Genomic DNA, 72089 nt, shown 5'->3' on the forward strand with positions numbered 1-72089 from the left:
CTGAAAATGATCAAGGGCCTATTATGCGCAATAATAGGGGTTGTGGCCAGCACCTAATAATGTGGGGGGCGTGACCAGTGTTCTGGTTGGGTGGTCTGCTCATGGGTGTGTCTGTATTTGTGTAAATACTTTCAACTAAATATATATGCCTGGAAAAAGCAGGGGGCTGACATAGGAAAAATGCAGGGAGATATCCAAAGGTGCACCCGCAGGATGCCGATGTCCTAAGATACTTGCGGGGTGAGGCGGCACTCCAGTCAGAATAAAATAGTGTGCTGAGCGTAGCAAGGCACCGTGCCCTCTGCTTGGCGAGTGCAGCGAAACCGAAAGGGGAGCGATCCACAGCCCCCCCTTGTCGGCATTTCGGCGGTCGGGAGTCCAGCGACGGTATTTCGACCGCCAGCATATCATACCGGACCCCATATATCCCTTAGACAAATCATGCAACACAATAGTAACCCCTTTATACTGTACACACCCCTTTATTCTCTTACACATTATGCCAGATGGAATGAGAAAAAAATTCACACTATGGTTCACGGATTGAGTCAAAATTCACGTTATGCCACACAGATTAAGGCAAAAATTCACATTCTGCCACATGGATTGAGCCAAAATACACACTATACCAAACAGATTGAGCAATAATGCACAATATGATTCATAAACGGGCATTGCGCGCCAAAGGTGTGCATTAAAAATTACACCATAATATCCATTACATGTTAAGCCACACACCATAATGTCCATTACGTATTAAGCCAAACACCATAATGCGTATTAAAAATTATGCTACATAAGTGCTGCTTACCTATATGCTCATTGCCAGGGGTTCCATGCTCATTGCCAGAGTTTCCATGCTCATTGCCATGTGGGATTACATGCTCATTGCCAAGGGGGAATACATGCTTGTGGTAACTGAGGGACAGCCGCCGCCAGGCAGAAATGACAGCCATTGACAGTCGGACAGAGAGCAGGGGGCTGCCCGGCTGTATTCAGAGCAATGTAGGTCCCAGCTATTTGATATAATACCCCTTTCACACCAGAAAATGCAGGGATTTACCCAGGAATATTGACCCAGGATCATGCAGGGACATTCCCGGATTGGCCCCTTTTACACCAGCCTAGTTCCTGCATTTTCTGGCGTGAGGAGGAGAGAAAACTACCCCTGCCCCCCTTTAAACAACCAGCTATATCTTCGGAACCAACTGACCCATTTACACAAGGGATTCAAATTATTTTCAAATGAATTTGGTCCTGTGAAACTGGGCCATTTAGTTCCAGAGAAATCTGTCCTCAAACAACATGAACAACCATGAAATTACATTTCAGAAATGAAAAAAAAAAAAAAATCGGTTTACACGAAATATCTCTAGAACCAATGAACCCATATGGACCAGCCTGGTATCAGATTGAAGGCCCAGCAATTTTGGTTCGACTGAGATCAACCTTGAGCTTCTGTGATGCCGTTGGAACCAGGTGGGAGTCGGACTTTGTGGGTCTCATGTTATCCTATGGGGAAAACGTTCCAGCTTTGCCTGGCAGTATCTCCGGTTCCCGGGGGCTAGAGACGCGGGGCTGGGCTCGTTGGAAAGCTCTGACCCTCAGCTACAAAATGGACCTATTTAGAGAGTGGGCCTGGAGCTGTAGCTCCATCAGGCCCATTGTTAATCCGGCTCTGGATGTGCAACTCTGTCCTCTAGCAATATATCTCTCTGCTGTCTAGCCATGTGCATCTCTGTACCCTAATGGTATGCCTCTCTGCTGGCTAGCCATGTGCGACTCTGTACCCTAATGGTATGCCTCTCTGCTGGCTAGCCATGTGCGACTCTGTCCCCTAACCATATACCTCTCTGCTGTCTAGCCATGTGCGACTCTGTCCCCTAACCATATACCTCTCTGCTGTCTAGCCATGTGTGACTCTGTCCCCTAACCATATACCTCTCTGCTGTCTAGCCATGTGCGACTCTGTCCCCTAACTGTATGCCTCTCTGCCAGCTAGCCATGTGCGACTCTGTCCAATAACCGCATACATCTCTCTCCTGGCTAGCCATGTGCGACCAGGGCCGTTTCTAGAGGCGGACAAGCCGTGCAGCCGCCCGGGGCACCGCACGGCTTGTCCGCCTCTGTTTAGCTGCCAGGGCGCCCGCCAGCTTCCCCAACGCTGCTGTCCCCCCCGCACGCCCCGTCCGCCGCCCCAAAAAGATGCTCGACTTGGAGGGGAGAGGAGCGCATAAGTCTCTCCTTCCCCTCGCTGTGTCACTGGGCTGTAAGCCAATCAGCTCGCGGGCCGGCAGCCAATAAGGAGCCAGCCCGCGAGATATGATTGTCTGACAGCCGTCATAGTGAAGGGGAAGGAGAGATGCGCTATGCGCTCCCCTCTCCTCCCCTGGGAAACAGAAGCGGCGGCGGCAATGGGACGACGGAGACCCGGACTCTGCTCTCCCCAGCAGCAGCAACGGTGAGTTGTGCTGCTGCTGGGATATTTATCCTCTGGCACTGTGGGGGCATATAGGTCTGGCACTGAGGGGGGCAGATGTGTGGCACTGTGGGGGCATATTTGCCACTGTGGGGGCATATATGTGGCACTGTGGGGGCATATATGTGGCACTGTGGGGGCATATATGTGGCACTGTGGGGGCATATATGTGGCACTGTGGGGGCATATATGTGGCACTGTGGGGGCATATGTGTGGCACTGTGGGCGCATATGTGTGGCACTGTGGAGCATATTTGGCACTGTGGGGGCATATGTGTGGCACTATGGGGGCATATATGTGGCACCGTGGGGGCATATTTGGCACTGTAGGGGCATATGTGTGGCACTGTAGGGGCATATGTGTGGCGCTCTGGGGGCATATCTGGCACTGTGGGGGGCATATCTGTCGCACTGTGGGGGCAAAGCTGTCACTGTGGGGGCATATATAGGTGGCACTGTGGGGGCATAGCTCTCACTGTGGGGGCATATATGTGTGGCACTGTGGGGGCATAGCTGTCACTGTGGGGGCATATATGTGTGGCACTGTGGGGGCATAGCTGTCACTGTGGGGCATATATGTGTGGCACTGTGGGGACATATGTGTGGCACTGTGGGGGCATATCTGCCACTGTGGGGGCATATATGTATGGCACTATATGTATGGCACTGTGGGGGCATATTAGTAAATGGCATCAGTTGTGCGGCAGCGGCGCGTTGGGCATAATGTGTAATAGGCATTACGTTGTGGGGAGTATTGTGTACTTGCCATCATGGTGTGCGGCGTAATATGTAATGTGTAATTGGCATCACAGATAAAAAAGTGTATAATGATTTAAGTAGCCTGTCATTGTTTGGCCTTGATCTGTGAGGCATACTAGGTAACTGTGTGGGGCTTTATATTTTTATGTCACCGTGTGGTCTTCAGCCCGCCAACTTGTGCGGGAGGACAATGACAATTCCTGCGGTAACCAATGTCTGGACATGCAGGTTGCAAAATTGAGATGTAAGGTAATTGTTTTGCTGCTAGACCACGCCCTTATTTAAGCCACACCCCCTTTTAAAATAAGCCACACCCCCTATTTCGCCGCGCGCGCCTTCGGCGCGCGCAATTTCTTGTATTTCATGTTATGTATTGGGGGGGGGGGGGGGGGGGGCGCATTTTTATTCTTTTGCCCTGGGAGCTAAATTGTCTAGAAACGGCCCTGTGTGCGACTCTGTCCAATAACCGCATACATCTCTCTCCTGGCTAGCCATGTGCAGCTCTGTCCCCTAACCATATCCCTCATCTGTGGCTCAGCTCCCTAACCATATACCTCTCTGCTGGCCAGCCATGTGCGGCAGGTGTGGGTCATTGGATAGACATGAACTAGGTCAACAAGCATTAGGTCTATACCACTAGGCCGACATGCATGAATGTCGAAATGACTGAAGGTCGACATGCCAGAAGGTCGACATGACTGAAGGTCGACGTGATCATTAGGTCGACACAAGCATTAGGTCGTGTAGTCAGCAATACCCAGAGACATTGTAAATGGTTCACTAGCTAGTCTTTAGCAGTAATACACATATTGCTAAATGCATCATTTATTGGTGCTGCCACCTAGTGTCACTTTTTGGGTAATGCTGATTAAACATTTTTAACATCTGTTAAACAATCCCTGGCTTGTCTGATGAATTCCTTCCTCTCATTCTTACCCAGTGTTAGCCTTTCCTTGCTGCCTGTATCCTGAACTCCTGTCTGCAGGTCACCGCTCTGCTGCAGCTTCCTGAATACAGCATTTAACCATTTACCAGCTGGACTGTTGTTGTTGTTTTTTTTTTTTTTTTAGTTGAATTAAAAAGATGAAAAAGAATAATTGATACTTATTTTTTTAGGAAAGGGAGTCTCTTAAATAATGTACAGCCCTTACTCGGTTACTCCGGTCCTTCATGTATAAATAATAGGGCGGTTCAATACGAGCGCTAAGCTCTTACTTAAATTGAATGGTTGGGGCGCAGTCAGAGCGAGTGCTAGGTATTTCCATGCCCAAGGCACAACTGCAGCTTACTGCTCCCTCCCACTAATACCCACGTTCCTGAACCTCGGGTGACAGAAGTGCAACACCTGCCGCTGGTCATTAAATGACAGTTTAAGCAGTATGGGAGCATCAAGAGGAAAAGAATGAAAGAGGTAAAACTGTCGCAAAAGGAAAAACTGTATTAAAGGTTTTTTAAAGGATTTATTTCATATTCCAGCTGAGTAGGATTCGGGCATTGGGTTCACCCTTGTTAGGTGTACATACATTATGTCAGTCACTGAAATATGAAGGGATACGGTCGTATTGTCTTAGGTCGACAGTCATTAGGTCAACCGTTGTCTAGGTCGACCGGTGTCTAGGTAGACATGGGTGAAGGTCGACAGGTGGCAAGGTCGACATGTGTTTAGGTCGACATAACTTTAGGTCGACATGGCTTAGGACGGAAGGTCGACATTGTTTCTTTTTACTGTTTTTTGAGCCGACATGTGCCGACAGGCAGTACTTCATGCCCTACCATCCACTAGGGTGTGGTGTTAGAATAAAATAGTGTGCCCGAAGCATCGTGAGCGAAGCGAGCATTGCGAGGGGCTGCGGTTGACTTCCAACTGTGTCCATGTCGACTGTGTCGACATTCGGGTAAAAAAAGTAAAAAAAAAAAAACATGTCGACCTTCCGATTTGTCGACCTAACGATATGTCGACCTAAACCCGTGTCGACCTTGCACCATGTCGACCTTGCCACCTGTCGACCGTCACCCATGTCGACCTTGACACCTGTCAACCTTCCCACCTGTCGACCCAATGGTGTCGACCTAATGACTGTCGACCTAAGTGTTGTCGATAAAACTATACACACCCAATATGAAATAGGTTGACATGGCTAAGGCTGACGCCGATATTGGTGGTAGAGGGAACTTGGCGGGGTGAAGACACATTTGCTGATGCACGGGATGTCAGGCCGCGACGGCGGGCGGAGTAACATTCATGACCGTCGTTAACAAGGACTCCCTCGTCTGGACATTTGCAAATGAAGGAGGAGATTGTTAATGACAAACTTACCTCCTGTTATTTCTCCTCTCCGGGAGAAGCCTGGAGAGGAGACCAGGTACCTTGTGTCAGCGGGCGCAGGGTGAGGCTGATGTCACCAAGCCCCACCCCCATGCCAGTCATATGCGATAATTTGCAGGTTTGGGGGAGGGGCCAAAATAATGCAACATTACGTGATTGTCATAATTTTAGCCCCTCCCCCTTACCGCAAACCCGCAAAATACACGGTATTTGATGCAGCAGAAAGGGGGGGTTGGGGGCGATGCAGTAGAGCTGCCAACCCTCCCGGGGGGCCGGAAGGGGGACCAGCTTTTCAGGAGCCTCCCACCCATTGTGCGCATCATTAACAACATGGTGTGTACACACTAGGCGATATTGAGAGATCACAGCATATTTTAGATTCATTTTAAAAATGTTTATTTGTTGCAAAAGTTCTGTAATTGTGTATTTGGAATTGATTTAAATCATTGCCAAATACTACTCACAAAAAAACCCCTAAGCTCTAATTATGTCCAGCTTTCTAGAGCTGTTAAGTGTAATTCAGCTCCCATTACTTCCCGGCCTGAGGAATTCCAGATGCTGATATGGCCATTTCCAACCAATCAGAACAACCTATCATTTTAGAACTTACCATGTGTGGGCTTGATGATGATCTGATGTGGGTGCCCGTGGGTTGTTCATAGAGACAAATATTAAAGACCCGTCTTGCAGGATCATGGCCAAATCGTTCCATGTGTAGGCTTGATGAATGATGTGGCCAAGTCCCGGCACCGGCATCCCCCCTGTGCGGTGCACCTCCAACCGCCCGCCACACCGCTGCACCCTGCTCCTCACCTCAGTTGCTGGCAGGCAGAGGGAGGATCGCGGAGTGCAGGAGATTTCAAATGAATAAGACAAGCTCTCTCAGCCAATCAGTGGCTGCCTTTCATTGGAAATCACCTTCCAGCCTCTGGCCTCTCTCTCTCTCTGTCTGCCAGCATGGGGGTGCGGAGGTGCGGCAGCAGGGTGTGGAGGTGGGTGGAGGTGCCAGCGGCAGGTGAAGCCGCAGATTCCAAACACCCCTGATCATGGCCACGCTGAATGATTCAGTAAACCCTCTGATCATTTTCTTAATCGTTCTGTGTGTGTCCATGATCAGGGGTGAAATTGGATAGATATTGGATCTGATATCTATCCGTGTGTGGGCACCTTAAATATACCATTAGAATTCAGATCCAATTTGGATTCGGAGCGTTGAAGACGCTCACTATTACATTGGCCTAGTTCATGGAAGAAGTCAGACATTATAATGCATGACCTCGAGCGACCTTTCCCCAGATGCTGAAGTTGGTTGCCGCTATATTCCGGCCACCTATAGGAGCTGATGTTAAAGCCACAATAGTTTGTCAGTCAGTCCAGAGGCGTACGTTCTTCCCAGGCACCTGGAGGCAAGCTGGAGTGTGCCCCCCCCCCCCCCCCCCCCCATAAAAAATGGAAGTTACACCCCTGTGTCAGCTCATTTTAATTGCAACAAAACTAGACTTTAGATAATGGGAGTTGATCGCATGAGTTTCCGCCTTAATGGCAGGTACAGGTATTACGTTCTTACTGCAGTTAATGTATTTGGCCAGCAGGTGGCAGCGCACTGCAATTTGTTATAAAAACTACATACAGTGTACTGCGCACTCTATTGTTTAGAGAATTTCATCTACTACGGCTGGGGCATCGATAGTTCAAACCAGTGGTGTGAGTTTGTCCCAGTTCCCCACACACGCACGCACACACACCAAACTTATATAAAGTATATTTTATTTGTTAACAGTTTCTTATACAGGGCCTTATTCTAGTTCACTCTTAGAGGCAAATTCCTTCTCAAATGGACAAAACCATGTGCACTGCAGGGGGGGGCAGGTGTAACATGTGCAGAGAGAGTTAGATTTGGGTGGGGTTTTTCTTCAAAGTGAGATCTATATTGCAGTGTAAAAATAAAGCAGTCAGTGAGTATCCCTAGTAGTAATAGTAGTACGTTTATTTATAAGGCGCCAAAAAGTGTCTGCGGCACCGTACATAGCAAACAAACACCGAAACAAAATAACTCACCCAAATCTAATTCTATCTGCACCTGCTACATCCGCCCCCCTGCAGTGCACATGGTTTTGTCCATCTGAGAAGGAATGTTCCTCTAAGAGTGAACTAGAATAAGGCCCATAGTGCACACATAGGGGTTTATTCTGATTCACTGGGAAAGGCACAATCACTCTCTAATGGACAAAACCATTTGCACTGCAGGTGGGGCTGATGTAACATGTACAGAGAGAATTAGATTTGGGTGGGGGGTGTACTTCAAACTGATATCTATATTGCAGTGTAAAAATAAAGCAGCCAGTATTTACTCTGCACAGAAACAATAAAACACCCAAATCTAACTCTCTCTGCACATGTTACATCAGCCCCACCTGCAGTGCACATGGTTTTGTCCATTAGAGAGTGATTATGCCTTTCCGAGTGAATCAGAATAATCCCCATATTCTGCAGCGCTTTACAGAGAATATTTGAACAGTTACATCAGTCCCTGCCCCAGTGGAGCTTAAGGCCCCCATACACTATGCGATTTTTGGCCGATTTCATCCGATTTCGGCCCTTTGGGCCGATAAATCAGGTGAAATCGGACCAAAATCGCATGTGTTTGACATCTGATCTGATGCGCGGTCCCTCGCGCATCGGATCGGATCACGGCGTCGGACCTGCAGAACATAAGATATATTGGAATCTGAGCCACGATGTTCAGATCCGATATATCTTTATATACAGCCCACCTGTCTAGCAGCGCCCCCCCCCCCCCCCGCATTGATGGCTCCCGGCGGAGGTAGTGCAGGCAGGGACCGCAGGCGTTGCAGAGCAGAGACCGTCGGCGCGGCGGGAGAATAGGAAGAAATCCTATTCAAAAGACCGGGCGGCCGCTGATTGGCTGAGCTCACGAAGCCTGCGGCCCCCGCCTGCGCTACCTCCGCAGGGAGCCGGGAGCCGTCAATGCGGGGGGCGCTGCTAGTAAGACAGGGGGGCGCTGCGGGGGACACAGAGTTGGCAGTAACAGAGCCGGGCAGGAAAAGCTGTCAGCGCTGGAAAAGAAAAGCCCATACAATGAATGGGCAGCCTGTGATTGGCTGAGCGCTCTCTCAGCCAGTCAGCAATTGGCTGCCCATTCATTGTATGGGCTTTTTTTTCCAGCACTGACAGCTCCCGCCTCCCCCTGCCCGGCTCTGTCACTGTCCCCCGCAGCGCCCCCTGCACGCTGCCTTATCAGCGCCCCCCACCAGCAGCCCTGTTCTGACGATATATCACATGTAAAAAATGGCACATCAAAAGGCCAATCTTATCAAGCTCCCCCGGGGAGCTGCCGGGGAAGCTCAGGGGGAAGTCGGGGGCGACTTGTCCTCAGGACAAGTCGCCCTAGTGTATGGGGGCCTTTACACTCTAAAGGCCCCCATACACTAGGGCGACTTGTCCTTAGGACAAGTCGCCCCCGACTTCCCCCTGAGCTTCCCTGGCTGCTCCCCGGGGGAGCTTGATTAGATTGGCACTTGATGTGCCATTTTTTACATGTGATAAATCGTCTCGATTTATCACATGTAAAAAACCCGGGGAGCAGGGGGGGGGGGGGGCGTCTGTGTCCTGTGTCTGTGTCCCCCGCTGCTGGGGACGCTGCGGGGGACAGCGTCGGTGCGAGGCGGTAGAGGCAGCAGGGGGGGCTGGGGACGCTGCGGGGGACAGCGTCTGTGCGGCGAGGCGGTAGAGGGAGCAGGGGGGGCTGGGGACGCTGCGGGGGACACAGGCGGCAAAGAGCCGGGCAGGGGGAGCCGGCCGGGAGCTGTCAGTAATGAATAAAAAAAAAAAGCCCATACAATGAATGGGCAGCCTGTGATTGGCTGCTGAGCGCTCTCTCAGCCAATTGCTGACTGGCTGAGAGAGCGCTCAGCCAATCACAGGCCGCCCATTCATTGTATGGGCTTTTTTTTTTTTATTCATTACTGACAGCTCCCGGCCGGCTCCCCCTGCCCGGCTCTATGCCGCCTGTGTCCCCCGCAGCGTCCCCAGCCCCCCCTGCTCCCTCCACCGCTGCGCCGCCCCGCCCCACTAGGTCCCAAGTCGGGTGGTCGGACGTGCAGCAGGTCCGACCACCCGACGCAGATCCGATGCGCACGGGACCGCGCATCGGATCTGAGGGGACATCAAAACTAGCCGATTTTGGTCCGATTTCGGCCAGATCCGACTGATCTGGCTGAAATCTGACCAAAATCGGCTAGTGTATGGGGGCCTTAAGCTCCATACGCACTAGACGAGATAGTGAGGTAGATGTATGTGTAGCCTTAGCAAGAGATAAATGCAAGGGTGATAAAGAGAGATAAACGTCCAGCCAATCAGCTCCTTACTGACTTTTTTCAAACACAGCCTGTTACATGGCAGTTAGCAGGTGATTGGCTGGACGTTTATCTCTCCTTATCACCCTTTCATTTATCTCTTGTTAAGGCTTAATACATCTGCCCCTATATTCCCTACCACATGTGCACACACACAGACATTCTAGGGTTAATATTGTTGGGACCCAATTAGCCTACCACAGGGGTTCCCAAACGTTTTTGAATCACGGCACCCTAGAGCATCAAAATGTTTTCAAGGCACCCCTAGTCCAAATGCTTCTTATCGAGAAATTCAGAATTTTTGAAAAAATGATGTACATGTGTTTATATGTCACAGTTATGTGGTGAGGGGCAGGATTTGCTCCTGTTTGCCCACATATGTTATCATTGGCAGCCACTAGCACTGCTTTTGCCTAACTAAAATGAATTAATCGTGGTCCACCAACCCAAGGCACCCCTGTAAGTGTCCTCAGGCACCCCAGGGTGCCTAGGCACAAAGTTTGGGAACCACTGGCCTACCAGTATATTTTTGGATTGTGGGAGGAAACCGGAGTACCCGGAGGAAACCCACGCAAGTACTGGGAGAATATACAAACTCTGCACAGTTAGAGCCATGGTGGGAATCAAACCCATGAGCTCAGTGCTGTGAGGCAGCAATGCTAACCACTACACCATCTGTACTGCCCCAATATATGTATGCATATAAGCTTAGAATAAAGATGATGCAAAGTGTCTATGGTCCTGCTGGGAGGGGGAGTCAGCCACGGAAACAGTATCGAAGGCTTTCAATTAACTATTTCAAACTCACAGGGGAGGAGAGGTGCCCCTTTGGAGCAGGAGCCCGGCAGGAGATGATTCCATTGCCTCCCAGTCATGCCTCTGGTTCAAAAGACCCTGTAAAGGAAACAGAATCATCGGTGTGAAGTAGACTCCAGAATCTTCTTCTATAACTGGATACTAAGGGGACTATTTTGCTCAGGATTTCGGTGGTCATAGGAAACTTGTTGCAATTGCTACTGTTTGAGCAACATAAACAGTGAGGGGAATATAAACATGTCCTACTCTTTTGGAGAAGTCCCACCCGTGAGCTGTGGTTTCCCATTTGGTGGTGGTTGTGGGGGGTGGGCAGGGGGGGGGGCGTTTGATAGCAGAGCAGTGGGTGAATAGATGCCAGAAACACCAGAAAATGCAGGGATTACCCGGGAATACAGTCCAGGGCTCAAGCAGGGCCATGGCCTCTTTCACACCGGCTTAGTTCCTGTGTTTTATGGTGTGAGGGGGGCAGCGTGATCCAGACAGTGGGGTCCGGGCAGCTAGTGGCGGCCAGCATGGTCCAGACAGCGGGTGGCGGGCAGCAGAGTACAGGTCGCTGCCTGGATCCCCATGGTCTGATCCCAGGAGCCCACCACCCACTGCCCGGACCCCACCACCCACTGCCCGGACATACTGCCCGCCGTCTGAACCCCGCTGCCCACCGCCCACTGCTCGGAGCCCGCTGCTCAGACCCCACTGCCTGGGTAAGTTCCATTCCTACCAGCCAGTAACCCGGGCTGGTCGCAGGAGCAACCCTGCTAGCTAGCAGGGTTGAAATCCCAGAATTTTTTCCTGGGAATTTGGCACGGGAACCTTGCACACCTGGGAATTTTGGCTGGTGTGAAAGGGGTAAGAGAGAGTGCTGGGCAAGCATCCTGGGTGAAGAAATCAGGAGTGTACTCTGAGACCACACCCCCTTTCTTAAAGGCCATGCCCATTTTTGGTAGGGATGAGCGGGTTCGGATCCTAGAGATCCGAACCCCCCCGAATTTGCCTAATCCGGGGCCGGATCCGAGGAGTTTGCCGGGTCCCACCATCTTTTCGAGTCCAAAACGAGGCCAAAGCGTCATCGTCTCGCATCGGATTCTCGTGAAACCGGATTTCTATAAAAGTCCCGAAACCGGCGCCATCTTCATTCGTCAAGTGGAAGTCAGACAGCACGGATCTGTGTCCGTGCTGTCTGCAGAGAGGAAAAAGCAATGGGGGACAAAATAACACTATGGGGGGACAAACTAAGGGGGGCAAACTTATGGGGGAACAAATAGAGGCTGCAAAAAATGTATGGGGGTTGCTCAAGAGGGACAACTATACATCGGGAATCTAAACAAAAAGGTGCTAATGGTGTAGGAACTTTTGTACATCTAGTAAGGGGGAACTACTGAGGTGGAAACTATACTAAGTGGAAAATTATTGAAGGTACAACTACTAAGGGGGCATTACTAAGGCTACTTCTGGCTGCCCGAAAACCTATATAATATGATTACTGGGGCTGCCACCAGAACATGCAATTTATGGGGTGGAGCTGCTGCAATTCCCAGTGGTAACAGCTTCTTCTAGCAGGTTTTGTTGTGCGTGACGATCTGAGCCCCCAATCAGTGCACTGGACCAGAGAGCAGCTGCCAGGAAGAAGAGACGGGTGCATTACTATAAGGTGGGAGACTGTGAGCTTATAAAAGTGCCCTCTACTCTATATAAAGTTCTGATCTGCAGAAATTATACAGGTAGCCAATTACTTACCACCAAAAACCAACAGACGCACCTAGGCATCCCAGTTACCTGTTAGTGTTAATGTGCACTGATCACCAATAGTACAATGTCACCAGGTGCTAGGAACGTCACTGGCTGTAATGTCACAGATCATTACTATGTAGAATTGATGGGCTGGACCCATCATGTTTGCATTGGTTCTCAGTGAATTGAATGTATTCTCATGTATATTGCTGCCACTACTGTATGTAGGTGCCAGATCCGCATTAAGCACTTTCTCTTGTTTATTCTAATTGGTCGTTAGCATTTGATTACCAGGATTCCAAGAATTTACAAATTGAAGCTCTACAGGGAAGTTGTTCTAGGGACACACATTACATTCTTAGGGTAACATTATTTAATAATTCTGGCCCATATTCTTTAATTGTCAGGATGGCTTTGTTTGCTTAAAATACTGTATACAGTATGTCAGTTGTTGGCCAATATCCACTGTCATAGGAATATCTGGTTAACTTTCATCATGTAGACATGGTTTCAATGCCGACATGCTTGGCATACCGATATTAAACACGTCGACATTCGTCATGTCAACACTGATGACTTCTGGTGGATCCTGTTCGGCTTCCAGAAATGAGAATTACCAATTCAAACCCTTAATCCCTAACCGTCCCCTTAGCGCCTAAACCTCCTTCTCACAGTCTAACCCTAACCCCTCAGTCTGTGCAGAATGTCAACATTTATCCTCTTAATATTTCAGATGTTGAAATTGTGAACATGTTGAAATTCTGCATATGCCGACATGTTCACTGTCAACATTTCAACAACATCAGCATCATAACTGGCGACATTCAAGTGCCAGATTTACAAGCGGAAGACCAAGGCAATCGCCCGGTAGTGTCCACACATACCTACATCGAAAGTGTCTGACTGCCGTATTGAGTAGGCTGCAAAAATGATATTGCTTCAGATACAAAGTGAATTGGAGGTACTGTGGCATAATGTGAACTGAGGAGCACTGTGGCATAATGTGAACTGAGGAGCACTGTGGCATAATGTGAACTGAGGAGCACTATGGCATAATGTGAACTGAGGAGCGCTGTGGCATAATGTGAACTGAGGAGCACTATGGCATAATGTGAACTGTGGAGCACTGTAGCATAAAGTGAACTGAGGAGCACTATTGCATAATGTGAACTGAGGAGCACTGTGGCATAATGTGAACTGAGGAGCACTATGGCATAATGTGAACTGAGGAGCACTGTAGCATAAAGTGAACTGGGGGCACTGTGGCATAATAAGAGTAGGGACATTACTGTGTGTTCAACACATTGCTGGAGCTGCAAGTATTTACATATTACATTTTAATGCCCTTACCAGCATATCATTTTGACAATTTCATTGGTAGGGATCCCCACAAGTTATTTGCCCTGGTGCTCTGACAAACCTTAAACTGAACTGAAACCGCTGGCACCTCATCAGGTCCTCATGGGTCTTGTCTAGATGCCCTGGTTGTTGCCTATAATCTTGTCACTGCCTTGCAGGTCTCATTAGCAGGGCCGCCGAGAGGGGGGGGGTGCGGGTACTAATTACCCGGGCCCAGGCTTGCTGGAGGAGCCCGGTGGGGGCCCTGGTCTGACCCCCCCTTCCCCCTCAGTTTCTCCTGGGCAGCAGCAGCACCACATATGTACAGTATGTGCTGTGCTCACAGCAGGATTAGCATGAGACAGCTCATGCTGAGCCTGCTCTCAGCACAGCACATGGTGTAGGCATGTGCTGCTGCTGAGGAGGTGCGACAATAACACTCCTCCCTCAACTATAAAATGTGTTTTTATCCCCTAAACATTTTGGGGGAGTGGCCCAATCGTGGGGAGGTGGCCACGCCTCCCATAATTAGGTCACGCCCAATTTTTTTTACCAGGACCCCGCATACCTCTCGACTGCCCTGCTCATTAGTCTCCCATACAGTAGTTCATTATATTGTCCCCTGATGTATCTGTACATGTTAAGCATGTCTCCTCTTTAATGCCTCTGTTCCAGCGTAACATTCCTAATCTTTCCTCATAGCTAAAGGACTCCATTTGTTTATTAGCTTTGATGCCCTTCTCTGGATTTTCTCCAGCTCTGTAATGTCTTTTCTATAATGCCGGGCCCAGAATTGCACTCCAAATTCCAGATGGGGTCTAACCAATGCCTTGTAGAGTGGTATAATGACATTGGCGTCCACTGGCGTAACTATAAGGACGCAGCCCCCGCGGTGGCGGGGAGGCGCCGGGTGTCTGCGGGCGCTATTTTTTCTCAGCCAGCTCCCCACTGCTTGTGGGTGCAGCGGGGAGCTGGCAGGGGGGTCCGTGCGGCGCGGAGGTACCTGTATTCAGGCAGGGAGAGCCTGGAGGTCCCTGCGCCTGCGGCGCTGAGAAGGATGTTGCCGGCCGGGGTCCCTGCAGTGAAGTGGAAATAACGCGCTATCTCCGGCGGAGATAGCGCGTTATTTCCACTTCACTGCAGGGACCCCGGCCGGCAACATCCTACTCAGCGCCGCAGGTGCAGGGACCTCCAGGCTCTCCCTGAAATGAATACAGGTACCTCCGCGCCGCACGGACCCATTTCCACTTCACTGCAGGGACCCCGGCCGGCAACATCATACTCAGCGCCGCAGGCGCAGGGACCTCCAGGCTCTCCCTGAAATGAATACAGGTACCTCCGCGCCGAACGGACCCCTGCGGGGGGCAGCGAAATTGTCCCGGCGGGGGGGAGCAAAAATTTTCGTTACGCCACTGTTGGCGTCCCTAGCTTCCATGCCCCTTCTTATACAGGCTAGTATCTTGTTGGCCTTATTGGCTGCAACATGACACTGAGAACTGCACCTCAGTTTGTTGTCAATTTGGAATCCTAGGTCTTTTTCCAATTCTGATTTGCCCAATTCTAGTCATTTAAATTACAAGTCGCACATTGGTTATGTCTCCAAAGATGCAGAACCTTACATTTGCAGGATATGATATGACAGTGACCATGTTGACATGCAATGCTTCATGTCTATCCAAATTATACTTCAACATTGATGACCTGCCTACAAACTGTTGTCCTTGGTGGTCTAGCAGTCTATCTTCTCCTAGCGGAAGCCGCGGCTCCTGCACCTTCTTCCGGATCCTGGTGGTCAGATGAGGATCAGTTCTGTTGCAGGCATCTGAAGATCAGTGGAAAAAATCAACCTGGGTTGATTGCGGAGCGCTGGTTATGGGCTGTTGTCTCAATTAACACAGAAAAGCAGCTGCTGAGAAAGGGAGTAGTCAGCTCCCTAAAAGGTATAGCAGGAGAAAAGGGGGTGTTAGCAGCGCTAAAAATAAAAATATTATATTCTCACAAGTGAATCAATTAAAAATATAACAATTTAATGGCACAATTGAAATAAAAATTATAAGAATAACAATCGATCCGGATGATTTTAAAAACATGTAAACAATTGACTGACTGCTATTGGACTAAGGCAATAGTAACCTGCACTGAACCGGGTATTGTCCCTTAGATTCAGTCCTTTAGTGATGACCACTTGGTTGGTAGACCGCTGGAGGTATTCGAATCCTTGAATTAGGGCAAGATTTGCCCAGCAGTTTTGGATGAGCCTCGATGATGGATGCGGTTGGAGTCCACAAAGATGTAAAAAGTGGTGAAGAGTTCTCCCAAGATGTTAGGGCTGGGGTCCAGAAATGTAGCAGGAAAGTCCAACAGTTGGATGGCAAAAGAGTTTGGGTCCAACCTCCCCCATTCCTGGCATCCTAACCCTAACCTCCCCCACTCCTGGCTTTCTAACCCTAACCTCCCCCACTCCTGGCATCCTCACCGTAAACTCCCCTCTCCTGGCATCCTAACCCTAACCTCCCCAACTCCTGGCATCCTAACCCTAAACTCCCCCACTCCTGGTATCCTAACACTAACCTTCCCCACTCCTGGCATCCTCACCGTAAACTCCCCTCTCCTGGCATCCTAACCCTAACCTCCCCTACTCCTGGCATCCTAACCCTAAACTCCCCACTCCTGGCATCCTAACCCTAAACTCCTCCACTCCTGGCTTCCTAATCCTAATTTTCCCCACTCCTGGCATGCTAACCCTAACCTCAACTATACCTGACATCCTAACACTAACCTCCCCCATTCCTGGCATCCTAACCCTAACCTCCCCCACTCCTGGCTTTCTAACCCTAACCTCCCCCACTCCTGGCATCCTCACTGTAAACTCCCCTCTCCTGGCATCCTAACCCTAACCTCCCCCACTCCTGGTATCCTAACCCTAAACTCCCCCACTCCTGGCATCCTAACACTAACCTTCCCCACTCCTGGCATCCTCACCGTAAACTTCCCTCTCCTGGCATCCTAACCCTAACCTCCCCCACTCCTGGCATCCTAACCCTAACCTCCCCCACTCCTGGCATCCTAACACTAACCTCCCCCACTCCTGGCATCCTAACCCTAACCTCCCCCACTCCTGGTATCCTAACCCTAAACTTCCTTGAAGTCTTACTCTATCCCTACCAGTGCCTAACCCTAACCATAATTGGCATCTTCCAAATTTTCTACATTATGAACCTGTTGAAAGTTTTTGGATGTAGACCTGGAGTCTAGTAACGGTGTGAGCCATGGCTGATGTTCAGACCTCAGCATTGTGGTGTCCACCTTATGGAAGCTATATGATTACTGTTGACCATCCCCTGTTGCATGTTTCAAAACTTTCTGAAGAAGAAACTGATAGGCGGAGCACAATGTTATAGTTATGGCGCTGCCCAGGTCCATTCATTCTAAGTATGAATTTACAAACGCAGGAGCAGATTTATTAACACTTTCAGAGACAAGCCAACGTTGCTGTGAGAGATGTGCAAAATATCTGATAAAAATGCCAGTGTGGTGCCATGTTAAACAAAACTTCAATTCATTGACTTCAGATCGTTTGCCGGCAATAACTAAAGTGATTCGTATTCCTCGACTACCACCCTGGCATTTTTAGTGGATATCTCTCCCAGCAATGTTGTTACTCAAAAGGTTCATTCTGTAAAGTGATAAAGGGGGAGACGCACTACGCTTACTGCTGGGTTCCTGGCTCCTTTACATAGCCATTCTGCTCATGGCGTATGCTCTGTATTCCCCTGCTGATGCGCGATCTTCCTGTTTACATCACAGCGCCGGCTCCTCATAGGACAACATTGTGTTCCCGCCTTTATGTATGCTGAAAGACCCGCCATGTATTCTTGCCCTCACACAACACTCGGGTGTGGTGTAGGAGTCCGACAGTCGGGATCCCGACAGTCATTATCCCGACGTCGGGATCCCGACTGGCTGGACCCAGACAGCATGGTGAGCGCAACTAAGCCCCTTGCGGGCACGGTGGCTCGCTACGCAAGCCACCTATTCTATTCTCCCTCGAAGGGGGTCGTGGACCCCAACGAGGGAAAATAGCGGGTGGCCGGTCGGGATCCCGGCTGTTGGTGTTTTGACAGTCGGGATCCCGATGTCAGGTGAATGCCTGTCCGGCACCCCAACATTCGCCTCCTCAAGCTTGCGATTTTTATTTCTGGGGTCAGTTACAGAGGAGACACTAAGGGGGGGATTTATTAAGGGGGAGGTTTGAGGCACAGTTAATCAACATTTTTATGCAGGTTAGAGTCATGTGGTGTGTTTTTCCTAGGTGTGAATGGCAGCTGGTACCTGAGGTGTGAGGCACCTATATGTTATGACATGACAGGTGACGGTGGTTTACAGGGTGATGTGTTGAAAGGGTGGGAGAACTGAGCTGTGTATGAAGCTATGAGGCACTGACATATAGGTGGGAGAAGGGAGATTGTCAGGGAGGTGTGAGGTACTCGTTGTGAGAAGTGTGGTGGGCATATAGAACATGAGGCACTAGATTATAGGTGTATGTGCAGATAACAAAGGAGACTCGGACGAACAACACAACAGAGTGCCCATTCCGCATTATCATTGTGGGAACAGAGAGTTTAGAGCAGGGATGGGGGAACCCTTGGCTCTCCAGCTATTGCTGAACTACTGCTACATTGCACTGCTATAGTTTTGCTATTTGGCCATGCAAAAACTGTAGCAAAGGATTCTGGGATGTGTAGTTCAATCACAGCTGGAGGGCTGAAGGTTCCCCATCCCAGGTTTAGAGCATAAGGTGAAGTAGAAAAAATTGACTGTGTGTTATTCATGTGAAAAAATAGCGATAAAAATTTACATTTCGAGACAAGTGCATCTTCCTCAAAGTGGCCAGGGATAATGCAGCAGCCAATCAGCTCCTATCTGTCATTTTTCAAACCCATCCTGTATCTTTACAGTGAGGAAGTGATTGGCTGGTGCATTATCACCAACCGCTTTATCACTTCACCCGGCTTCATACATCTGCCCACGGTGCTGAACAGCATTTCATGAAAATGCCAAAACAGAAGGAGATCCCATAGTTTTCATATCGGTAAATAAGGATGGCTTGTTTCAAAGGGATTCAAATACCTTTGCTGACTGGTCTCCAGGGGCAACCCGCATCTCCAGCACCCCCAGAGTGACCAAAATAGGGGTCTGGGAGAAGAGGACACACCCCCTACCCAGAAAGCCACAGTCATTCCTACCATAAGGACAGTACCGGGTGTCACCTGTGTAAAGACCACACTGGCATTACTGCATCCTAAGTCTTGGGTTACAATTCTCACCATGGCTCTGTGTGGAGTTTGTATGTTCTTCATGTGCTTGCGTGAGTTTCTTCCAGGTACTCTAGTTTCCTCCCACCCTACACAAAAATATACCGTGAGGTAACTGGATTGTGACAGAGGACATGTGACAGAGATTTGCCGGGGTAGCTGGTGGTCTCCTTGTTAAATGTGATCCCCCACAGGCAAGCCTTTGCTAGAGATCCATCACCATGGATACCTGCAGAAAGCTACTGCACATTTGATAAATAGGGTGAAGCCCTCCTCCAGCTCTTGCATAAAAAAGAGCAACGGCTTCCCCCCTATAGTAAATAGACCGGTCAGCGACAATAGTTTTAGTGGGTTTTTTTTTTTTTTTTGCTTTTTTTTTGTTTGTACAAAACAAAAATGAGATTTAGCCTTGGAGAGGGAAAAAGTGGAGAGAGATAAAATGGAGATATAAAGCACCAACCAACCAGCTCATAACTGTAATTTTTCAAACACAGCCTGTGATGTGTCAGTTAGGAGCTGGTTGGCTGGTACCCTACCTCTCTCCACTTTATCTGCACCCAAGGCTTGGTAAATAGACCACTTTATCACTCTCCAACGCTTAGTACCTGATGTTACGTCTTCTACGTTTCCATGGAGAATGATGTTGCCCATAGCAACCAATCAGATTCTACTTCTTAATTATTTAGCATCTTCTAGAATATAATAGACAGAGGGCAATATGCACTAAGCTTCAAAAATGAAGAGAATGGAGAGTGATAAACAGCCAACCAATCAGCTCCTACCTGCCATGTCACAGACTGTGTTTGAAAAATGTCAGACAGGAGCTGATTGGTTGGTTGTTTATCACTCTCCATTTTATCACTTTTGTTTTAGCTTAGTGCATCTGGCCCAGAGTCTGATTGGTTGCTATCGGCGACATCCCATCTTTATTAGAACTCCCATCTTATTAAATTTACCTCATAGTATCCACTCCTACCAGTCTCCATGGAAACATAGAAGACAATTCATGGTTAAAACTAATTGCGCGGGACAAGTCGGGATCCTCCGTCTTAGATCGGCAATCTGTAAAAACGCGCAGAATTCTACAAATCTGAAAATTCAGATTCAGGTTTGAACCATTTGAAACCAATTTCAGCTGAATCAGCGCAAATACAATTTTTCCGTCCGGTTATACATCTCCACCCAAAAGTTTGCAGCTAGGGTCCTATGTAGTGCAACCAGCGCACCGTGATTTAGTGGTGATGGGGAGCTGGGAAGGCCTCTTCCCCGGAGATAATCCCCTTACACCAGGCAATTCTCTGAGTGTGGCCGTTAAAGTCTTTGTTAGGCGAGCAATGAATTAATGCTGATCATTTGTCAGTGACCCCTCTCAGGAGTGAAAGTCTTTCACAAGGGACAGGAAGCAGGTGTCATACAGATGCAAATGGCCAGAGAAAAGCCAAAAGGAGGGGCAGAGAGGCCACAGATGATGGGGTCTTAATATCCTGAGGAGAGAGAGCAGAGGACGCCAGAATCAGAACGGCCAGCTCAGACGTACAGTACAGTGAGGAGATAGGAGAGAAGCGTAGGAGAACACGAAGAACGTGCAAAAACAATTAAAGAACAAGAGTTGGGAAGAGAGGCCTAAAAGAAACAAAAAAAGCACAACAGAAATCAGAGATACATAAAAAAAACAAAAAACCTCATTGGACGAAAAAGTAACGAAAACGGGATCCATCCGACGACTCGTGGCGGTAAGTTTTGAAATTTGATTTATTAATGCGTTGCGATTGTTTTTTTTTTTTTTTAATGCCAATTAATATAATACATATCAGTCTTTCCTTTATTCCTTTTATACTATTCCCCATTCTATTTAATTGATATTTAATATTAACCCTTCGATTGCCAAGTAACCGTGTTAAAATTGGTGTGAAAGTTGCCACCACACATTTGTAGTCATCATAATGACCTGTAACAGTTACCGTTATAGAGGAAATAGAATCTTTTTTTACGCAACATTTTTTTTATTTTCATTTAAATAACAAATGCGAGCGACGCTGGCAGAGATGTTGGCACTCAAAGGGTCAATCCCTAATTAACCGCCGTACCTATTGCCAATTTATTAGTTAGATACACTCTCTAGTGTGACATGTCGTAGCTTTCATGCCGTACAGTTCCAAAGAAAATGCTGGAGGACAGTGATGTCCAATGTTAGGCCTATTAAACCACAGATATGTCCCAACGTCTGGAGCTTGTACCGTAATAACCGCGATCACTGAGGACTGAGGGTAACACGTTGTGTGATTGGGGAACTTATGGCGTGAGAGGTGTGAACCACAACGGGGAGATGTAAGGGGATCTGAACACGCCACTTTTAGGCTTCCATGTCATTTGTACTTGGTGCTTTCCCGAGTCCCTTGGTTTTATTGACTTACATCACACAACTTTATTTATAATGAATATCCACTCACGTGTACTGTCATTGTAATACCTTTCTGCTCCTTTGGGGATTAAAGCCAGGAATTCAGTTGCTAGGGATGCTGTGCAGTATGGATGCCGGCAATACTGTAGTGACACAGTAATAATCAGTGTACACCAGTATTTACTACACTGGCCTAACGAGCGAGTCATCAGGGAGATCGGACTCTGTCTGCAGAATGGATACATTATATTATATATCCAGATGGTGACTATCTATCTATCTATCGAACTAATATCTATATATCTATCAAATTCATCTCTATCTATTTATCTATCTATCAATTTATCTAGCTATCAAAATCATACTTATCTATCTGTATATCACTCTTTAGAAATAATCTGTCTATCTATCTATTTATCTATCTATCTATCTGTCTCTCTATCTATATATATATATATAGAACTCATATCTATCTATCTATCTATCCATCTATCGATCCATCTATCTATAGAACTCATATCTATCTATCTATCTATCTATCTATCTATCTATCTATAGAACTCATATCTATCTATCTATCTATCTATCTATCTATAGAACTCATATCTATCTATCTATCTATAGAACTCCTATCTATCTATCTATAGAACTCCTATCTATCTATCTATCTATCTATCTATCTATCTATAGAACTCATATCTATCTATCTATCTATCTATCTATCTATCTATCTATAGAACTCCTATCTATCTATCTATCTATCTATCTATAGAACTCCTATCTATCTATCTATCTATAGAACTCCTATCTATCTATCTATCTATCTATCTATCTATCTATCTATCTATCTATCTATAGAACTCTTATCTATCTATCTATCTAACTCATATATCTATCTATAAAACTCATTATCTATCTAACTCATATCTATCTATCCATCCATCTATCTATAGAACTCATATCTATCTATCTATCTATCTATCTATCTATCTATCTATCTATTGAACTCATCTATCTGTCTATCTATCTATAGAACTCATTATCTATCTAACTCATATCTATCTATCTATATATCTATCTATAGAACTCATATCTATCTATCTATCTATAGAACTCATATCTATCTATCTATAGAACTCATATCTATCTATCTATCTATCTATCTTTCTATTTATCTATCTATAAAACTCGTATCTATCTATCTATCTATCTATCTATCTATAGAACTCGTATCTATCAATCTATCTATTCATCTATCTATCTATAGAACTCATATCTATCTATCTATCTATCCATCTATCTATCCATCTATCTATCTATAGAACTCATATCTATCTATCTATAGAACTCATATCTATCTATCTATAGAACTCATATCTATCCATCTATCTATCTATCTATCTATAGAACTCGTATCTATCTATCTATCTATCTATCTATCTATAGAACTCGTATCTATCTATCTATCTATAGAACTCATATCTATCAATCTATCTATCTATCTATCTATAGAACTCATATCTGTCTATCTATCTATCTATCTATCTATCTATCTACTGTATGTATCTATATACTGCATCTATCTATCTATCTATCTATCTATCTATCTATCTATCAAACTCATATCTATGGTCAAATTCCTTAATTCCGTCAGTGTGTATGCCCTATGGGGGCTAATTAAGAGCTTATCCAAACTATATGGGTATAGCTAGTGACAGATGAGTTACTACTAACACTGATCTTAAATAGGCAAAATGTATTAGAGTACAAAGTGCACCAACACGTAAGTGAAATAATGATAACAATGTAAAATGTCCTGCGCAGTCTATGGTATTATACCAGTGTAATGTTGAATGGATGATCAGGCGAGAATGTCACAGGGAGCTGGCGTCCCTACTTCCTGTAGTGCACCCTCTACCGATTACCTTTTCAAGAGTTCACTGGTCCCTTGCTGGCAACTCGGTCCCTCGATGTCCCTGCCCAGCAGGCCTCTACCGTTCCAGTCAGGGTGGCACTGGGGAGAGCCTGGTTTCGGTGCTACAACGGGGCAGCGCAGCACTGTCAGGCTTATTTCCTCTATTCCAGGCCTGATTCTATTACACAGGTCAGGTCCTTGTACACCACAGTACTGTAACACACACAGCCTGATTCTATCACACAGTTAGAGTAGGTCCTGGGTTACGCAAAATACATGGTAATCATCATCATCATGAGCAGCGATGGCTGCCAGGCTGTGTGTGGTATAGCCATTGATAATGTGACGTCCAGGCTACTATTAGTGTCAGTATTATAAGATGATATAGTGACAGTCTGTGCACATTTTCCCCTAGACTAGAGATGGGTATACCGTGACAGGAGCCTATAACCAGGCAATAAAACTTGGCGCCACAGCGGCAGTACAGACTGCGCACTGCCGAGATGGCGCACCAACTAGTCAACTCTACTGAAGAAGCGGGCGGACTTGGAGGCGGGGCCCGGGGCATCACGCAGGGAAGTGTGTTATACACAAGGGCCTGATGCTCTGCACTGCGTCAGGTCCTTGTACACAACAGTACTGTAACACATACAGCCCACACTGCGTCAGTCCTTGTACACTACAGTACTGTAACACAGTCTGCACTGCATTGCATTAGGTCCTTGTACACTACAGTACTGTAACACACACAGCCTGCACTGAATCAGGTCCTTGTACACCACAGTACTGTAACACACACAGCCTGCACTGCACTGCATCAGGTCCTTGTACACTACAGTACTGTAACACACACAGCCTGCACTAATTCAGGTCCTTGTACAACACAGTACTGTAACACACACAGCCTGTACTGCATCAGGTCCTTGTACACTACAGTACTGTAACACACACAGCCAGGCATGCATATAGCATAGATAGATAGATAGATAGATAGATAGATAGATAGATAGATAGATTCTGTATGCAATGAAATTAAATTCTTGGCATTAATGGACGATTGCGCTGCCGAGACACAGCCGGGCATGCATATAGATTCATATGCATGCCTGGCTGTGTCTCAGCAGCGCGACCCTCCATTGCCCCCAGGAATCTCATTTTTACCCCATTTGGGGTCATATACCTCTGTTCCCTGACCACTGCCCTACACATTTGCCTGTATGGCCTTAACCTGGTCAGCTCATTTCTATGTATAAGAGTGACATCTTTCACACACAGTGTCATAGGAGAAAGATCTTGTTGTTGTTGTTGTTGTTGTTGTTGTTGTTGTGTTGTAACTTTAGTTATACCTGTTGTAAAGGAAATTAAAAACAGCCGCGTCACTCTGATGGAAGAAAACTAACGTAAGCAATCTCTTCTGATGTTGAGTCACAGAATGCAGATTCTCAGTCACATTCCTGTTTCATCATCCCGTGTTGCAACGTGTGCTGATGTGGGAAACTGATGGACAACTCACACTTGTGGTAAAAGAATAAACCTCGATTTAACAGGTGGAAGCGATTCTCCGGCATAAGGACAGGGGTAGAGAATGAGATTTCAGGGCCTTCAGATGCTCAAAGATGGCTTCTCAGTCCTTGCACATCTGGACGCAGAAGAGTGCATCGGGGAAGGGCTCGTTGCGGCATTTGTATATAGTCCCAGATGCAATACTGGTAAAGACACAGACATGGCCCTTAAATCCTATATAATAAAAAACTAACGCTGCTCCTCACCTCTGTGGGGGAATTCAAGTGTTTGGTGGCACTGGCAATTTAAATGTTGTTCTGAGGTTTGTGTGACAGTAGTTCAGTGGAAATTCCCCAACACCTCAATGTTAACTGTGCATTTAGTAATCCCAGACCCCCAATCGGTTGTTATTAGCATGTACCACCATGTGACCATGTGGCCCCTACTTCCCCTGAGCTCCCCCGGCAGCTCCCCAGGTCTTTTGAATAGGATTTCTTAACTCTCCGGCCAGACCCCGCTCCCCACCCACCGTACACTGCCCGTCTCTCGTCTGGCCCTACTCCCAGCCACTCGCCGGACTCCACCCTTTCTGCACCGTATCGGATGCGATACATCGCGGGTGCTTAGCACCCACGATGTGCCACTGATGACGGCACATAAAATATTATATTATGTGCAGCCAGGACTATTTTTCCAGCAGGAACTGAGGCCCTTATTCTAGTTCACTCTTTCTGACAAAATATTTCTTAGATGGACAAAACCATGTGCACTGCAGGTGAGGCAGGTGTAAAACCCCACCCAAATCTAATTATCTCTGCACAAGTAACACCTGCCTCACCTGCAGTGCACATGGTTTTGTCCATCTAAGAAATATTTTGTCAGAAAGAGCGAACTAGAATAAGGGCCTCAGTTCCTGCTGGAGCCTGCTGAAAAATAGCCCTGTGTGCAGCCCATCAACCTCCGATTCCGTTCTGGACCTCGCATCGGATCCGATCAGATGTCATTCACTGTGGGCACGATTTGGGCAGATTTCACCTGATTTCTCAGCCCGATCCGCTGGAATCAGATGAAATTGGGGGCCTTGAGACAGGGGATTTTAGATGTTCTGATCAGTACATAGCACGCCTCCAACTGTTTGCAGGTTTGGGTTCTAGAGAATGGATAGGCATTGCTAATACTGTACAGTGCATACAATATGTATTTCCACTGAGCGCACATCATGCCTGCCGTATAATGATCCCCTGTAGCTTTCACTATCACCGACTTCCGCCAGGGAAAGCTGACTCTTTATATTTAGGTTTCACTACATATATTAATGCATATTTGCCACCACAGATACATATTGGTGTGGAAGGCGGAAATGCGGTACGGATTACACCGGCGTATTGTCACCCATGATGCAGCAGCACTGTCTGTGTCTGTTTTGTTTCTGTCTCAGTGGTTGCTGCTTGTTTGTCCTGGGAGATGCTGAATGCACAGAACTGAAATCAAGATCTCACCGTTCTATAAATGTACAGTAAAGGTGGCCATATGCAAGTACGACTTGGCCCTTCTTTACATAATTTCAGTGCATTGGGCCGATAAATCAGGTGAAAAGTGTCAAATCATACGGAATTTACTTAGGATTTCAATCCGATGTGCAGTCCCGTGCGCATTGGGTCTGATCCGGAGATTGCCACTGCTACAAAGGATACATTGCATCCCAGGGTAGTGAATGGGCTCGCATGCGATACATCGCATGTAAAATGACTGCATACGATGTTATCACATGCGATCTAGCCGCCGGGCAGCTGCCGTGTGAGTTGTATGAGGGCCGGGGCCTAGGCTAGTCATTGTATATCTGCACTAATTACATGACTAATAGCTGCCAATGTGTTTAGCTGTACCAGTTATGGAATCCAAACACTTGATTGTCTATACAACTATTATTACCATTATTATTACTATTATTAATAATAACAATAATAGAATTATTTTTATTATTTGACTTATTTATTAGTATTTATTCTTAGTCTTTATTATGCTTAGTTTTAATTATTATTATTATTCGACTTTATTATTAGTCTGTAGCATAAGTCTTTATTTGACCTAATTTGAATTATTATTATTATTATTATTATTATTATTGTTATTATTATTAGCCTTTAGTGTTATTAGTCATTATTAGCCTTTATTTAACTTCATTTTAATAATAATAATGATGATAATAATAATAATATTAATAATTATTGTTATCATTGTTATTATTATTGTTTTTATTAGCCTTTATTATAAGCCATTACTTTACTTAATTAAATTTTTATTTTATTATTATTATATTATTATCATTATTATTATTATTATTATTATTAGCCTTTATTATAAGCCATTATTAGCCTTTACTTTACTTCATTTTAATTATTATTATAAGCCTTTTTTAATATAATATATATTATTAATATTATTATTTTACTTCATTTTAATTATTATTATTATTATTATTATTATAATTATTAGTATTAGCCTTTTTTATTATTATTATTATTATTATTATTATTATTAGCCTTTATTATGTTTCATTTTAATTGTTGTTGTTATTTTTAGCCTTTGTTATTAGTCTTTATTTTACTTCACGTAGTTTGGTTTTATTTTAGCTGCTCTTGCCCTTAAACTTCTATAGACTTGTACGGCACATGCCTCACACAGAGGGGTACATTTACCAAGATGGGGTTTCTATTGAAGATGAAATGTTGCCCATAATAACTACTCAAATTCTACTTCTTATTTATTTATTTAGCACCTTCTAGAAGATGATATATGGTCAACATCCTATCTTCAATAAAACTCCCATCTTATTAAATTTACCCCACAGTGTATGCACAGAGGTGCTGTGGCGATCCCGGCTCTTGGGAAGTGAATGGGTGGTAATTAGTAGTAACGCACAGTTGCATTTGCATAATGTCGCAGAGAGGCAACTGGCGACAGACTTCTGGGAGCGACCGATAATCCGGCTCAGAGCGTCAAGGGACGGCCGGCAAGCGATCTTCATAGCGTATTGGAAAATAGAGGTTAAGTGCCACAAATTGCATATTGATCCAGCCAGATTGCAATGGGACATGGAGCTTAGTGGGGTCATCTGTTCCAGTCACACCACAATGTTGGTTTCGCGGTCAGAGGGTAGCTTGCTTAAATATAGAAAGAGAAGAACTGTAAATTGCGAGCAGGATCTGCCAACAGCTGCGTCCGTTTTCATTGTGGCCCCTTCTTGCGTTGCACCCCCTGATGTCTGATCTATCTCCCCCCCCCCTCCGGTGTGAGAATCACTGGCCTGGAGGAAAGATTCTGTCTGTTATTTCTCTATTGCATCCTAGAAAATAAAAGACAGAATCTGATTGGTTGCTATTGGCAACATCACCACTTTTAATATTTTTTTAAGTTTTACTAAATTTACCCTTCAGTTTCCAATGTTGAGGTCCAATTTATGTGACTACAAAAGTGCAGCTTATTATTTCAGTATATTCAAAGAGGTTCATTTATTAAGATGGGTGTTCTATTGATTGACATCTCCTTGCATACTTGCCTAACATTCTGGAATGGCAGAGAGCCTCCTAAAATTGAGTGGTCCTCCCTGCCCCCCAGGTAGGTTGGCAAGACCCCTGCTTTCTCTGGAGGCCCCTAGCACCCTCCCCTTTGCCACCCACAACAGAGTACAGGAAGAGAGGGCAGCAAAATAGGGAAGAATGCCTCAAGAGAAAGTCTGGATTTGAGTTTGTAGAGGTTCCACAGCATTAAGTTCAACAAGGATCCTCACAGACATCCTTGATTTTTTGATAGGCAGACTTGGTGGCGCCCCCTAGATCCCAGCGCCCTAGGCATCTGCCTAAAGCTGCCTAGTGGTAGAGCCGGCCCTGCTGCCGAACTACGAGCTCCAATTGGCTCGCAAGCCGGCTTGAGTTTTAAATAGCCGCAAACCTGCTCTGATAAAGCCGGATGGGTTGTTTCCACCGCTCTGCCCAGCTGTTGCCATTACCACAAGTGCACCACTCTGCCTGGCCATGGGAATGCCAGCGGCTGAGGGCACCTTGCATATCGGGTCACCAGGAAGCAGAATCTGGTCACCATGGCGACATGACCCCCGGGATTTGTTGAGTCCTGTTCTAACGTATATTACCAGGCATGACATTAACCTCATGTTCCACCATATGTATTACCTCTGTGGGTTTAGTCTTCCTCCTATCACATTATTAATATATGCGCTCTCTTTATCTTTTAGGATTTGCAGAATTACCACAGTATTTACAAATGGAGAACACTTCTGGCCTGATGAACTCCCTGACTTCCCAAGCCCTGCTGGTTATGGCGACATCCTCAGAAGGTCCACTTGGCGTGTCGCAGCAACCCCCCCATTATACAATGACCATGGACAAACCCCCGCAAATGACCTACCTGAGCCCTGCGTACCCTCTACTATACCCATCTCAGGAGCATTTAAATTCAGCATGCCCTCCTCAGCTGCTATCCCTGTCCCATCAATATGGGCATCCCCGTCTAGACCGTGGAGGGGTAGGGGTCTTGGGGTACGGTGCTCTGCACCCTTTCGCTGCTTTCCGCCTTCCAGACAGTGTGGAAAGACTCCAGGCTGGATTCATGAACCCCAAAAGGCTAAAGGGAGAACCGGAGCCTCCTCAGATACACTACCTGACCATGGAGTCAGGCATGGATGCTTCCCATGTCATCCCCCCAACATCCCACAGGAGTTCCCCAAAACCAAGAGCAAGCTCTAACAAAAAAGGTAAGAAATGGATGGAGGTGTACTCCAGGAGAGTGCGACCAGCTAGCCAAAGAAGGGAATGGACATGCCGGGAAGGGGGTGTGGCTGGAGGCTGGGCTGAAACTCTGTACTGTATTGGGGTCATGGCCATTGCGAACTCGTCATCGTAGCCATGTCCCCGCATTGCAATGCCGGTATTTCAGGCACTGCAGAGCGGGGGCGAGGCCACAATGACGCGATTTGTGTCATCGTTTCCCCACGGGTGCCCCACCGAGTGGGAATTGAGGGAGGCTGGGGTTTTTTTGGGAGGCTTGCCCACCTTCCCGGGGGTCCAGAAGGCGGACCCGATTCCTGGGAGCCTCCCGGCCATTCTGGGAGGGTAGGCAACCCTGATCTAGCTGTGTGTTTGGACGATTACGCCATAGCTCAGCCTCAACAGCCTTTGAATATGATGTCATTATGTAGGCGGGCATAGTCAAATGACTGCTGCCAGACATATCGGACGAGATGTGCTAAGCCTAGAAAGAGATAAAATGGAGAATTATAAACCAGTACGGACGGTGTAGTGGTTAGCATTACTACCTTACAGCATTGAGGTCATGGGTTCTATCCCCACCATGTGTTATATATACGGGGCAGTACGGACGGTGTCATGGTTAGCATTACTGCCTCACAGCATTGAGGTCATGGGTTCGATTGCCACCAAGGCCCTAACTGTTTAGAGTTTGTATATTCTCCCCGTGCTTACGTGGGTTTCCTCCAATCCGAGGGGCGCTCAGTAAGCTGCGAACATCCAGCCGGAATCAGGGCCATGATCCATCACGATGCACTAAACTAAAAAAGAAAAGAAAAAAATGGAGTCGTTGCCCATAGCAACCAAATTTCAACTTTTTCGACTGAACTCATTTTATATCCAAGCAATTTCATAATCACATGTAGCTGCCTCCACGGATATTGGGTTATACGACGATGCGGGAGCATCATTCAGCTTTGTATAGGAACAGGCGTCTATGAATGACTCTCCTCCATTGTTACACTCAGTTGCTGTGCAGCACAATGTATGCAGAAGGGATGAGTACAGAGGTGCCAGGATCAGAATCGCGCCTCAATGGTCAAGATCAATCATTTATCACGTTCCTCATATGTGTTCCTGCATGAATTACAGGGAAACTAGCATGACATCCCTTTTCTATATGTTGCATAACATTAGAAGTCATTTATATATAACAGGCATTCACCCAAAAGGAAATATCTGATTTAGTCAGTGTAGTGGGCAAAATATAGATAGCACCAGTGGGGTCTTTAGTGAGAAGGGGGCCCGCGTGCAGCCTCCTCAGCCAGGCCCCCCTTCTCTATGTCGGGAGTTGCTACGGGAGTTGTGAAAGTCAGTCAGCTTGTTTAGTACAACTGGTTCAGAGAGCTATTTCTGTATTACAAGGGGGGTGCAGGCCATATCCTAGTGTCACCCTCACACCAAAGTGCCGGCTCCCCCTTATAGACAGGAGCCGAGTGCTGCACTGTAACATTGCATGCAGCACTTGACTCCTGTCACTTTGTAGGAGCCTGCACCACAGTCACAGCACTTCCCAGGGGCAGCAAACCATCGCCTTAACCCCTGTAGTGGTGGAAATAGGGTTGTGGTGGTTAGCCATGCCCCATCCCACGATGCCAGGCCCCCATGGTGTGACACATTGCCCTATTTTTGAGCAAATGGAATCTTCATCACTGCATCATGTGTCATTTTAGATAAGTGAGGTCTACCAGAGGAGTCCAATGGGGTGGTGGGCCGGTCTAGGCAAAACAGAGAGCCAGAGCAGTTGCGTGCCACAAGGCCAGGACCATGAACGGCAGCAACACCCCCTGTAGCATGCATGAAATGCCAGAGCCATAAAACAGCCCTAGCCCGTTCCTGGTAACATATATTAGCAATACTGAATTCTTCAACACATGCAATATTGTCCATGTTCCCATTTCTGTCACTTAGCGGCATATGTACTGTGTTTAGCCTGGGGAAGTGATAAAGTGGTGATAAAGGGGAAGTCAATCAAATCATAACTGTCATATTTCAAACACAGCTGATTGGCTGGTGCATCATCACCTTCCACTTTGTCACCGCTTTATCACTTCATTAGGTTTAATACATCTGAGTTATGCATGATGTGTGTGTGTGTGTGTGTGTGTGTGTGTGTGTGTGTGTGTGTGTGTTTGTGTGTGTTATCTACACACTCTCACATGGTGCACGCTGTGGGGGCGCAGACGCTGAGCGGTCCCTAATGAATGCATTGTTAATGTGCAGAATGTATTCCGTGTCACTGGGGGGAGATCGGGAAGCATAGGGGTCTCTATCAATATATTGGGAGGGTAGAGGGATAAGAAGTCACCAGTTGGCCAGATGCTACACACAGGCTCCCAGGGGAGAGGGGACAAAGGACAGAGAGGGAGATTAGTGCAAAGCATGAATAGGGAAGGAAAAGGACAAGGCTCTGGAGAAAGTGAGAAGGGGGATCGCTGGGGGGATAAGAAAGGAAAACAAACAGTGGAGGGGGAAGTGCACAGTAGTCTGTCATCCCCTTTACTGGTCCCAATCCTCCCCCTATCCACCCAGCCGCTGGACACCCCTGCCTTTCTCATGGAGATTTAGTGACCGCCCCGCAGGAAGCTGGGAGATGGGATAATTACACACACCTGCAGCCTGGGGAGGACGGACGGACGGATAGTACAGGACTGGGCCTATGGTTCTGCTGGTGTGGATCATACGGTCAGCAGTAATTACGTCAACAGTGTCTAGTTCAACTTGCGCAAGATCGACATGGCAAGACAAGCGAAGGGTCCACACAGAAATAGTCAACACATGATGCGGTCAACATAAGTTTTTTTTTTAATGTTGTTGTTATCTGCGGGTTGATACATTCACCCGATAGGATCACATATTGCAATGTAAATGCCGCCCACATCGCATTGCATATGTGATCCAATGATAAGTGAACAGATCAACATCGGTCCCTGCAGCCAATTCGCAGGGGAATGAGTAAACCTGAATAACCCCCTAAGGGGGAAATTTACTAAGATGCAAGTTCTATTTTGAATGGGCTGTTGCTATGGGCAACCAATCAGAACCTACTTCTTATTTATTTAGCCCCTAGCAACATCCTATCTGATATAGAACTCCCATCTTAGTGAATTGCCCCCAAGGGATTGGCTCCTGGGTCTAATTGATACATGATACATTATCCTGCAGTATGTAACAACAATGAATTGTGTTACACTAGGTGATAACTGTGTCTAGCCAGTCCGCTAATTATCCAGCACTTCCAATCAATGTATATGCTGTCATTATGAACACCACGGCCAGATGAAAGTTATCTACTCTAGTAATGATCTCTGCATAGTAATGAATTCAAGTTATGCTTTACACTACAAACACCATATCACATACACACAAACGTGTGCCCTCAAAACAGGGGATCAAAATCCCCTTTTGGTAACTGCATGTACCCCCCCCCCCCCCCCTGTCTATGAGTAGTAGACAGACAGACAGGCAGGCAGGCAGACAGACAGACAGACAGACAGATACAGACAGACAGACAGACAGACAGACAGACAGACAGACATACAGAGTGATAGACAGACAGACAGACAGACAGACAGACAGACAGACAGACAGACAGACAGACAGACAGACAGACAGATAGATAGATAGATAGATAGATAGATAGATAGATACAGACAGACATACAGAGTGATAGATAGATAGATAGATAGATAGATAGATAGATAGATAGATAGATAGATAGATAGATAGATAGATAGATAGATAGACAGACAGAGTGATAGATAGACAGACAGACAGACAGATAGATACAGACAGACAGACAGACATACAGAGTGATAGACAGACAGACAGACAGACATACAGACAGACAGATAGATAGATAGATACAGACAGACAGACATACAGAGTGATAGATAGACAGACAGACAGATACATACAGGGTGATAGATAGACAGACAGACAGATAGATAGATACAGACAGACAGACAGACAGAGTGATAGATAGACAGACAGACAGACAGACAGATAGATAGATAGATAGATAGATAGATAGATAGATAGATACAGACAGACAGACAGACATACAGAGTGATAGACAGACAGATAGATAGATAGATAGATAGATAGATAGATAGATAGATAGATAGATAGATAGATACATACAGAGTGATAGATAGACAGACAGACAGATAGATACAGACAGACAGACAGACATACAGAGTGATAGATAGATAGAAAGACAAACAGACAGACATACAGAGTGATAGATAGACAGACAGACAGACAGACAGACAGACAGACAGACAGACAGACAGATAGATAGATAGATAGATAGATAGATAGATAGATAGATAGATAGATAGATAGATACTTAAGGTGTGTACACACACTTCAATTTGCTTTAGATCCGATGTCCGATTCGATTTTCCATTAGATTTGGCATTAGATCTATACTTTTGCATTAGATATCGATTTTGATATTGAATTCGATGTAAGCCCTGTACACACACATCGATTTGCTTTTGATTCGATTTTCTATTAGATCTTTCCATTCGATTTGGCATTAGTTCTGTACTTTTGCATTAGAGATCGAATTTGATATACCTTCATGGTACATTGTACACATTAGATTTACTAGATCTAATTTGTTATTTCCTTGGCTGCACAGTAGATTTTTCTGTTCGGTTTTGTGAAAACGGGAGCGCGCATCGAATCGAATGTAGATCGAAAGTGACACAAAAAACATTCGATTTCGTTTAGGATTCGATTCGATATCGCTTCTATAAGCAAAATTGAATCGAAAATCGGGAAAAATCGATGCATGTGTACAGGGCTTCTATCGAATGTGTACAATGTACCATGAATGTAAATCGAATTCGATATCTAATGCAAAAGTACAGATCTAAGTCCAAATCGAATGGGAAGATCTAATGCCAGATGTTATAGAAAATCTAATCTAACATGAAATCTAAAGCCCTGTACACACATCGATTTGCTTTTGATTCGATGTTAGATTCGATTTTCCATTAGATCTGGCATTAGATCTTTCCATTCGATTTTGGCATTAGTTCTGTACTTTTGCATTAGATATCGAATTCGATATCAAATTCGATATACATTCATGGTACATTGTACACATTCGATTTACTAGATCGAATTCGATATTTCCTTGGCTGCACAGTAGATTTTTCTGTTCGATTTTGTGAAAATGGGAGCGCGCATCGAATCGAATGTAGATCGAAAGTGACACAAAAACCATTCGATTTCATTTAGGATTCGATTTGATTTTTGCTTCTATAAGCAAAATCAAATAAAAAAATCGGGAAAAATCGATGCATGTGTACAGGGCTTTAAGCAAACGAAGTGTGTGTACAGGGCTATAGATAGATAGTTTTAAGGTAAGCCGTGTACAACTACACACTTATCGATTTACTTTCGATCTCCCCTATTCCACCCCTTTTCGATTTGCCCTTTGCTTTTACATTCGATTTCACATTTTGATCGGCACTTTTGCATTCGATATTGATTTCGATATCAAATTCGATTTACATTCATGGTACAGTGTACACATTCGTTTTACTAGAACAAATTATACTTCCTTGCCTGCACAGTCTATTTTTCTTTTCAATATAGAGAAAACTGGAGCAAGCATCGAATTGAATGCCAGTTGAAAGCATTTTAAAAACCATTAAATTTCTATTAGAAAACCTGTCAAAATCGAAGCGTGTGTGCACCCCTGTAGACAGATAGATTGATCGTTCAATAGAGAGTAAGCTATAAGTCAGATACACAGATAGATAGATAGATAGATAGATAGATAGATAGATAGATGGATACATAGATAGAAGACAGAGAGACAGATAGATAGATAGATAGATAGATAGATAGATAGATAGATAGATAGATAGATAGTTAGTACACAGAGATGGTGGTGGGGGCTGCTCGGGGCTGGCTTCTGTGTCAGGGAAGGTCAGACCCCCCATGCAGTGCTAATTGCTGCTGACACTAATAGCATACAGGAGGGGGCTGGGGGATAGTAACAGGGTGTTAGGTGATTCTGTAAATGCCGCCTCCAGCTAGGCAGAAAATCTGCAATTCACGCTGAATGAGTGTGTGTGGCGGAGACATCATTACTCAGCCTGTCCTCCATAACAATGGCCTGCACCTCACACAGAGAGCCCCGCTCCATTGTACAGAGTCTCCCAGGCCCTGCATTGTGCTGTGTGAGGAACCACAGACACTGCACCATGCAGCCAGGCTGCTACATATGGGCCTGCATGACCAGCCTATCCTGTACACTACAGCCACACAGAGGGGCTAATTCAGGGGGGACTCAGACGCATCCACTAGTGACATATTACCAAAATTGCACCTGCGGTAACATGCCGTCCATCTCACACCACCCACGGTTTTGCCTCGCCGTTCCTGGGGCCTAATTCAGGCCTGACTGCTCATCTGCGGAGTTGCAGATGACAGTGAGTAGAAAGTCACCTCCCAAACAGAAAGCAAAGCCGGCCATGTGTAAACCTGCCAGTTGGGAATGGATCGCTATTCGCCGCCACAACCAATTCACTCACCGATGGTTTTCTCGGCCTGTGCACGTAACTGCGACTCTTCCACAACTCCGCAACGCCATCAGGCTGATCGAGGCCGGAGCTGGCATCACCGCCGGACACTCAGAAAATGGCAGGTTACCACCCCCCAAATGCCGGCTTCCTGTCAATCAAATGGCGAGGGGACTGCAATTAGATCCATATTGCTATTTTTTTGTCGCCATTTGGCTTCCTGCATGTGCGCTACAATCGGTTTGCATGTGCAGTCATACGATAATCGATAGGATTGCGAATTTGCCCAACAGCCATCATGCCTGAATCAGGCCCCTATTGCCAATGAACTGCTACTAGACTGTACGCACATCTGTGATGTCATTTGTGCACTTCTGTGATGTCATATGTGCACTTCTGTGATGTCATTTGTGCACTTTCATGTTTATATTGTTCATTCCTAGCTATACAGCCCTGTGGTACCTGTAAAGCCTCATATATAATCACTCATTAAATCCACGCCGCGCTATAAATGCTTTAGGAAATAAGATTATTAATAATAATAATAATAATAATAATATTTATTTATTTATAATGCCAGATTATTTCCTTCACAATTGGATACAAACACAGTAATATGGCGGTTGTTTCCATTCACCTGGAATAAGGCTGGTGGAATTCCCAATGGCGCTTCCGATAGTTGAGGCCCAAGCCATTCAAAATAGGCGTCCCCAATTTTTTCCACATCCAAACCCCCAGCTGTATTTTGCGCCAGCCCTTACCCAGCTGCAAAAGATACACCTGGGACAGCTGGATCACTGAGTGAACTCACCGGATCACTAAGTGCGCTCACCGGATCACTAAGTGCGCTCGCCGGATCGCTGTGCGCGCTCGCCGGATCGCTGTGGGCGCTCGCCGGATCGCTGAGTGTGCTTGACTTTACATATCTCACTATTCTATCTACGGGATAAATTTACTAAGATGCGAGTTACACCGATTTTGCGGTGCGTTTTGTGCTAAATCGTATCGCATCGCATTGCATGCGTTGTGCATGCAATGCGATATGATGCGATCAAAAGACAGTACAAAAAGTATGTGCAACACATACATTTTGTACTGTGCGATGAGATGCCGCGGGAGCGCGCATCTCATTGCACACCACGCACCGGGAAAATAGGTGCATGTATGGGCACCTTAAGACACACTTCTCCTAGTTTTGATTCATGTGCAAACAAGAAAAGTAAAAAAATTAAATCCTCAATGGTGATATAATTATTATGTCATTAGTGGGTATTAATATGTGTTAGCAGGGACGTCGAAAGGTCGGCCGGGCGACGGTAAAACAAATGGGACATGTCCTCCAGGAGTGGGTGTGGCCACGCACCCGTGTGGGGGGGACATGTAATTTGTGCAGTGTAGCGGATAAAGCTTTCTCGCACACACAGAGGGGGACAGATGACAGGCTGGAGCTGCAAATGTCTCTCCAGCTCAGCACATGGCACCAAGTAGTGTCTACTGAGCTGGGGAGAGAGGCTGTGCTGTAATTGAGCTCACTGCAAGGAGAGGGGAGGGGGGGGGGGGGAGCCGGACCCAGTGTTAGTATATTAGAGCAGCTTATCAAATGCAAGCCATACTGAGCCCTTCATTTGAGGATTCTCTGGCATTCATACATTAACCTTTTTTTTGTTTTTTTAAATCACACATTTCTTAGTAGTCATACCCAGGACCTTCAATCCTTATTTATTTAAAGCACACAATTCAAAATACTGTAATTTACAGTATTCAAACCCATGACCTTCTATATTGCAGTCAATCACCTTACTCAATGAGCTATATTGAAATGTATGGCTTAAATGAAGGAGTGTGTGAATGAGGTTGACTGAAGGTGCATAGGGACATGAGGGGTAGATGGGGTCAGCCAGGGGATGCTGGGGATTATACACATTACAATATATTGCAAAGAGTAGTATTTAGAAGGGTCAGAAGCAAACTGGTCGATAGAGACATCTTGTAAACATGGAAATCTGCAGTAACCTGTTGTGATGCGTACAGTGTGATGCGTACAGTGTGATGCGTACAGTGTGATGCGTACAGTGTGATGCGTGTTCCCTCCTACTACTGGATAACCATATATCTTATTTATTTTCATTGATGTTTTTACAGATAAAAAGCATTCACTCTCTTTACCTCTCCTGTGTCCGCTGTGCAACAAACACCTCCAGAAAGAAGAGCTGTCCCAGCATCTAATGCGTGAAATGGAACACCTGGCTCACCTGTCTGACAGGTAACACACAGACTGACTCACCTGTATTACAGGTAACACACAGACTGACTCTCCTATATTACAGGTAGCACACAGACTGACTCCCCTGTATTACAGGTAACACACAGACTGACTCCCCTGTATTACAGGTAGCACACGGACTGACTCCCCTGTATTACAGGTAACACACAGACTGACTCCCCTGTATTACAGGTAGCACACAGACTGACTCCCCTGTATTACAGGTAACACACAGACTGATTCTCCTGTATTACAGGTAACACACAGACTGACTCCCCTGTATTACAGGTAACACACAGACTGACTCCCCTGTATTACAGGTAACACACAGACTGACTCCCCTGTATTACAGGTAACACACAGACTGACTCTCCTATATTACAGGTAACACACAGACTGACTCTCCTATATTACAGGTAGCACACAGACTGACTCCCCTGTATTACAGGTAACACACAGACTGACTCCCCTGTATTACAGGTAACACACAGACTGACTCCCCTGTATTACAGCTAACACACAGACTGACTCCCCTGTATTACAGGTAACACACAGACTGACTCCCCTGTATTACAGGTAACACACAGACTGACTCCCCTGTATTACAGGTAACACACAGACTGACTCCCCTGTATTACAGGTAACACACAGACTGACTTCCCTGTATTACAGGTAACACACAGACTGACTCCCCTGTATTACAGCTAACACACAGACTGACTCCCCTGTATTACAGGTAACACACAGACTGACTCCCCTGTATTACAGCTAACACACAGACTGACTCCCCTGTATTACAGCTAACACAGAGACTGACTCTCCTGTATTACAGGTAACACACAGACTGACTCCCCTGTATTACAGGTAACACACAGACAGACTCCCCTGTATTACAGGTAACACACAGACTGACTCCCCTGTATTACAGGTAACACACAGACAGACTCCCCTGTATTACAGGTAACACACAGACTGACTCCCCTGTATTACAGGTAACACACAGACTGACTCCCTTGTATTACAGCTAACACACAGACTGACTCCCCTGTATTACAGGTAACACACAGACTGACTCCCCTGTATTACAGGTTACACACAGACTGACTCTCCTATATTACAGGTAGCACACAGACTGACTCCCCTGTATTACAGGTAACACACAGACTGACTCCCTTGTATTACAGGTAGCACACAGACTGACTCCCCTGTATTACAGGTAACACACAGACTGACACTCCTGTATTACAGGTAACACACAGACTGACTCCCCTGTATTACAGGTAACACACAGACTGACTCCCCTGTATTACAGGTAACACACAGACTGACTCCCCTGTATTACAGGTTACACACAGACTGACTCTCCTATATTACAGGTAGCACACAGACTGACTCCCCTGTATTACAGGTAACACACAGACTGACTCCCTTGTATTACAGGTAGCACACAGACTGACTCCCCTGTATTACAGGTAACACACAGACTGACACTCCTGTATTACAGGTAACACACAGACTGACTCCCCTGTATTACAGGTAACACACAGACTGACTCCCCTGTATTACAGGTAACACACAGACTGACTCCCCTGTATTACAGGTAACACACAGACTGACTCCCCTGTATTACAGGTAACACACAGACTGACTCCCCTGTATTACAGGTAGCACACAGACTGACTCCCCTGTATTACAGGTAACACACAGACTGACTCCCTTGTATTACAGGTAGCACACAGACTGACTCCCCTGTATTACAGGTAACACACAGACTGACACTCCTGTATTACAGGTAACACACAGACTGACTCCCCTGTATTACAGGTAACACACAGACTGACTCCCCTGTATTACAGGTAACACACAGACTGACTCCCCTGTATTACAGGTAACACACAGACTGACTCCCCTGTATTACAGGTAACACAGACTGACTCCCCTGTATTACAGGTAACACACAGACTGACTCCCCTGTATTACAGGTAACACACAGACTGACTCCCCTGTATTACAGGTAACACACAGACTGACTCCCCTGTATTACAGGTAACACACAGACTGACTCCCCTGTGTTACAGGTAACACACAGACTGACTCCCCTGTATTACAGGTAGCACACAGACTGACTCCCCTGTATTACAGGTAACACACAGACTGACTCCCTTGTATTACAGGTAGCACACAGACTGACTCCCCTGTATTACAGGTAACACACAGACTGACACTCCTGTATTACAGGTAACACACAGACTGACTCCCCTGTATTACAGGTAACACACAGACTGACTCCCCTGTATTACAGGTAACACACAGACTGACTCCCCTGTATTACAGGTAACACACAGACTGACTCCCCTGTATTACAGGTAACACAGACTGACTCCCCTGTATTACAGGTAACACACAGACTGACTCCCCTGTATTACAGGTAACACACAGACTGACTCCCTTGTGTTACAGGTAACACACAGACTGACTCCCCTGTATTACAGGTAACACACCTACGGACTCTCCTGTATTACAGGTAACACACAGACTGACTCCCCTGTATTACAGGTAACACACAGACTGACTCCCCTGTGTTACAGGTAACACACAGACTGACTCCCCTGTGTTACAGGTAACACACAGACTGACTCCCCTGTGTTACAGGTAACACACAGACTGACTCCCCTGTGTTACAGGTAACACACAGACTGACTCCCCTGTATTACAGGTAACACACAGACTGACTCCCCTGTATTACAGGTAACACACGGATTGACTCCCCTGTATTACAGGTAACACACAGACTGACTCCCCTGTATTACAGGTAACACACAGACTGACTCCCCTGTATTACAGGTAACACACAGACTGACTCCCCTGTATTACAGGTAACACACAGACTGACTCCCCTGTATTACAGGTAACACACAGACTGACTCCCCTGTATTACAGGTAACACACAGACTGACTCCCCTGTATTACAGGTAACACACAGACTGACTCCCCTGTATTACAGGTAACACACAGACTGACTCCCCTGTATTACAGGTAACACACAGACTGACTCCCCTGTATTACAGGTAACACACAGACTGACTCCCCTGTATTACAGGTAACACACAGACTGACTCCCCTGTGTTACAGGTAACACACAGACTGACTCCCCTGTGTTACAGGTAACACACAGACTGACTCCCTTGTGTTACAGGTAGCACACAGACTGACTCCCCTGTGTTACAGGTAACACACAGACTGACTCCCCTGTGTTACAGGTAACACACAGACTGACTCCCTTGTGTTACAGGTAGCACACAGACTGACTCCCCTGTATTACAGGTAACACACAGACTGACTCCCCTGTATTACAGGTAACACACAGACTGACTCCCCTGTATTACAGGTAACACACAGACTGACACCCCTGTATTACAGGTAACACACAGACTGACTCTCCTGTATTACAGGTAACACACAGACTGACTCCCCTGTGTTACAGGTAGCACACAGACTGACTCCCCTGTGTTACAGGTAGCACACAGACTGACTCCCTTGTGTTACAGGTAACACACAGACTGACTCCCCTGTATTACAGGTAACACACAGACAGACTCCCTTGTGTTACAGGTAGCACACAGACTGACTCCCCTGTATTACAGGTAACACACAGACTGACTCCCCTGTATTACAGGTAACACACAGACTGACTCCCCTGTATTACAGGTAACACACAGACTGACTCTCCTGTATTACAGCTTACACACAGACTGACTCCCCTGTATTACAGGTAACACACAGACTGACTCCCCTGTATTACAGGTAACACACAGACTGACTCTCCTGTATTACAGGTAACACACAGACTGACTCTCCTGTATTACAGCTTACACACAGACTGACTCCCCTGTATTACAGGTAACACACAGACTGACTCCCCTGTATTACAGGTAACACACAGACTGACTCCCCTGTATTACAGGTAACACACAGACTGACTCCCCTGTGTTACAGGTAACACACAGACTGACTCCCCTGTGTTACAGGTAACACACAGACTGACTCCCTTGTGTTACAGGTAGCACACAGACTGACTCCCCTGTATTACAGGTAACACACAGACTGACTCCCCTGTATTACAGGTAACACACAGACTGACTCCCCTGTATTACAGGTAACACACAGACTGACTCCCCTGTATTACAGGTAACACACAGACTGACTCCCCTGTATTACAGGTAACACACAGACTGACTCCCCTGTATTACAGGTAACACACAGACTGACTCCCCTGTATTACAGGTAACACACAGACTGACTCTCCTGTATTACAGGTAACACACAGACTGACTCCCCTGTATTACAGGTAACACACAGACTGACTCCCCTGTATTACAGGTAACACACAGACTGACTCCCCTGTATTACAGTTAACACACAGACTGACTCCCCTGTATTACAGCTAACACACAGACTGACTCCCCTGTATTACAGGTAACACACAGACTGACTCCCCTGTATTACAGCTAACACACAGACTGACACCCCTTTATTACAGGTAACACACAGACTGACTCCCCTGTATTACAGGTAACACACAGACTGACTCCCCTGTATTACAGGTAACACACAGACTGACTCCCCTGTATTACAGGTAACACACAGACTGACTCCCCTGTGTTACAGGTAACACACAGACTGACTCCCCTGTGTTACAGGTAACACACAGACTGACTCCCTTGTGTTACAGGTAGCACACAGACTGACTCCCCTGTATTACAGGTAACACACAGACTGACTCCCCTGTATTACAGGTAACACACAGACTGACACCCCTGTATTACAGGTAACACATAGACTGACTCTCCTGTATTACAGGTAACACACAGACTGACTCCCTTGTGTTACAGGTAGCACACAGACTGACTCCCTTGTGTTACAGGTAGCACACAGACTGACTCCCTTGTGTTACAGGTAACACACAGACTGACTCCCCTGTATTACAGGTAACACACAGACAGACTCCCTTGTGTTACAGGTAGCACACAGACTGACTCCCCTGTATTACAGGTAACACACAGACTGACTCCCCTGTATTACAGGTAACACACAGACTGACTCCCCTGTATTACAGGTAACACACAGACTGACTCTCCTGTATTACAGCTTACACACAGACTGACTCCCCTGTATTACAGGTAACACACAGACTGACTCCCCTGTATTACAGGTAACACACAGACTGACTCTCCTGTATTACAGGTAACACACAGACTGACTCTCTTGTATTACAGCTTACACACAGACTGACTCCCCTGTATTACAGGTAACACACAGACTGACTCCCCTGTATTACAGGTAACACACAGACTGACTCCCCTGTGTTACAGGTAACACACAGACTGACTCCCCTGTGTTACAGGTAACACACAGACTGACTCCCTTGTGTTACAGGTAGCACACAGACTGACTCCCCTGTATTACAGGTAACACACAGACTGACTCCCCTGTATTACAGGTAACACACAGACTGACCCCCCTGTATTACAGGTAACACACAGACTGACTCCCCTGTATTACAGGTAACACACAGACGGACTCCCCTGTATTACAGGTAACACACAGACTGACTCCCCTGTTTTACAGGTAACACACAGACTGACTCCCCTGTATTACAGGTAACACACAGACTGACTCCCCTGTATTACAGGTAACACACAGACTGACTCCCCTGTATTACAGGTAACACACAGACTGACTCCCCTGTATTACAGCTTACACACAGACTGACTCCCCTGTATTACAGGTAACACACAGACTGACTCTCCTGTATTACAGGTAACACACAGACTGACTCCCCTGTATTACAGGTAACACACAGACTGACTCCCCTGTATTACAGGTAACACACAGACTGACTCCCCTGTATTACAGGTAACACACAGACTGACTCCCCTGTATTACAGGTAACACACAAACTGACTCCCCTGTATTACAGGTAACACACAGACTGACTCCCCTGTATTACAGGTAACACACAGACTGACTCCCCTGTATTACAGGTAACACACAAACTGACTCCCCTGTATTACAGGTAACACACAGACTGACTCCCCTGTATTACAGGTAACACACAGACTGACTCCCCTGTATTACAGGTAACACACAAACTGACTCCCCTGTATTACAGGTAGCACACAGACTGACTCCCCTGTATTACAGGTAACACACAGACTGACTCCCCTGTATTACAGCTTACACACAGACTGACTCCCCTGTATTACAGGTAACACACAGACTGACTCTCCTGTATTACAGGTAACACACAGACTGACTCCCCTGTATTACAGGTAACACACAGACTGACTCCCCTGTATTACAGGTAACACACAGACTGACTCCCCTGTATTACAGTTAACACACAGACTGACTCCCCTGTATTACAGCTAACACACAGACTGACTCCCCTGTATTACAGCTAACACACAGACTGACTCCCCTGTATTACAGCTAACACACAGACTGACTCCCCTGTATTACAGGTAACACACAGACAGACTCCCCTGTATTACAGGTAACACACAGACTGACTCCCCTGTATTACAGGTAGCACACAGACTGACTCCCCTGTATTACAGGTAACACACAGACTGACTCTCCTGTATTACAGGTAATGCACAGACTGACTCACCTATATTACAGGTTACACACAGACTGACACCCCTTTATTACAGGTAACACACAGACTGACTCCCCTGTATTACAGGTAACACACAGACTGACTCCCCTGTATTACAGGTAACACACAGACTGACTCCCCTGTATTACAGGTAACACACAGACTGACTCCCCTGTATTACAGGTAACACACAAACTGACTCCCCTGTATTACAGCTAACACCATAGCTGCCTACCCTCCTTCATTCTCCAGGAGACTCCCTGAAATAAAAGCAATCTCCCTCTCTCCCTCATTAGTCTAGCAATCTCCCTCATTTCGTCTAGCCCACATTACACTGTTACATTTTTTGGGGGAAACAGTAATGAGGGATGGATACATTTACATTGCATCATCAGCACCATTTCCCAGCACTTAGGCAAGTACAGTAGCTCTTACTAACTGCTTTGGGGCTCATCTACATTTGGATAGAAGTCATTTTAAAAGATTCCACTCAGATGTGGCAGTACACACACACTTCTAGGTGCCACGTTCACAATCTCTTTTCACAATCTCTCCATATATGGAACTAGACACACCCTTTGGGTGGAGCATGACACAGCCCCTCAGTCGGGCGCTGTGCAAATATCTATTACCAACTATAATCTCCCTGAAACTAGTTTTCAAAAGTAGGCAAGTATGGGTAACACACAGACTGACTTCCCTGTCCTACAGCTTACACACAGACTGACTTCCCTGTCCTACAGCTTACACACAGACGGACTTCCCTGTCCTACAGCTCACACATACAGACTGACTCCCCTGTATTATGGGTATCACACAGACTGACCCCCTATCCTACAGGTAACGCACAGACTGACTCTCCTGTATTATACATAACACATGTGACTCACTTGTCTTACAGGTAACATGTAGACTTTCCATGTCTGACATAATACACATAGACTGACTCACTTACAGTATCTAATAAGTAGTACACTGACGTGATTGCCCCATCTTTAGTACGTGCTTACACCTCATTTACGCTCCTGGGCAACTAGAAGCTGTCAGTTTGGTAACAGAATGGCTAGCTAATTGGTCTATGTGCAATGTAAATGACATGTTTAATTAAAGTCCCTAATGGGTAACTCATATGTTAATCCACTTAACTGGCACATAAATGAGTTTGCCAGTGTAAGGATGTTCCACCTCCCTTTGTCATTTTGCTAAACACCCCCCCAGTCTCAGCCACCATGATTGGGTGATGGTAGACGGAGATCTTGGAGGGGTAGTGAGTGTTGTAGTTGGATTCCGGAAGGTGAGGTAAGAACCTCCTTTATCCTGTCCTAAGCTTTATGAGGCCATGGAGAAGAATATCACTGGTGTAATTTACCAAGCAGGGACTATTGGGCTCATTTATCAATGAGTGATTAAACATCCTAGCATCTGATGTGTGTGACCTCTAGCATGTATATACATTCACATTTCAAAACTTACAAACTAAACCTGAAAAAGACTCGGAGACTTATTTTTGGCAGAAATTGTTAGCTGAGTTATTTTAGCACCTTTAAGCTAGATTAATTTATTAATAATTAATTAATTAATGGTGGCCCAGAAAGAACGGCTAATTAACTAAGCTCCACCCACACAATCTGCATACGTAATCAAGCCTACCCTAACAAGTGGTATCCGCTCGACCTACTGCATTGACTACCCACCCATCAGGGTGGGGTCGGTGTCCCCGAGCGGTTGATCCAGCGAAGGCCTAAGCCAATGAGAGGCAAGCGCACCGAAAAGCAAACATATACGTAGCATCATCATTTGAATAAGAACTAATTCTATTAACCTGCCGTTCTTTCCAGCCTATCAGCCAACGCGATTAACACCCACCCAACCATAATAACACAAGGGAGGGAGGGCGGGAAAACCTTCAGGAAAGAGAGGAAGTCTCCTCCCTTTCCTGCCCTGATATCCCAGCTAACACTGCCCTTCCCTGAGTCCTTATTGGACCCCTGAGTCACATGCTTCCACAACAGCCTTGGATGTTTGACCCACTCCATGCCTATTGCAGACATTACGTTAATCAAAACTCAGGGTGAATGATAAAACCCTATTGCGTATGGCAAATGGTGCTCCAGGGAATCAGCTCCCAACTGTCATTTGTTCAGCTCATGTAATGTGCATAAAAAATGACAGTGATTTACAGCCGCCAGGATATCAGATGTGTCTCCCCAGCCTAGTATCTGACATAAATTAGTGCAAACTGGGTAAGAAAGTTACAGTATACAGAATAACCTTGCACTTTGTGTGATTTGTTGCAGTGAACCCGACGTTACTCCAGAATCAACTCGGAATCTTACACGGGTAAGACCAGTAATGTAAAGATCACAGGGATGATGAAAAGGGCAAATTGGCAATTTACATATACTGTACGCAGGGCCGATGTAAGGCTTTTCAGCACCCTAGGCGAAACTTCAACCCACTGCCCCCCCCCCCCCATGCTGCCACCAATAACCACTTAACGACCCCTTAAGGCGTACTTGCCTAACATTCTGGAATGGCTGGGAGGCTTCCAAAAACCGGGTGGTTCTCCCAGTCCCATGGGAAGGTGGGCAAATCCTCTGCTTTCCCTGGAGTCCTCCAGAACCCTCCACTTTACCACCCACAACAGAGTACAAGGAAGAGGGGGCAGCTAAGTAGGGAAGTATGCCTCAAGGGAAAGTATGGAGGTGAGGTCTTAGAAGTTCCACAGATGCCACCTGCATTAAGTACAACAAGGATCCTCATAGATGTCCTTGATTTTTTTGATAGGCAGACTTGATGGTGCCCCCCAGATCCTAACACCCTAGGCAGCTGTCTAAAGCTGCCTAATGGTAGAGCCGGCCCTGACTGTATGGTGCTACAAAGCAAACTACAATGGCCTATATAATAAGGGTGTAAGGTCTGCCGCATTGCCATCATACGCAGGCACAGTGGGAGCCAGTTCGTCCACCCCAACGTCTTCTCATTGATTGGGAGGTGGGGCAGATCTAGCCTAGGTGGAGGACCTGGGCTGAGGATGGGAGCAAGGGGGGAAGGGGTTTCTGGTACAGAACAGGGAGAGGGGTCTGGACCATGGGCAATACAGAGCAGTAGAGACGGGGTGGAGCAATGCATAGATGGGGTGTGGTCATACATATCATGGTGGGGCTGGTGATAGGCTGAGGTGACTATTACTAATACTCAGTGGAGGCTCCAGAGGAGCCCAGTTCAAAATTCGGTACTTGTGTAGTAGCACGGCGCCCAATTTGCATACATACAGCACCGTAGGAAAATCGCATTGCATTGCATGCGTTTTTTTTGCGTGTGATGCGATCGCATGCGATTTTGTGCGTGGTGCGATCGCATTGCACCTACGGGGCAGAGAGCAGTGAATAAATTACATAGGAAAATCGCATCGCATTGCATGCAAAAAAACGAATGCGATGCGATTTTCCTACGCAGAATAGCCCACTAAACAAATTGCTTAGTGGGCGCCGTGATAATACACAAGTACCCAAAATTCAGATAGGGGAGTGGCAGCAACTGCCACCAAATTCCATTCCAAACTGACTCAGTGGGTGTGGCTCTAGTATTTGAACTTTGAACTGTGCGGCAGCCCCACCCCTGGAGCCGCCACTGCTAATATTATATGATGAGGATGAATATTTATATATAATTACTTGCTGTGGCTTATAGTACATTGATTTAGTCATCAACTCTCTTTAGCAAATATCTAATCATCCCATGGTTTTCTCTGTTCCCCCTGTAGTCTCCGCTGCCTGGACGGGACTCTCGCAGTGAGTCGCCAATGATGACTTCAGAGGAGGGGCCTAAGCTGGACAGGCACCAGGTGAGTTATGCTGAACGGAACCACAGGCAAATGAAGAACAATTTAAAGTAAGAACAATAGACAGTCTCTATAAGAGGGTGTATCTAAATCACACAGGTAGATAGGTAAAAGTTTCATGAAGATGTAGAAAAAATACCCCACATATAAATATATATATATACATTTTGCACAGCATGCTTAGAAGGGAACAGCCACGCCCCCATGGTTGACCACACCCCCTCTCTAGCACCAGGACCCCATCAGATGTTTGATGCCCTGCTGCATTTGCCCCTGGTTTTTTTTTTTTTATGAGGACTGATAATGATAAGGATAGTTCTATATTATACACTATTTATTATATGTATTGAATTTGATTTTTTTATTTATTTAGTTTGATTTAGAATCATTGGGGGAAACGTCCAATAAAATGTCGTCCTATCGCTCTGTCTCTCTTCCTCAGGTCTTCCAACAAGTTAGGTGGAACAGGGAGGAGCGAATGGGAGGTGAGATAACATTAAGTAATTATGGATGTCAAGTAACTTATTTCTCATTTGTCTACATGTCATTGTATTCCACAAAGCAACCCAGAAACCAAAATGTTACGTAGGGAATATGTGCTGATCTCACACTGAGCGTGATCTGTACCCAGACATTAACCCCCCCATTAACTGCACAGCGGCGGAACCTGTGGGGTGTGGGCCCAGGTGCAAATATACCATTTGGACCCCCCTCCTCCACCCTAACCCAAGTCGGAGAAGCAGAGGGTGACAGGGGAAAACAGTGGGTGACAGGGAGAGGCAGAGTGTGACAGGGAAGACAGTGAGTGACAGGGAGAGGCAGAGGGTGACAGGGAGAGGCAGAGTGAGACAGGGAGAGGCAGAGTGAGACCGGGAGAGGCAGAGTGAGACAGGGAGAGGCAGAGTGAGACAGGGAGAGGCAGAGTGTGACAGGGAAAAACAGTGGGTGACAGGGAGAGGCAGAGTGTGATGGGGAGTGGCAAAGAGTGACAGGGAGAGGCAGAGTGTGACAGGGAAAAACAGTGGGTGACGGGGAGAGGCAGAGTGTGACGGGAAGAGGCAGAGTGTGACGGGAAGAGGCAGAGTGTGACGGGGAGAGGCAGAGTGTGATGGGGAGAGACAGAGTGTGATGGGGAGAGACAGAGGGTGACGGAGAGGCATAGGGTGACAGGGAGAGCCAGAGTGAGACAGGGAGAGGCAGTGGGTGACAGGGAGAGGCAGTGGGTGACAGGGAGAGGCAGATGGAGGCAGGGTGTGACAGGGAAACACAGTGGGTGACAGGGAGAGGAAGTGGGTGACAGGGAGAGGCAGTGGGTGACAGGGAGCGGCAGTGGGTGACAGGGAGAGGTAGGGGGTGACAGGGAGAGGCAGGGGGAGGAAGAGTGTGGCAGGAAAAAACAGTGGGTGACAGGGGGCAGCAGTGGGCCCCTTTGTCTCTAGGGAACCAGGTGCAATGTACCTGCTGCACCAATGGTAGTTGCACCTCTGACACCACACATTAATATAACAGACCACTCCTTGTCTTACATACTGTACCTCTTATTTTCTGTTTCATAAGCAGCCCGGGTTTCAAAGTGTAAAAGAGTCCGGCTACATATGGATGAGGTGAGTACATTGCTGCCCAGTGGGCTAGTTACAATCAGGATACTATATCTGGCAATAGTTGTGATGTTAAATTGACAAAACATAAAATGCAACACTATTAAAGCTGGCAGAGAGATGCAATCGCAAGGGATAAAGCACCAACCAATCAGCTTGTGTGTGTCAATTTTTATAAATATTGCTTGTTAAATGTAAGGCAGAAGCTACAGGGTGGGGGAGGGGGCGGGGGAGGGGCGGGGGCAGCCCAGCTGCTTGGGGTGTGCTGGGCATGCCTCCAACATTGCCGAAAATGGGGGACGTGGCGCTAGGCTCCACCTAAGTCAGAGACCACGCCCACTGGGACCTCCCTCTTGGCTGGTCCCAATCTACAATATGTGAATGTTAGGAGGTATTGTGTGTGTGTGTGTGTGTGTGTGTGTGTGTGTGTGTGTATAAACCTTTTATGTAGTTATTAATTACTCACATGCTGCCCAATGCTTATTGTCCTGGGGTGCTCAGAGAGTGCCTCCTGCAGAGATCGAAGTGATGGAGATGAACCGATGGGATGAAGAGGTCCAGAGTCCGACAAAATCTTTCTTCCATGGACCAGGTAAATACTTCTATTCTGTTATAAGGATTGAAGAACTGGGAAACATATAATTGACCATATGTGGTGTTTCCAATTAAAATTAAATAAGTTGTAGCAGACTTAGTAATTTGGTCCATACATACTAACACTTTCATACTACAAGTTATTACAAAATGTCTACAAGAACCTGGTTGGTTGGTTGCTGGAGTTGATCTTTGCTCCCATATATGGTATTTTTAAACCTTAGAAAGACATAATTCATGTTATTGGTTTATGTCAATGTACAGAAATTAACCCCTAAAGCACTCTTTAAACTATCCCTATTTTTTTTTCTCTTGGACCTGTAAAGCATTGTTTTATATTTAAATTTACCTCATAATAATGCCACTTACACAGTATGCTCCACACAGTAATGCCCCATGTATCATATTATGCCGCACACAATAATGCACCATTTTTATCCATACATACGTAATATTCCTGATACCTTATTATGCTCCACAGTTATACCATTGACACCTTGATATGGCACACACATCATACTTGCCTACTTTTGAGAACTAGTTTCAGGGAGATTATAGTTGGTAGTAGAATTTTGCACAGCGCCCCATTGAGGGGGCGTGTCATGGTCCACCCAAAGGGCGTGTCTAGTTCCATATATGGAGTGATTGTGAAAAGAGATTGTGAACGTGGCCCCTGGAACCGTGGGTGTGTACTACTACATCTGAGAGGAATCTTTTCTAATGACTTATATCCAAATGTAGATGAGACCCAAAACAGTTAGTAAGAGATACTATACTTGCTAATGTGCTGGGAAATGGTGCTGATGATTCAATGTTAATGTATCTATCTCTTATTCCTTTTTTCCCCAAAAATGTAACAGTGTAATGTAGGCTAGGTATAATGAGGGAGATTGCTAGACTAATGAGGGAGAGAGGGAAATTCCTGCTATATCAGGGAGTCTCCTGCAGAATGCAGGAGGGGAGGTAACTATGATGTAACAGTGTAATGTGGGCTAGGTAAAATGAGGGAGATTGCTAGACTAATGAGGGAGAGAGGGAGATTGCTGCTATATCAGAGAGTGTCCTGCAGAATGCAGGAGGGGAGGTAACTATGATGTAACAGTGTAATGTGGGCTAGGTGACATGAGGGAGATTGCTAGACTAATGAGGGAGAGAGGGAAATTGCTGCTATATCAGGCAGTCTCCTGCAGAATGCATCAGGGTAGGCAACTATGACTCACATTAATGTCCCACAATGGGCCTTATTTTGGTTCATTCTTTCTGACAAAATCCTTCTTAGATGGACAAAACCATGTGCACTGCAGGGGGGCAGATGTAACATGTGCAGAGAGAATTAGATTTGGGTGAGTAATTTTGTTTCTGTGCAGGGAAAATACTGACTGCTTTATTTTTACACTGCAATATAGATCTCACTTTGAAGTAAAACCCCACCCAAATCTAATTCTCTCTGCACATGTTACATCTGCCCCACCTGCAGTGCACATGGTTTTGCCCATCTAAGAAGGATTTTGTCAGAAAGAATGAACCAAAATAAGGCCCCATGTGACTTTTAAACCTCTTGTTTAGGTTCATGGGCTTCAGGCATCGGACCACCTCTTGTGTGACACCTACGTTCACTAGGGTCATGGCAGCATGTCTTCCGGTGGCTCAGCAGTCCTGACACTTTTCCACTATTACCACTATTCACACTTGCCTCCTTGCTTCTTGTAAATGTCCCTCGCTAGTGAAACTACATCCTTTTCTCTTACACACATGCACAAACAGACTAGCTTTCGAAGCATTTGCTTTAGCCGGGCTTACTAGTAAGTAATATAGAGCTTCTTGGGAGCTTTATTACTCCCATTATATAAGAGGTGTTTAACAATGTCAGTCCTAAATAATTAATATGACACAGGACACTATCTGTAGCACTTAGTTAGTGCGCACTTGCCAATATTACTAACACACGTTCCTTCTCATCCCTATTACAGACTACAGGGGGTCTCCGGGAACCTGCTCCCCCAGTCACAGCGAGGAGTCCGACAATGAAGAGGCTTCAGCTTCCGCCCGCACAAAGTAAGTTATACACAGATGTCTGTGAGAGCATATTGTACATACACACACATATACACATTTGGTACCTGTGACCTTTCCCTTATAGAATCAGAGATTGCTGCTGCGGTCCCTCAATCTTACATGCTGGTGATATTCAATATTTGCGGCTAACCCCCCAAAAAGTGTGTTCTGTGTGAATTAGCTGCAAATATTACATGGTAAATGGGCCCCTGATACTTATACTCTCTTATGTTACTTTCAGCGAACAGAGTTTGGAAGTTCTACGAGAGAAAATCCAGGAACTGACTGAGAAACTGAAAAACACGCACACGTGTCACATATGTCTGGTGAGTGCTCATAACATGCTATGTTTGTATGGGAATCACCCAGCGTGCAAAGAGAAGTGCACACGGCTTTGTTACTAGGCTTGTATTGTTTTGTGCATTTTTATTTCAAAGTAACTTATAAAGTTTTCACACTATGGATGAACTTAATAATGCAGGGCCAGTGTTAGGCTTCCCAGCACCCTAACCGCATCCCTCATAGACAAGGAGGGAAAATGATACTGTTCTCTTGCACTTATTATCTTATGGGGTGCCAAAAGGTTATTACTGAATACAAGGTCTTGTCATGGGGGCTCCCATTACTGGGAGTTGACTAAGTCCCATGAGACTTTGCACAATAGGTCAGAGGCTGAGAGGCTTGTGCTGAGGTCTGATTGGTGGTGCTCATCACATGCTTCTCAGGTCCATGGAGGAATGGAGGACAGCAGCAGCCATGTCATGGGAGGGTTTTTAATCAGAGACGTGTTAAGCCTGTGAGAGAGTAAGAGGTACAGACAGACAAACACAGGCTTTTCATGTGATATATATATATATATATATATATATATATATATACAGTATATATATAAAAGAAGGTTTCAGAGGGCGCTGAAAGTCAACAGATATAAATAACTTTATAAATAAAATATTTAATAAAAATTTCCCTTTGGGCATCACAATATATGAACAATAAAATTCACCAATGCATCTGCTCAAGATTCTTTTTTTTTGGCAGTCCAACGGTTACAATCACCGAATAGGTGTTCAAGGCCCAACGCGTTTCGTCATATCAGAAAAAACATCGATTCAATTAAGAATTTTTTACACCAATAGCTGTCAAGAGTGTGGGTTAACACAAGAATTAAGTGATGGTCCAAATTAGAGACGATCAAATGTAGGAATATCCAAATTACTTGGGGAAAATCCCCCAAAGTTGGTTCCTCAACAACAAACTTTTGCTACTAGGTTCAGAAGAGTTGAGACTTGGTAACCATATTCAGTACTGGCAAACCAATATTGGTTCAGTATGAAGTGTGTGCACTGCTGGGATCCTCAAGCTGGATCATCACCCCCCACCACTGCAGTTACCCATTGACCAAACATATACCGCCTTTACTGTGAATTTAACAGTGTAATATTCTCCCCTGCAGTTTGCGGCCAGTAATGACAAGTGGGAGGGGACCCCCTGTCTAAAGTGACCCGGGCCCCGCGAAGGCTTACTTAGTGAGAGTAAGAGTAGCGCAATTCCACCATGCCCTCCGCCCACCACAATTGACATGAACTCTGTTTGCAGGATTGTTTTTTTTACATATATACATGCTATTATATGTACTGTATGTTCTAATCCACAAACTGCCACTTACACTGTGATGAGAGCCATTGACACTATTTGGCACTTTTCGGATCATAGTCAGTTGTGTCACTCTGTGGCTTGTTGGCACATACAGGGGCCCGATGATCAATTTACCATTTAAAATTCATTGCATAGGATAAATGGTGCTCCTGCCAATCAGCTCCCAACTGTCCTTTTTCGAACACATGGCAGTTAGGTGCTGATTGGCCGGAGCATCATCAATCATACACATTGAGTTTTAACCCTTTCAGTTCCAAGGGAGTTTGTCAAAATAGCTGTGAATATTGCCAAGGAAACATTTTCAGTCATTATAATGGCCTGTAATGTTACCTCATATAGGAAACATAATCTTTTTTTCACACAAAAATTTTTTTATTTGAATTTATATAACAAATGTGAGCGACGCTGGTATTTTTAGCAGATATTTTGCACATGGCTTACAGAGATGTTGGCACTCACAGCATTAAATAGCTAAAGCTCCTTGCTATATGGGCCCCATAGTCGGAAGATTACGTCATTGCGTGTTGAGGCATCTCCAGGTGGCATTCAGGCCCAGTGAAGTGATCCCGCGGCCCATGAGCTGGACGGCTGAATCTCATCCAGCTTTGCCCCATGTTTGTGTCTCCGTATTGGAAAGTGGTCCTGCCGATCAGTGGTCAGGCTCGGAGGTGGAACTGGTGTAGGTTTAGTAAACACATTACAGTTCCAGTGAATACATATATCATACCTAGTGATGGCCATCGACCATTGATGATTCAAAATCATCGATGATTTATGACCAATGTAGAATAGTTTTGCCATTGAAGGGGAGAACCAGATGGTTTCCCTCCATCGATGTCAAACCATAACCTAATAGTTTTTTGTTTTCTTAGCCTAGGGGCTGGGACACAGAGCATAGCTCCGCCTCTGACACCCATAAAGCCCACACCCAGGTTCTGATTGGCCCATGGTCCAGTCAAATGAAAGAGATGGCCATCGATAGTTAAAACCATCGATGGTCATCTATCACATTGTATGCTTCCATCAGCGGTAATTTGCCCTATCGCCATCAATTGCATCCATCGGTGGCAATAGTGTCGACGGGCATCCTAAATGGATCGTATTGGCAGATATGTAATATATACTGTCTGTAAGTGTTATATATTTAAGATCTGTTGTTCTCTCTTTTTCTCCTGCAGGATGCCTACAGTGTCCCTGTGGCCTCCATCCAGTGCTGGCACATTCACTGTGAGGGGTGCTGGTTGCGGGCGCTGGTGAGAGACGCCGCTTTTACTGTAGTCTTTCTCATTTCTGTTATATGCAATTTAAAAAAAAAACGGTGTCGACCATTGTATGTCACTCTGAGCCACTGTTTACCTTATATCTGTCACTCTTTTGTGCCTGTCGACCTAATTCATGTCAACTTAATTCATGTTGACCATATGCTGTCGACCTATTGACCGAGGGCCTATAAACCGTCCATCTGTAATACTGCCCCCTGCATGAGTTCTCCGCCCGATCCTTGGGCATCACCAAGGCCACAGGTCTTGAATGTCTGGCATAGCCGCCTGTCTTCCTTGGAGATTGATAAATCGGAGAGAGCCAATGAGCTCCTAACAGTCATGTTACAGGCTTTGTTTAAAAAAAACAGTTAGGAGGAGGTTGGTCCTTTATCTCTCTCCACCTTATCACTCTTCAAGTCTTAAGTAGATCTGCCCCCCTGTGGGGTCACCAACAAAACTTATTCTGTGGATAAAACCTTAAAGGGTGAAGGTTTAAAATGGCAATAAGATATTGGGCCTTATTCATGTCCGTTCGCACAACCGTGTGCGCTCGCAAGCGGCCAATGTTTTCGCTTTGCGCATTTCTGTGCATGTGCTGGGAGCGCGCGGCCATGGCGAACAAACTGTTCGCTGGGTCCACGCACCCATCCTTGCGAATGGAGGGCGGGGGGAAGCGGGGTAATCCAATAGCATATGAGAACGCCCAGCATTTCATGGGCGTTCCCATGAGAACAATGGGCGTGCTCATGCTAATGGGACAATAACGCAGGGAGCGGGCAGCTGACATCACCGGATGTCAGCTGCCCGCCCACTTCCGTCCGAATGTGCAAGCAGATCTAGATATTGGCGACCATTGAATGATGTGGGTTTTATGTAAAACATCCATTCGCAGGCAGAGCGAATGTACGGGCCTTGCGAATGGTGGGCCGGCGTACCTCCATTTGCAAGGTCGGATCTGGCTTATTCGTAAGGGTGCGAATTCGCATTCCGAGTGCATCAACTACAATAACCCCCATTATGTGAGATCGACAGCTAAATTTCTTAAATTGTCCGGTCCCTAACTTGTCCGGTCACTGACTTGTCCGGTCCCTAACTTGTCCGGTCCCTAACACTCAACTGTTTCAAAATCCACAATTTAAAACTTTTAACTCAAACATTTTACTGGTCTTATCTTCTTCTCAGGGAACAAAGAAGCTGTGTCCTCAGTGTAACACAATAACCTCCCCCAGCGACCTCCGCCGAGTATACTTGTGACCTTCACAGCACCCCGCCATGGAGCCACAAAGCCACCTATTGGAACCCAAGAAGTTCGTGGTCAACAGTGATGGACTAAGACTTTAATTTTGGGCAACTTGGCCCTGGCTCGACTTTAACTTGGTGTTTGATCTGGACATCACCCAATATGGCAGCCTCTTCTGCTCAGTGGACTACCAGATGAATTTCCCCATAAATGACCACATTCTAGGAGACGAAAGAACCCAACGGACTCATTCTGTTGCGTGGGGACTTATTTCATTGCTCTGTCTTGTTGAAAGATTTCAGATTGCTCTTCTAAGTGTAACATTCCTAAGAGAACACATTTTTTTCCACTATGGGGGCAACGATAAGTTCATTACCGCCCCGAGCCTCAGGGTGACAGCTTGATTGTAAAATGGAGGGTATATTTGGGGGTATATTTTTGAAACAGCAGATTTGGCAAGATGGCGGCTCTGCTGGCAGTTTGATCTCCAGCACGACTAATATTAGATTTGGGGATTGAAGTGTTTCGCAATTAATAATAGTGCCACCTTAAATTTTTTAGGGCAAGCCTGCTGAGAAATGGCAGCTAGCAAGAGCCAACGCTATGTAAAGATATCCCCTGGGGTTATTGAAAAGCATACCTGCCAAATGCCCCAATGTCAGCAGGACATTCCTGCTCTTTGACCCCTCTACTGCGGCCCATTGGTTAAGGGAACTTTATGGGAGCATGACATCATGGCATTTAAATAGCGCATGGAGGTGACCCTGGGGGCAGCCCAGCTGCTCAGGGAGCATTTTACATGGCCCCAGAATGAGGAAAGCGGGGGATGTGCTGCAAAGCCCCAACCTCTTATCCTAGGCCATGCCCACATACATCAGAGGCCCCACACCTTTTCATGAGCGAGAGCCTTCAGAGCTCAACAGTCACGACTCCAAGTGACCATTTGTTGGGTGGCATGGATCAAGTACAAACATATAAGTGAGACATGGCTGGGGTCATTCATATGTGAGCTGTCTCGTAAAGAATTACACATGTGGACGCATCTGTATTATTATTTCCATTTAGCAGATACAATTTACTGACTCTGACTACACTGTGAGATTATGTTGTCACTACAGGACACTAATTCTAAGCCCCAGTGGAGTATTATATGTTTTTTTCCATGTACAATAGATGTTTCGTGCTATTTACAATATGTCGCTAAACTTACAGCTACTGGGGACACAGGGCGGGCTTTGATTGCATTATATTAAGTGATAGATAGGGTAGTGAGTCTAGAAGAACTGAGCGACTGAGTTAGATTGTGTGATCTGATTAAACAGACACTAAAGGGTTTGTTGTTTCGGTATCAGTTATTTCTTTTTTATTGTTGATGAACAATGGATGTCGCTGATCATTGTTCTTAACTTGGGGAGAGGAAACTATCTCACAATACTGTCAGCGCAGCAGAGAATCTCAGAGAGGGGAAGGTGATAGAGGCATTTCTCACTTTCACACAATTTCTGTTTCCTGAAATAATGTCAGTGATGTCACTTATACCCCTTTTCCACTTGCAAAAATATCCCGGGTTTTTGCACGTGAACGCGCATCATCCCGGGATTTAGTGCAGTGTGAAAGGGTCTTCCCGTGTTCAGCATTCCGGGATCTCTACCCAGGTCCTGACCTGGGTAGGACCCGGAATCGACACGGGATGCCGTCAGTGTGAATGGTCCCGATCGGCTACACGGGACTTTACGTTACCGCTATCGGGGAAGCCGCTTCCAGCAAGAAGCTGCCGACCTGCTGCAGGCTCCCCCGAGCCCCCGCAGCCCTGCCCCGCGTACCCGCTGCACCCCGGCCAGGAGGCCAGGAGCAGGTTCCCCGGGGACTACTCGCTGGAGCCGCTCGCCTACCACCCCTACCCGGCGGATGGCTCACAGAAGGCGGCCTCCGCCTCTTCCTCCCCCGGGGGGGGACGAGAGCAAAACTTCCCCGAGATCGCACAGAAGTGACGGGAGAGTTCTCCCCCCACTCCCACTACAGCGACTCGGACGAGGCCAGCATAGGGGAAGTGCGTCCAGGGCACAGGCAGAGTGCAGCCCCCCGGTGTCTATTGGATCCATTTGCACTCCCGGGTCATACCCGGGAATGTGTGAATGGGGCTGTCCCGGGTCGATCCCGGGTCTGAATGCAATGTGAAAGGATACATTCCCGGGCAGTGTCCCGGGAAGCATCCTGGAACACATTCCCGGGTATAACCCGGGACTGCAAGTGGAAAAGGGGTATTAGTTTCCTTCCAGACCTAAACCTCGGCTTTAACCTGCATGGACACAGGACACGGGCTGAAACAGAGGTGGAATTGCCATTGGGTGCAGTGCACCAGGGCCCCTAAGAACTAAGGGCCCTACTGCTTCTCTTGTCACCTTCCTGCCACCCACTGTTTCCTAATCACACTTTGCCTCCCCCTGCCTCTCCCTCTCTGCTTCTCCCTGTCACCCTCTGCCTCTCCTTCTCACCCTCTGCTTCTCCCTGTCATCCTCTGCCTCTTTCTCTCACCCTCTGCTTCTCCTTGTCACCCTCTGCTTCTCCCTGTCACCCTCTGCCTCTCCTTCTCACCCTCTGCTTCTCCCTGTCACCCTCTGCCTCTCCCTGTCATCCACTGTAATGTTTCATACTGTGTACTTGTTGGGTTGGGGTGGAGTTATATTTTTGCACCTCGGCCCACAACCCACCAGTTCCAAAACTGGGTTGAAACCGGGGATTTTTCTACTTACCCCCATTCACATGTGGGTGATGACCAAGGTTATTTTTCACGCTTACAGTGGGCACTTGGAGATGATGCCAAGCCATACCGTCCCCGCCAGTGAATATCTTTTAGGTATAACCCAAGTCATCCCTTGTAAATATAAGGTGGGAAACTGATCCCGGGTTGCAAGATTGTAAGCTTGCGAGCAGGGCCCTCCTACATTTTGACTGTCTGTAAATACCCTGTTTTGTTGTATCACTGTCTGCTATTGTAAAGCGCAACGGAATATGCTGCGCTATATAAGAAACTGTTAATAAATAAATAAAATAAGTCCAGGGAATAAACGTGGTTGGCAGCAGGGTCACGGACCTGGAACTGTCAACCTGGGTCAGACTATTTCAGACATAGGCAAAACTGGGTATGGATCATAGGCTTAGGTTAATCTATGGCTTAGTGTCTAGGACAGCCCCAAAAGCAGTCCAACTGCTGCTTTTATCACTCTGTTCATGCCCACTAAGGTCAGGTTTAGGCGCACATAGTGGCAAAACCCAACCAAACTAATGGGCTCAATGCAAAAAGTCCTGCTTGTGTGCCAAAACGTGTGACTATTCACAAATATTAAGCTTGTGGCAATTGTATACAGGGACAGAGTGTGGCCTGCTGGGACGCCGGGCCTGATTCCGTTTGGCTGCCCATCATCCCCCACGTTGGCTGGCTGCTGCTGGCGCAATCAGAGCTCAGCTCCGATCACTGCAACATTAGGATAAAGCATCAAGAAGCTCAATGTCGCATCAAGCAAAATGGCCACCGGTGGATCTTCTGTGCATGCGCAGCAGCGCACCCATAAGCCTTTGCAGTAGCGGGAAATCAGTCAGCACTACTCTGCCTCCAGCCCCATGTGTCTGTACACAACAAGCAGCCAAGCCAGGAGCCGGCAGCCAGCCAATTCTCCCTCAGCATTGTCACACACATTTTGTGACACACAGATACCACAAATTGCAACACACAAATACCACAAATTGTAACACAAATAGCATTGTCACCCACAAATAGCATTAATTAATGTGTGCCTATATTTTATCTACCATTTTATTTATATAGTCTATTTAGATTCGTATTATTAGTAATCCAATGATTATGTGGAATTCCTATTTCAGTTAAAAAATGACTTTTTCTATTCACCCATAAACTTCCACATTTTATGATTAAAAATACACAATTTATTAAAACAACTAGGTGATTCATCGCGCCATAGTAGTAGTAGTAGTAGTACGGGCGCTCTTCACACCGTCGTAAGGGGCTGCGCCCCCTTAATTTGTGAACATTTGTATATGAGAAAGATGGTTAGAATTGTATGAAAGATGCCTGTATTGCAACTTGAGTTATTAGGTGAAATGTGTTAAATAGAGAGCATATAATGTGGAAGAGGGTGTGTATTGTTTTGTTTAATTAAAAAGCGGTTACAGAGTAAGATGTACATTGATAGTGTGGATGGTACAGTGACATTTGTGGGTGTGGGGGGGGGCTGTGTGTGCATGTTGTTTAGGTGTGTGTGTGCAATAGTATAGTAGGGTGTTTTTGAGTCAGCGGCTCCCCACTGGCAGAGGTCACGACACAGGAAAACAGGAGGCTGGGTAGTGATAGGGGTGTGTGGGCATATAGGGGACTAAAGAGGAGGGTGGGGGACACTGTGCAGCTTCTGCCAGTGGGTGAGGGTCCAGCGTGGCAGCACAGGAGTACAGGACGTTGCCCCTGAGTCAGTGTCTCCTCCTACTGGGTGGGAGTTAGGGTGCATGAGAGCAGGAGGCTGGGTGGTAAAGCATGATAGGGGAATGTGGACAACACAGGGTGAGCGGGTCCCTAGTGGCAGAAGTTTCGGGGCAGGAGAACAGGAGGCAGGGCAGTGATAGAGGTGTGTGGGCATGAGGGGTAGTAAAGGTTTTTGGCTGTTGCAGAGTAGGGATGGGCATTGGTGCAGAAGCCATCGATGATTGGCATTGATGGCGATTTTGCACCCTGCCATCTATAGTAGTAACATATTACTTGGATAACCATCGATTGTTGTAGCTATCGATGGTCATCCATTATATCTGACTGAAGAAGCCGTGGGTCAATCAGAACTCGTGGCGGGACTTCCGGGTGTGGGGGGAACCCACCTTAAAAAAAAATTTAAACTTGATTGGTTCTCCTTTGCCATTGATGTAGGGAAACCATCTGGTCCTCCCACATCGATTGCAAAAGTATTCAACATCAGCCATAAACCATCGATGATTTGAAATCATTGATGGTCGATGGGCATCCCTAGAACTGGAAGAGGGTGGGGGACAGTATGCAGCTCCCGGCAGTGGGTGAGCGTCTCCTCCCACTGGGAGGGAGTGAGGTTGCATGAGAGCCGGAGGCTGTATAATAGTGGTATGTGGGCAAGACATTGATAAAAGTTGTGGTGCTGGTGCAGAGGACCGTGGGGACACTTTTGGCAGTGGGGGAACCTGCAGCGCGGCAGCTAGGGCTGGATTTCTCACCTAGGGGCGGCACCTGCTTGTGGCGGTACAGGATCCCCCATTCTCACGGGGTATGTGAAATGCGGGAGCCGGGTCGCTGGGGGGGGGGATTGCCGTAAGGGGGTCTGGGGGGTCCTCAAATTTCGGGAGGGGGGTGCGGGGATCTGCAATTAGCGGGAGGGGGCGGGGGTCCGCAAATCGTGGGAGGGGGCGCGGGGGGGCTTGAATTGCGAGAAGGGGGGGTCCACAAATTGCGGGAGGGGGGTTGTGGGGGTCAGTGAATTGCAGGAGGGGGTTGTGGGGGTCCGTGAATCGCGGGAGGGGCGCGGAAGGTGCGGTGAATCAAGGGAGGGGAGGCGCAGGGGGTCCTGGTAATCGCGGGAGGGGGGGTCGCGGGTGCACGCGAATCGTGGGAGGGGGGGTCGCGGGTGTCTGGGAAGACTTTCTACTTGCGTCATTGTGAAAACATTCCAAGAATGGTTTTCTGTGTCAATGCGGTGGTCTGGGAAGGCAACTGGGACAAACCATCTGCGTTAGCATGTTATGCAGTCTGCTTGAATTCTGTAGTATTAAAATATCTACCTACGAGCAGAGCCTAGTTCTGCATCTTTGCAGTAACAGGGACAGGAATGCCCTTCTGAGGTCAGAGATGGACGAAAGCAGTTGGTGGTCAGTATAAGGAATCTGCTGCAAGCAGGTCTGATTGCTAAGAACAGAAATGTGGGTGGCTGATGATCCTCAGTGGTCCATTCCTGTGGCAAAAGGTCGAGATGGCGCTGGTTGACACAGGAAAAAGGTCAACAATGGTTTATCATGATTTTTTATTCTTATTTTTCTTTACCTTCTTGTACTTTACCATTCACGTGGACTCGGATTGGGAGTGGTGTAATGAGTCATGTGAGGGTACATGGCACACTAACTGCGGGGCCTCATGCTCATGTGTTGACTTTGACACCAAAAAGTCAGTAAAAACTTATGTCGACCTTCTCCATGTTGACATTTTACTTATGTCAATGTTGTCATTATGGATGTCGACCTTTTGTCAATGTCAATCTCGTGCATGTTGACCTGTTGGTGTCAACCTATTAATTGTCAATCCAAACATTGTTGACCCTATGATCCATACCCCACATAAAACCTATACGCACATTGCACCACCAAAAGAGTGGGCGGTCCTCCCGTATCCCTCACACCTCCTAGTGAAATAGGCAGAATGGGAAGATAAATACATTGCATCTGAGGAGGGGGCGGGGCCTAATGGCATGACTCTCTGCTAATTGGGTGTCTTAGCCGCGCCCTCTACAAAAATAAATGCTAATCACTGAATTCTACCAGGAGGCGTCATGGTTTAGTGAGGCTAGTGGCCAGGGCCAGCCCTATCCCCCGGTTCCAGGCACTAGATAGACAGTGCCCAGTTAGTCAGACCCTGTATGGCCAACATGTAATAGGTGGACAGGTATAAGGTTGACTATGTCTAGGTTCTTACTTATAGGTGAACAGGTTCAAACAGTTGACACAAATAGTCGACACAAGTTAGTGGTACAGTACGACACGGTAGTGTAGTGAGCCACCTAGCCCAAAGCATGGCGAGGGTACAAGGTACACTAATTAGGGTCACCATTTGACCCTGTTAGCCTTTTGTACCTTTTGACCTTAGACACAGTTGACCTTTTTACGGTTAACCATTTGACCCTGTTGTACTTTTGACCCTGTCAAACTTTTGCTTATGGGGTCGGCAAATTAACTGTCTGCTTACTGAACCACATTGAACTTACATTGAACCACACCCACATTTTCACCTACCTGAATCTCCTCTACAGGCTTCTTCGGGGGCAGATTGTTCAAAGATTGGTAAGTATGTTACTATTGCAATTACACATAGATGCAATTAAACAAAAGTTTATTAAATATTTTCAAAAAAAAATTGCAAAATCTCTTAAAGATCCAACAAAAACTGTCCACTGTTTCCTTGAAGTAGTGAAACACCGTACAAGAGCATCACATTATAAATACATAAAATATATATCTGACCGTTTCCTTGAACACACTGTTTTCAGTTCCTCCTTTTCTTGGTGTAGGAATTTGGTGCATTATTGGTCAATCACTTCTCCACTTGCTGTATTTTCCTTTTCATTTTAATTAATTGTTATGATCAGAGGCGTAGCATAGAGCCATGTCACCCGGAAGAAGCTAATGTCACCGCGCCACCCACCATAAATTCAGATCATTGCATGCAACAGGAAATAAAACTTGACTCCCACCGGAAAAAAACATTATATCCCCCATGGAGGAAAAAACTCAAACACAATGACCCCCACAGGAAAAAAAAATACATATTTTGATCCCCACAGGGAAAAAAACACTAAGGGAATACTAAGGAAAGTATCCATTTTTGCCAATGACTAAAAACTGAGCAGGGTGATTAGATCAGATAAAGATGTCTCCACACTACAGAGGGATTTAAATAAACTAGATGACTGGCCGAAAATATGGAAAATGAGGTATATTGTTGATAAATTTAAGGTCATGCATCTTGGGTTATACTTACAATCAAAATTGGGTAGAATTGGATAAATCAGATTTGGAAAAATACCTAGTTGTCCAAGTTGAGGTGCATTGCTCAGTGTCATGTAGCAGCCAATAAGGCCAACAAGATACTAGCCTGTATAAAAATGGGCCTGGAGGCTAGGGATACCGAAAAAAATTATGCCACTGTACAAGGCACTGGTTAGAGCTCATCTAGAATATGGAGTATAATTCTGGGCTCCTCACTACACAAAGGACATCATAGAGCTAGAAGAAGTCCAGAGAAGGGCGGCCAAGATAATAAAAGGGTTGGAGTCATTAAGCTATGAGTACGGATTAGACGATTTAGGATTAGGACTAGAAAAGGGACAATTAATGGAAGGCTTGCTTAACATGTAGAAATATATCAGCTATTTGGGGGGCACCAATATTTATCTTGCCTCCGGGCAACTGGGACGGACTTACACCACTGATCAGGGGACAATATACTGAACTGCCAGACACCCTATATACTTTGAGGTCGGACGCTTGGACACATGGGCATGCACTAAGGCTCGGGGAGAGGAGATTTAATACCCTCCAAAGGAAAAGGCTTTTTTTATGGTCACAGCAGCTCAGCCCCATCACCTTCCTCAGCCACAGCCCCTCAACTTCTTCATCCACAGCCCCATCTCTTTCCCAAGCTCCCAGTCCCATCCTCAACCTAAACCACTATGTTACCATTCCAAAGCCCCTTCCCAATCCTCAGCCACAGCCTCCATTATCTTCCTCAGCCACAGCCCTAGCCCCATCCTCATCCTCAGCCCAATCTATGTCCTCAGCCCCAGCCATATCACCATCCTCAGCCCACAACCCTTCACATTTTTCAGCCACGGAACCATTGCCTTCCTCACTCCCATCACTTCTCAGCCTCATCACCTTTCTCAGACTCCAACCCCATCAACGTCCTCAGTCCCATCTCCTTCCATCATAGCCTGATGGGACTATGTGTGGTGATGTGGCCTGTGGAATCACTCTGCCATGCCACCAGCTGTAGATGCGTGCTCAGCCTAAACCACATCTTGTATGACCCAGCACTCGCCAGGCCAGGCTACTAGAGAGCTGGGTACGGGTCACTGCTCAGTGCCCTCTAAAGTTTTTGACACCTGGAGCTCATGCTCCATCAGAATCGCCCTTGCTACACCCCTGATTATGATGTAGGTTGGAGCTAATGTTGAATGGACCTCTAACATCACATTGGGCTATACATATGGAACTATAGCCAAAATTGAGCTACAACATTTGTTATGGAATAAGATAAACATTTTAAAAATAAAACTATTAATATACTTTTCATAAATTTGTTCTATAATGTTTCTGACTTAAAAAAATACAATCAAAAGGATTCTTGGCCAAATGCAATAAGGTGTGAGAATCAGAAAGTAAGAGATTTTGGGAGAGTTTTACCATTATTATTTTTAAAGCGGCAATCAATTACATGGCGAAATCAACCTGGTTTTGCAGTGTAAATGACAAAAAAAAAAAAAAGGCCCATTTTGTCTATTCTATGTTGATTTTCTAAAAATGTGGATTGTCGTACTATGTCCCTCGTGTCCGGTCAGTGTTGACTTTGTGCATGTCGGCCGGTTGTCAATGTCAATCTCGTGCATGTTGACCTGTTGGTATCAGTCTATTAACTGTTGATGTAAACATTGTCGACCCCTATGATTTATATCCCACGTGCTGTATATACGCACATTGCACCACCAAAAGAGTGGGCGGTCCTCCCGTATCCCTCACACTTCCTAGTGAAATAGGCAGAATGGGATGATAAATAGATTGAATCCAAAAGGGGAGCAGGGCCTTTTGGCATGACTCTCTGCTAATTGGGTGTCTTAGCCACACCCTCTACAAAAATAAATGGTAAACACTGAATTCTAGCGGGAGGCAGCATGGCTTAATGAGGCTAGTAGCCAGGGCCAGCCCTATCCCCCTGTTCCAGGCACTGGATAGACAGTGCCCAGTTAGTCAGACCCTGTACGGCCAATTCCCAGGATTGAAAAAATGGCCCGGGATTGGCATTCCTAACAGGGGTGCTGGAGCCTAACACATTTCGATGGGTATCCCCCAGTTTTTTCAAAGGCCTTTGAAAAAGCTGGGGGATAGATGTAAAAGCTGGGGGATACCCAGTGAAACGCGTTAGTCTCCAGGACCCCCGCCTTCTTCTTCACAGTGTGGTTGTGGAACAAAGTTCAAACCCTCCACAAGGATACCTGAACCAGGAGTAAAAGTGGACTCTGCTACCCATTGGGACTCTACAATAATACAAGCAAGGACAGTGCATCAGTCTCAGGCGGACCACCTTCTATCACAACACGGAACAGTGGCAATCATCCCGGATATGTGAGTTATTCAACTGTCCCCCCAAAAAACTTTTGCCCATTTGGAGTCCAATAGGAACAGGGTCTGCTTATAAAGGACTAGTGGGGTGTTTTCCCATATTATCCCCAAACAATTCAAAGGGGTCATCTATCCAAAGCTTGCACCATTTATTTGCCAAGCATTATTGAGGTGTCATGCAAGACATATACTCATTTGAATGTGTTTTTGAATATATTTTAATATATTAATTTTCTAATAAATTGTTATTGTGTGATTCACTTCCTCAAAAGCGCAGTTTCAATTACACAGAAAAGCAATAAAACAATGGTTTACGAAATATTGAAAAATCAGTCAAAATCTGTAAAAGATCCAACAAAAACTGTCCACTGTTTCCTTGAAGCAGTGAAACACCGTACAAGAGCATCACATTATAAATACATAAAATATATATCTGACCGTTTCCTTGAACACACTGTTTTCGGTTCCTCCTTTTCTTGGCGTAGGAATTTGGTGCATTACATGGCAATTACATGGAAAAATCAACCTGGTTTTGCAGTGTAAATAATTGCCGCTTTAACAAAAAAAAAAATGGCCCATTTCGTCTATTCTATGTTGATTGTCTAAAAATGTGGATTGTCATACTATGTCCCTGGTGTCCAGCGGTGTCTGTAGGCCTGATGTGGCTTAGAGGTGAGACCCTAGAAGGATTTGAAAGATGAACTCCTGACCCCAGAACAACACTGCAGTGTGAATGGATCAGACAGGCCACTAAGAACCTCTGCAATCTGGCTGGACCATTTTCAATAAATCAGGGTTGCCTACCCTTCCGGAATGGCTGGGTGGCTCCTGAAAATTGGGTCCCCCTCTGGGCTCTCCGCAAAGGTGGGCAAGCCAAGCCTCCCACATTCAGCCGGACACCCCAGACTAGATGGTTTGAAAATCCCAACAATCACTAATGCTCCTTCCTCTAACATGGAGGCACGGACCCAGGAGCACCGCACCCCGGACCCAGGGACCCACTGACGGGCTCAAGATCGGTAAGTATCAGTATGTGTGGGCTTTGGATGTATTAAAGTTTTATTTTTCATGTGTCACTGTGTGTTTAATTTACTATTTTTAATACTGTGGAACTACAAGTGCCAGCAGGCCCTTTAATACTCCGCATGCTGGCACGTGTGGTTCTCCAAGTCCCAGCTTGCGGGGGAGGTTTGCTGGGACTCATAGTTCCACAGTATTAAACAATAGTTTATTCTCTTTTTTACACAAAGATCAGCCCGGTGACCACCGCTCCAGGGTCACCAGGGACAGCACCAGGCTTCAGCCTGGTCAGGTAAGTACTGGAGGGGGGGGGACCCCTTTATTGGGGGGGTCCCCACTCCCCCAGGGCCCCTGGCCAGGCTGACTGGTCAGTAGTGTGATGTTTTGGCCGCGGGAACTTATCTAATATGTGTCCTCCGGCTGTGACATTACCCTGCTGGCTGGTTTGGCCTGGGGCTGGTTCTTAAAATACGGGGTGACCCCTACTCATTTTGTCCCTCGTATTTTGGGAACCAGCCCCGGACCTGGAGCCTGGGGCTGGTTTTAAAAAATCTTCAATACGGCCTCTTAGTAAATCAGGAACCACCATTCTTTTGAATGGTGATTTCTGTCGTATTCTATCGATGGTGTAATCATTCGTATTTGTAAATACAAATACAAATGTCCCATCAATACGAATACGAAAATTTGTATTTTTAGTAAATGACAAAAATACGAATACACCCCAAAAAATCGTATTTATATGCAAATAAGATTTTTTTTCACGAATTTATCTTAGTAAATTTCCACCATAATATTTTATTATAATAGATATTATTAACATATCATCATCCTCATCATCATCTCTATTACTCTTCTGTACCAACTGACATCTAGGAAACACTTTATTTGGTTTTGCTCTCTCTCTCTTTTTCTCCTGTGTCTATCTCTGTCTTTCTCACTCTGTTTTCACTGTCTCTCTCTCTCCCTGTCTCTCTCTGTGTCTTTCTCTCACTCTCTGTCTCTCTCCCTGTCTCTCTCACTCTCTGTCTCTCTCTCTCCCTGTCTCTCTCTGTGTCTTTCTCTCACTCTCAGTCACATAGTGGAAATCTCCGCTGTGTGTTATGGTAGTTTTGCTCTGTCTCTCTCTCACTCTCTCTCTCTCTGTTTGTCTCTGTCTCTCTCTCTCTCTTTTTCTCTCCGTCTCTCTCTCTCTCACTCTCTGTCTCTCTCTCCCTCTCAGTCACATAGTGGAAATCTCCGCTGTGTGTTATGGTGGTTTTGCTCTGTCACTCTCTCTCACTCTCTGTCTCTCTCTCTCTCACTCTCTGTTTGTCTCTGTCTCTCTCTCTCTCTCTCTCTCTGTTTGTCTCTGTCTCTCTCTCTCTTTTTCTCTCCGTCTCTCTCTCACTCTCTGTCTCTCTCTCACTCTCAGTCACATAGTGGAAATCTCCGCTGTGTGTTATGGTGATTTTGCTCTGTCTTGGAAACCCCAGCTGACAGCCCAACTTCCCCTCTATGCCGCTGGTATATAAGTGTCTGACAAGAGAGCTCCTGACACAGACTTCTCACATCTCACTCACAAGTGCTTTCATCTCTTCCTCCACTATGACTACCATGCCCCCTCCAGTCCCATCTGAAGACCCAGAGAACCCAGGGGTCAAGCACAGTAGATGTCGCCACCTGGACTACTGCCTTGTGTTTTCCGTAGTGCTGCTCACTGCGGTGGTGGCATCGCTTTCTGTCTTATACATAGCTTGGGAGAGACCGGTCCTGGAATACACTGCCGGAGCCATCAAACAGGGAGCCCAACAGGTGAGTGGCCCTAATTAGCTTGCGCACTTGACGGTGGCCCAAACTGATTGTCCCATAAGCCCCAGTGCAATAGTGTGTGAATTCGGGCAGAAAACAGATGGTGAAGGGTGCAAGATCAGGGGTAGATTTACTAAGACTTCTTAAATAGGCAAGTGGAGATGCTGTCTATCATTTTCCAGCATGCAATAAAGAACTGATAGCTAGAATCTGATAGGGTTGCTATAGGCAACAACATTACTTTGAATTTTTCGACATTTTCATAAATCTTCCCCTTAGTCAGTGGTTTCCAAACTGTGTGCCGTGGCACCCTGGGGTGCCTCGGGACCTTTGCAGGGGTGCCTCTGGTTTGGGGTCCAGGACCAATGCAATTTAATAATGGTCATTGTAATAGGCACAACCACTGCTGGTAGCTGCCAATCATAAACTATGTGGACGAGCAGAAGTGAATCCAGTCCCTTCTCACATAATTAAACCTAAAGATGAAATACTAACACAATTTACTTAATTTAAAAAAAAAAATCTCAAATCCCAGGGGGGCCTTGAAAAAATTCTGATACTTACATGGTGCCGTGATTCCAAAAAGTTTGGGAACCACTGCCCTAAGTATTCACTGAATGAATGAACAGATGGAGCCGCGCGTAGCCATCCAGAAAACGACGAGTCTCGGTGCACCGCTCGCCGAGGCTCGCCGAGAATGGGATGCCCGCGCGCCCCGTTCTTTCCTGCCAGCGAGCCGAGACGGATCACTCAGGTGCGCTGATGGGTTGAACAAGCGTGGCTCCTTCTGTATCTGCTGTGGTCCCCTGGTTTCAAAAAGAAACCTATGGGGGTTCTTTACTGACAAATTTACCCGGATTCATATGCATTTAGAGTACCCCAAACCCTCAAACAGTGCATGTTTTCCAGATCTCCTCACAGAATCACAAGTGAAATACTTAGCTCCACCTGTGAACCTTTTATGTGCCAGTGAATAATGAGTGCACCTGTGCATCTGCCGGGTTACTTGGAAAAAGTGACTTATTGGTAGTACTTGAGGACCGCGGTTGTGAACCACTGCCCTAGTATGTCATGCAATGATCCCCAGGTTCCCTTCCCGGGACTTTTCCATAGCAACCAATACAATTCTGTCTATATTTCTCTATTGCATAACAGAAAGTGATAGACAGAATCTGATGGTTGCCATGGGAAACATCCCCACTCTTCCCCATTAGCATGTTTAGTAAATCTGCTACCTAAGGCATGATTACTCTCTGAGCTATTATCTCATACCCTCCAACATGACCCATTCCATTAGGTACAAAATGCTCTGTTCCTGGACTTCCCTGCCAGTGGCAGTTACAGAGGTTGGAATCCAGCACAGTCCAATATTCAAAGAGGGGGGGGGGGGGGGGGGGGTCACATCAACTGTCAGTGATGTCTGGGGTGGCAGTAGGTGTGACTCCCCTTTTTGAATATTGGACTGTGCTGCAGGCTCATATCTGTAACTGCCACTGGCAGGGAAGTCCAGGAACAGAGCATTTTGTACCTAATGGAATGGGTCATGTTGGAGGGTATGTTATCTTCTAGAAGGTGCTAAATAAATAATTTGTAGAATCTGTTTGGTTGCTATGGAAACATTCCATCTTCCACAGAACTCACCGTCTTAGT

At 46.1% G+C, this 72089-nt stretch overlaps 2 protein-coding genes across 2 annotated transcripts in view; both read left to right on the forward strand.

The window, feature by feature from the left end:
- The first annotated feature begins 29224 nt into the window (after positions 1-29224).
- On the forward strand, positions 29225-58395 carry LOC146072823 (E3 ubiquitin-protein ligase Rnf220-like). Its single transcript, XM_083180018.1, has 11 exons — positions 29225-29727; positions 38467-38587; positions 47546-47588; positions 49015-49095; positions 49535-49577; positions 50650-50696; positions 51192-51282; positions 53255-53339; positions 53581-53665; positions 56174-56248; positions 57440-58395. The coding sequence occupies exons 1-11, from the start codon at positions 29238-29240 to the stop codon at positions 57509-57511; spliced, it is 1233 nt and encodes a 410-aa protein (XP_083036144.1). The 5' UTR covers positions 29225-29237; the 3' UTR covers positions 57512-58395.
- An 11818-nt stretch (positions 58396-70213) lies between these two features.
- Positions 70214-72089, forward strand: part of LOC146072824 (uncharacterized) — a 4660-nt gene continuing 2784 nt past the window's right edge. The window contains exon 1 of the mRNA XM_083180020.1: positions 70214-70442. Coding sequence (XP_083036146.1) covers positions 70236-70442 — 207 coding nt within the window. The 5' untranslated portion in view covers positions 70214-70235. The remainder of the gene's footprint in view (positions 70443-72089) is intronic.

This window comes from Crinia signifera, chromosome 4 (assembly GCF_055691185.1).
Source record: "Crinia signifera chromosome 4, ASM5569118v1, whole genome shotgun sequence".
NCBI lineage: Eukaryota > Metazoa > Chordata > Amphibia > Anura > Myobatrachidae > Crinia > Crinia signifera.

Bases quoted from the DNA above. Each gene is read 5' to 3' on its own strand.
- LOC146072823 (XM_083180018.1), top strand. From the start codon at position 29,238: ATGGAGAACACTTCTGGCCTGATGAACTCCCTGACTTCCCAAGCCCTG. The intron at 53,340-53,580 runs GTAAGTTATACA...TGTTACTTTCAG, and splicing joins TCAGCTTCCGCCCGCACAAA to CGAACAGAGTTTGGAAGTTC. The intron at 56,249-57,439 runs GTGAGAGACGCC...TCTTCTTCTCAG, and splicing joins GGTGCTGGTTGCGGGCGCTG to GGAACAAAGAAGCTGTGTCC.